The sequence below is a fragment of the Nicotiana tabacum genome, chromosome 24, assembly GCF_000715075.1.
Source record: "Nicotiana tabacum cultivar K326 chromosome 24, ASM71507v2, whole genome shotgun sequence".
NCBI lineage: Eukaryota > Viridiplantae > Streptophyta > Magnoliopsida > Solanales > Solanaceae > Nicotiana > Nicotiana tabacum.
In genome coordinates, this window is record NC_134103.1 from 63,369,670 (window position 1) to 63,441,758 (window position 72,089).

General features: G+C 40.4%; 3 protein-coding genes, 1 long non-coding RNA gene and 1 other non-coding gene across 5 annotated transcripts; 3 read left to right on the forward strand and 2 right to left on the reverse strand.

Moving 5' to 3' along the window:
• Positions 1 to 15,747: 15,747 nt before the first annotated feature.
• LOC142177972 (uncharacterized) lies at positions 15,748 to 19,300 on the forward strand. The gene is made up of 2 exons (XR_012706506.1): positions 15,748 to 15,956; positions 18,762 to 19,300. It is a non-coding gene; the product is annotated as an uncharacterized LOC142177972 (long non-coding RNA).
• Positions 19,301 to 20,659: 1,359 nt separating this feature from the next.
• LOC107821969 (oleosin H2) lies at positions 20,660 to 21,097 on the forward strand. The gene has a single exon (XM_016648459.2). The coding sequence runs from the start codon at positions 20,660 to 20,662 to the stop codon at positions 21,095 to 21,097; it is 438 nt and encodes a 145-aa protein (XP_016503945.1).
• A 12,302-nt stretch (positions 21,098 to 33,399) lies between these two features.
• Positions 33,400 to 33,879, reverse strand: LOC142178180 (uncharacterized). Its single transcript, XM_075247509.1, has one exon. The coding sequence runs from the start codon at positions 33,877 to 33,879 to the stop codon at positions 33,400 to 33,402; it is 480 nt and encodes a 159-aa protein (XP_075103610.1).
• Positions 33,880 to 38,127: 4,248 nt separating this feature from the next.
• LOC107821967 (uncharacterized) lies at positions 38,128 to 38,889 on the reverse strand. Its single transcript, XM_016648458.2, has one exon. It carries the CDS (start codon positions 38,887 to 38,889, stop codon positions 38,128 to 38,130), a length of 762 nt encoding a protein of 253 aa, XP_016503944.2.
• A 626-nt stretch (positions 38,890 to 39,515) lies between these two features.
• On the forward strand, positions 39,516 to 39,617 carry LOC142178683 (small nucleolar RNA R71). Its single transcript, XR_012706950.1, has one exon. It is a non-coding gene; the product is annotated as a small nucleolar RNA R71 (small nucleolar RNA).
• The last annotated feature ends 32,472 nt before the right edge of the window (positions 39,618 to 72,089 follow it).

A 72,089-nucleotide genomic window follows, 5' to 3' on the forward strand; every position in this document is an offset into this window, starting at 1 on the left:
CGACACTCATGATCACAAAACAGAAGACTGCCGACATTAAGAGAGGAGGTGGCCAGGCTGTTCAAAAACGGACATCTCCGAGAGTTCTTGAGTGATCGGGACAAGAACCACTTCAGAAACAGGGATTCTAATAAGCAGACCGAATAGGAGGAACCTTAGCACATCATTAACCTGATCATCGGTGGGGTCGACATTCCCTAGGGGCCAACGCTGAAGCGCACCAAAGTATCCATCACAAGAGAAAAACGGACTCGGGATTACGTACCGGAAGGAACTTTGTCTTTCAACGACGAAGATGTTGAGGGGATCGTACAGACCCATAACGATGCACTGGTGATATCGGTACTCATAAATAAATCTCGAGTTAAGAGTGTGTTAATTGATCCGGGTAGCTCAGCCAATATCATCAAATCGAGGGTCGTGGAATAACTCGGCCTATAAGATCAGATCGTACCTGCGGTTCGAGTCCTGAACGGGTTCAACATGGCATGTGAGAGTACTAAAGGGGAGATAACATTACCGGTGAACGTCGCCGGAACCATTCAGGAAACCAAGTACTATGTAATAGAAGGAGATATGAGATACAACGCTTTGTTTGGGAGGCCATGGATTCACAACATGTCAACACTGCACCAGGTACTGAAATTCCCAACACCCGGAGGAATCAAAATAGTTTACAGGGAACAACCCTCCACCAAGGAAATGTTCGGAGTCGATGCGGTGATCCCGGCATCCACACTCTCAACAACGAAGGGTCCGAATCCGATGGCCAAAGACGAGGCTAAATAGAAATTACCGGTACCAGCCTCGACAGAACCGGAGAAACAAGGGGTAGACGAGGACGACGACTATGGAATTCCCAGATCTTTCATAACCCCCGACGATTCTGATGCTACCAAATCAACGGTCGAGGAACTGGAGCAAGTCGTACTAACCGAACACTTGCCCGATCGAAAGGTATACCTGGGCACGGGGTTAAGCCCCGAGCTCAGGAAATAACTCATTCAATTTTGTATAACTAATGAAGATTGTTTCGCTTGGTCCCACCTTGATATGATCCAGCGATATCTATCGAGCCTACCGCTGCTCCACACACCGAAGACAGACGAGTAGTGTTGCTCCTAAATGCACACGCAAGTATACATGATCGTACAAGTAATAAAATGATAAGTCGAGTGTCAAACCCACAGAGACTTGCATTAACTACCCACTAAATTCACCAAGATTGTTATTCAGTTGAGCCAATCCGAGTTCAAAAGTGTGGTTATACTAAATAATAATTCTAACTAGTGACTAAATTATCAAGCAGCAAAATGATTGTTGTGTATTCAGTAGAGACAAATATTCCAGGGTTGTGATCGATTCACCAATCCTATTGTATTCTAGTTAAATCTCTCTTTTATTTAATTCACTCATGGTTGCTAATTAATCGAACAATTGCTCTCGTAGCCTTCTCCCGAAGTACTACTCGCCTATTCAAAATAGATTAACGCATATTTTCCTATGAAATCAATTTATGAAGAACGCATTAAGATTACATTATTTAATCAAACACGGTGACTAGGTATATTCCTATCCTAACCACAAATCCCCCCCCCCCCCAGAGTTAAGATCGTTCTCTTTTCAGTTCTTCTCTAATCTAAATATGGCTTTCCCAAACATAGCATAGATAGTAAATAGAACCTAACTGCTGGCCAGACAATTAAGCAATTAATCACAGAATTGATGAAACAACCACATATTAGTGAATTGAAATCAAGGTTAAGTTAACGTAATATTCATGACTAAATCACAACCCCAAAACTATGGGTTTTATCCACTCATGATAGTATCAAACAATTTCATAATTGTTGGATAATTGAAAATACTAAGAAACGATGAAGAAAACTGAGATCTCTTCGCTCCCGAATGTTTCTCGTGTGTATTTCCTCTTCAAAGTGGCGTCCCTCCCTCTAAAAATAAGCTTAGTCTTGCTTTTATACGTGTTGGGTAGGTCTAGGGATGAAATAACCTTGTCCCAGACAAAACTAGACAAACTTCTGTCGCCAGCATCCAGCCCAGCACCCCACGCTGGCCCTGATGCTGACTGAGCGGGCCTACATTAGTAGAGGTTTACATAATGGGAAAGCCTATTCTTTGAGAGAGTGAGTGAATTTTCTTCATATGTGCGAGTCCTTAAAATATATTCGATCATGTGATTTGGATGTGTGGATTGCTTACTCTTTGTTTTATTATGAGGGCACATGGTTTCACAAAGGATATGTAATATTATTAGACCTCTTTGTTAGATTAAGTATTCAAGCCTCGGGTGCATGGTGACATTGAGTTAGTTTTCGAGGCTAGGATTGGTATAATCATGTTGTTCCTGGGTTGGATGTTTTGAAATTGGGCATGAGTATGGGAAGTGTATTTTGACCGCATATGCTAGAGCTTAATTGTTACTATCAACCATGGTCATAGGTGCAATGTGTTGTAAATATATGGCTTGTTGGGTCCTTAAAGAGGAAGTGTTTGGTTGGTTGACTCGAGGGCGAGCAACATTTAAGTGTGGGGTGTTGATCTCGTGCTATAATTCCATATATTTTGACGTTATTTACCCTACTTGCTTATTGTTTGTATGCTAATTTGTGCAACAAATGAGCTTAATAGAGTTTATTTTATGTGTAGGAATGCTTGGACATGAAGTGGAGAAAAGTTGCACGAAATGGTACCTCAAAGCTACAAAATGGAGCAATAAAAGAATACGTGCAAGGCAATTAAAAGTCACAGCCGTAGATAGTGCAAGGCTTTGTCCAGGACATTGTCATTGGCGCCTCTAACAGTGCCTTGTGGGGAAATGTTGGCGCCTCTAACAGCGCCTCGCAGATAATGTTGGTGCCTCTGACAATGCCCTACGCCGACGATGCTTATCCGAGCCACTTTTATTTTCTCATTATGTTTGGACGTGTATACCTCAACCCTACCTTATAAATACCTCCTAAACATAGTTTTTAGAGGGGGAGGACACTATTGGAGAGGCAAGATGGCTTCGAGAACACTTGGAAGCAATGAATCACAAGAGTTTTCTCTTCTGTTCTTCCTTAATCTGTATTTTAATGCTTTCAATTATTATCATGATTGTTAGTATGGTTATGAGTAGATAAACTTTATCATCTAGGGGTTGATGGAACCTATTGGACGATGAATTCTTGTTACGTTTTAATTTAATTTTGCCTTTGAATATCCCTATTTGTTCAACTACGTGTTTAGTGCTGTTGATTGAATGACCATCAATTGGTTGTACCTATTTATTATGTACTGCTTGAGAAAGAGTGCATATTTAGGTTGTTGTCTAACAACGTCACTCCCAAGGTATATGAGAGATCAATACGGCAGGTTTAAAAGCGGGATTAGAGATAACGAATCTTGGACGTGATCATAGTGAGCGGTGAAAAAGTGCGAGATAGGGTAATTCGAGAGAATATGGCTAGTAAATTATTGTAGTTGCTCGAGAGAGAATTACGATAAGTCGAGTACTCATGATCAGTTGAGAATACTTAGGCCAAATTATAGGAGACGTAGCAGGAACGATTCCGACAATTGGAAAAATCATAACCCTAGGATTTTCTAATCTTGTCTCCATCCTTAGTATCCCTAATTTTTAATTTACTACTTTAATTTTTTAGTTAATTAGTTATACATAAGAATCTTAATATTTAAAACTTAGGAATTGTTCGAGCTTGTCTTCTTAGTGATATTGAACAGTTATAGTGAAACGTTATTTCTCTGTGGGATTCGACTCTAGACTTTTAAACCCGATTATATTTATAGCGATCGCTTATCGATTTTAGGACTAGAGTTAGGTGTGATCAATATCATCAAACAATGCAAGGAAAAACAATTACAATAGATAAAGTTTCGATCTTTACAAAATTCCCATGAGTCCATATATGTGATTAGTTTTCAAATCCGAGTCCAAATCGACTCTCAAAACGTAATTCTTCCTTTTTCAAAAACTTGACAAAATTTACCAATTTTCCTCTTTGATCCTCAGAAATTTGATGTTAAATCTAAGATATAATCATGAAATATCGTTGGAAGTTGATTAGAAACACTTACCGAATGTTAGTAGATGAAATTTCCCTCTCCAAATCACCTCCTTCCATCTAAAATGTGAGAAATGAGACTAAATCCCGACTTTTCGAACTTTTGTTCATTTGCGGATGTCGCAATTGCGAAACTGGGTTCGCAATTGTGAACCCTCGCAATTGCAAAATAAAGCTTGCAATTGCGGCAACTGTCCAGCTTAAAGGGACTTCGCAAATGCGACAAATGGGTTTGCAAATGCAACATAATCATCGCAAATGCGATCATTCCCTACCCAAGCACTATTTCTCAAATGCGAAGGGGAAAGTTGCATTTGCGACTTCTGACCCTCCCCTGCCCACTTCGCAATTGCGAGCAAAACCATTCCGAAATGCATCCGAAACTCATCCGAGCCCTCAAGGGTCCAAACCAAACATCCACACAAGTCTAAAAACATCATATGAACTTGCTCGTGCGATCAACACACAAAAATACCATCTAGAACTATGAATCAGACATCAAAACGCATGTATTTCAAAGTAAAGTTCAAGAACTCCTAGAATTGCAATTAAGCGCCTGAATCCTATCAAATCAACTCTAAATGATACCTAATTTTGCATACAAGTTATAAATAGCATAACAGACCTATTCCAAGTCCAAAACCAATTTCCGAACCCGACAGCCAATAGTCAACCTACGGTCAAACTGCTAAACCTCAAATTACCAATTTTCGGCAAAAGAACAAAAATCAACCTACGAATTTTCGAATTCAATTCTACGCATATGCCCAAGTCCAAAATCACGATAAGAAGCTATCAGAGCCATCAAAATATCATTCCGGGGTTGTTTTCACAAAAGTCAAAGTTTGGTCAACATTTCTAACTTAGGCTTCTACGCCAAGAACCCAAGGGTCCAAATCCACCAAAACCTTCTCGGAACAAAACCAATCAACCCCTTAAGTTATAAAATCACAAATACCCCCGTGTGAAAAATCGAAAGGGAAGCGGGGCACAAGTACAGAAAACGATCGGCCGGGTCATTACATATCCTGATTTTCAACTTTCGGGTTTTCGTGGATTGAGAAAATATCACCATCTTCCCATAATTCATATCAAATTTCAGAGTGTCTCTAGCATTCTCATTGATAACCAAAGGACTAAGGCCTTGCACAAACTGGCGCACCCTAGCCTCCATAGTAGGCAACATGTACAGAGCATACCTCAAAAGATTCACAAATTTCATATGGTAGTCCCACATACTCATATTCCCTTGCTTTAGATTCTCAAATTTGGCGACATGTGCTGCTCTAGTCTCAAATATGTTCTTGAGGGAGTATGTCCCCCAGAGTCTCAGAGATGCATGGCACGCGGAGTTTGAGCAATTGCACCAGGGTTCTATGATCGTATCAGAGTATGCGGTCCGGTTTAGTGATTTGGCTAAGCATGCACCAGCCTTGGTTTCTACTGTTCGGGAGAGGGTTCATCTATTTATTGAGGGGCTCAACCCAGTATCAGATTTAGCATGACCCGAGAGTTGGAGATGGACATCGCATACCAGTAGGTGGTGGGGATCACCAGGAGATTGGAGGGTAGGCTGACTCGGGAGAGGGAGGAGAGGGAGGCCAAGAGGTCTCAAGAGTCTGACACATATAGTGGTACTCGTGCCCCATCTGCAGCTCGTCAGGGTAGGGGCTATGTGGGTCGCCCTGTTCATTCAGCACTTCCAGCCGCCAGTGGTGCTCCGGCCACTCCTAGGCCCCAGGCTCCTTATTATGCACTGCCATTGTCTAGTGCACCTCATGCATGTGGTGCTTTCAGCGGTCAATCAAGCCAATCAGGCTTGAGCCAGTCACAACAGCCACGTTCTCCGAGAGCTTGTTTTGAGTGTGGTGACACTCGTCATGTGGTAAAGGATTGCCCTATACTCAGGATGGGTGCACCTCCATAGACCACTCAGGCACCGCGTGCTTTACTGGACCCTCAGGCTATGGTTACAACACCAGCTACCACCCCACCTGCACAACCAACTCGAGGTGGAGGTCGGGCAGGTAGAGGTCGCCCTAGAGGGGGAGGCCAGGCCAGATATTATGCCCTTCCTGCTAGGACGGAGGCAGTTGCATCTGATTCTATCATCACATGTATTGTTATGATCTATCATAGAGATGCATAAGTCTTATTTGATCCAAGCTCCACTTATTCCTATGTGTCATCTTATTTTGCTCCATATTTGGGTGTATCCGGTGATTCTCTGAGTTCTCTTGTCTCTATGTCTACACCCGTGGGTGATTCTATTGTTGTTGACTGTGTGTATCGATCGTGTTTGATTACTCTTAGTGGTTGTGAGACCAGAGCCGATTTATTATTGCTCAGCATGGTGGATTTCAGTGTTATTTTGGGCATGGGCTGGTTGTCGCCCTATCACGCTATCCTTGATTGTCACACCAAGACGGTGACGTTGGCTATGCCAAGTCTACCACGGCTAGAGTGGAGAGGTACCTTAGATCATGTTCCTAGAAGGGTTGTTTCATTTCTAAAGGCTCAGCGAATGGTTGAGAAGGGGTGTGATGCATATTTGGCATATGTGAGGGATGTTAGTGCTGACACTCCCACCGCCGAGTCAGTTCCGGTAATGAGGGATTATTCAGACGTATTTTCGGCGGATCTTCCAGGCATGCTGCCCGACAGAGATATCGACTTTGGCATTGATTTGTTACCTGGCATTCAGCCCATTTCTATTCCACCCTACCGTATGGCCCCAGCAGAGTTGAAAGAGTTAAAGGAGCAGCTGCAAAAGTTGCTTGATAAGGGATTCATTTGGCTCAGTGTATCGCCTTGGGGTGCTCCTGTCTTGTTTGTAAAGAATAAGGATGGTTATGTGCGAATGTGTATTGATTATTGCCAGTTGAACAAGGTTACAGTGAAGAACATGTATCTATTACCACAGACTGATGACCTATTTGATCAGCTTCAAGGTGCCAGAGTGTTCTCTAAGATCGACTTGCATTCAGGCTATCATCAGTTGAAGATTCGAGAGCCCGATATCCCAAAGACTGCTTTCAGGACTCGGTAAGGTCATTACGAGTTCCTTGTGATGTCTTTTGGGCTGACCAACACCCCAGCAACATTCATGCACTTGATGAACGGTGTATTTCAGCCCTGTCTTGACTCGTTCGTCATTGTGTTTATTGATGACATTCTAGTGTACTCCCGGAGCCGGGAGGATCATGAGCAGCAACTGAGGACTGTGCTTCAGACCTTGAGAGAAAATAAGTTATATGCAAAATATTCGAAGTGTGAATTCTGGCTAGATTCAGTGGCATTTTTGGGTCATGTAGTATCGAGTGAGGGGATCAAGGATCCTAAGAAGATTGAAGCAGTGCAGAGTTGGCCCTGATCATCCTCAGCTACGGAGATGCAGAGTTTTCTTGGCTTGGCGGGGTATTACCGTCGATTTGTAGAGGGTTTCTCGTCTATTACAGCATCTATGACCAGATTGACCCAGAAGGGTGCTCCGTTCAGGTGGACCAAGGAGTGTGAGGAGAGCTTTCAAAATCTCAAGACTGCTTTGACTACAGCCCCAGTGTTAGTGTTGCCTACTGGTTCAGGGTCCTATACGGTGTATTGTGATGCGTCGCGCATTGGTCTCGGCACGGTGTTGATGCATGACGGTAGGGTGATTTCCTACGTGTCTAGACAACTTAAGGTGCATGAGAAAAACTATCATGTCCACGACCTTACGTTAGCAGCTATTGTTCATGCCTTGAAGATCTGGCGGCACTATTTGTATGGTGTCCTTTGTGAGGTCTACATCGATCACCAGAGTCTACAACATCTGTTTAAACAGAAGGATCTTAACTTGCGGCAACGGAGATGGTTGGAGCTACTTAAGGATTATGATATCACTATTCTCTATCATCCCGGGAAGGCCAATGTGGTGACCGATGCCTTGAGTCGTAAGGCGGAGAGCTTGGGTAGTTTAGCATATCTACCAGTATCAGAAAGGCCTTTAGCCTTGGATGTTTAGGCCTTGGACAACCATTTCGTCAGATTGGATGTTTTTGAGCCGAGCCGAGTTTTGGCTTGTGTGGTTTCTCAGTCTTCTTTACGATCATATCAGGGAGTGTCAGTATGATGACCCCCATCTGCTTGTCCTTAAGGATACAGTTCAGCACGATGATGCCAAGGAAGTCACTATTGGAGATGACGGTGTATTACGGATGCACGGTAGGCTATGTGTGCCTAATGTGGACGGTTTGCATGAGTTGATTCTCCAAGAGGCTCACAGTTCGCGGTACTTCATTCATCCAGGTGCCATGAAGATGTATCAGGACCTGAGGCAGTGCTATTGGTGGAGGTGGATGAAGAATGACATAGTGGATTATGTAGCTCGGTGCTTAAATTGTCAGCAGGTGAAGTATGAGCATCAGTGGCTGGTGGATTGCTTCAGAAGCTAGAGATTCTAGAGTAGAAATGGGAGTGGATCACTATGGATTTTGTTGTTGGGCTCCCATGGACTCAGAGAAAGTTCGATGCAGTTTGGGTGTGTTACACCCCATATTTTCGTACATGAAAGTATGCCATAAATAAATTAATGAAAGCTTGGAAATGAGATGTTACATCCCGCATTTTTGAACGTTAAAGTTTCGTCGTAGGTTAATCGACGCAAGTTCGGGAATGAAATTATTTTGAGATTAAAAGTATTATGCTATTTAAAACAAGTGATGAGTAAATTCGTGAAGGTGAGAGGGTAAGCAAATTGAAGAAAATAAATTCCGTCAAAGTTTGGCATTTTGGGATAAAATACAGCCCGAGCTAAAATACCCAGTATTTATGGACTAGTACCATACAAGGTACCACATGACCATAATAGAAAGTTGTGCAAAGTGTATTAAAAGTAAGTAGTATTTTAAGTAAATTGAGATAATTCCTAATTATGTGGATAATTGAGTAATTATTAGTTAATAGAAAATTAACAAATTAATTAAGGAATTAAGTGGCTAATGTTGGATAAGCCTAAACTTTCCCCACGTGGCAGCAACACATGATTCTTGAGTGACTCTTGAATTCAAATTTTCAAGATGTCACAATTAAGAGGGGTTGGTGCCTAATCATCACTTTATACTACACCGTTTCCATAATTCCAATCCTTGAATGGTATAGCTCTAACATTTCACGTCAAAAATCCCAAAGCTCTTGAATTGTATAGCTTTAACATTTCCACATCAAAAAGCTTCAGCAAAATTCATGGATTGCAATAGCAACGTATTGCTTCAAAACATTTCATACAGAGACCATTTTTACTATAAAGTGTGAAAATTACAATTATAACGGAGTACGATGCAATTATTTTCTCAAGAATATCATACGGATATCCCTTCTTTCTTTTTGGCATGATCCATACGATACAAACGAAACAAGCAAACACATAATTTTTATAAATGACTCTATTCATAGAAGTATTAGGGGTATCTATGTTATTGATTCCCCATGTAAATTATTATTATATCTTCTGTTAATGGGTCTCAGAAAAATACGTATTTGATAAAGTTTATCCGAAAGGCATATTGATTTTTATGACGTTCCGAGAAATCTTATTAATGTATTTCTTATGCAATTCATGCATTTATACATGTACATTGACCCATGACCAGATGACATTATATACACGTATATATATTATATGTATATGGGATATGTGAAAAGGTTACGGCGTTATATACGCACCACCACCTGATCAGCTGGTATACGTTGATGATTTGCCCACAGTAGCCTAAATGATATGATGGGATGCCCTCAGAGGTTTGATGATGTTATGAACGCATATACAAATGCATGGTATGATATTTATACGCATATGCATGACATTATAAAAATAAAATAATTCACAGAGCTATGCAGACGTACGTGTCGAGTCTTTTACTCCATGTTTCTCTCATGTCTATTATTTACTGATTTTCATTCCTTACATACTCAGTACATTATTTGTACTGACGTCCCTTTTGCCTGGGGACGCTGCGTTTCATCCCCGCAGGTCTCGATAGACAGGTCGAGAGTCCTCCAAGTAGGCGATCAGCTCAGCGGAAGATGTTGGTATACTCCATTTGTTCCGGAGTTGCTTGTGTGGTCAGTATGATTAGGACATGTACTGATTAGTATGGCGGGGCCCTGTCCCAACCTTTATGACATTTATGTACCCTTAGAGGCTTGTAGACATATGTCGTGTACGTGAAAGATTATACGGCCTTGTCGGCCTATGTTTTGAGTTTATAAATAATGATGTTGGCCTATTAGGCCCGTATGTCACGTGTATATGATGATGTAATAAGAAAGATACATTACGTTGGTACTCGGTTGAGTAAGGTATCGGGTGCCCGTCGCGGCCCATCGATTTGGGTCGTGACAGGGTGATTATGGATAGATTGACCAAGTCAGCTCATTTCATTCCTGTGGTTACTACTTACTCTTCGGAACAACCGGCTTAGGTTTACATTTGCGATATTGTTAGGCTTTATGGCGTGCCGGTATCTATCATCTTTGACCGGGGCACACAGTTTACATCATGGTTCTGGAGAGCCGTACAATATGAGTTGGGTACTCGGGTGGAGTTGAGTACATCATTTCACCCTCAGACGGACGGACAGTCCGAGCGCACCATTCAGATATTGTAGGATATGCTTCGCTCGTATGTGATGGATTTTGGGGGTGCTTGGGATTAGTTCTTTCCACTTGCGGAGTTTGCCTACAACAACAGTTACCAGTCGAGCATTCAGATGGCACCGTATGAGGCTTTGTATGGTAGGCGGTACCGGTCTCCAGTAGATTGGTTCAAGCCGGGCGAGGCTAGGCTATTGGGTACAGACTTGGTTCAGGATGCTTTGGAAAAGGTTAAATATATTCAGGATCGACTTCATACAGCCCAATCCAGGCAGAAGAGTTATGCGGATCGGAAAGTTTGCGACATTGCATTCATGGTTGGGGAGCGGGTATTGCTTCGGGTTTCGCCCATGAAGGGCGTTATGAGGTTCGGGAGGAAGGTCAAGTTGAGCCCTAGGTATATCAGGCCTTTTGAGATTCTTGAGAGGGTTGGAGAGGTGGCTTACTGACTTGAACTACCACCTAGTCTCTCTACAGTTCATCCAGTATTCCATATTTCCATGCTCCGAAAGTATCACGACGATCTGTCTCATGTGTTAGACTTCAGCTCAGTCCAGTTGGATAAGGATCTATCTTATGTTGAGGAGCTATCGACCATTTTGGACAGGCAGGTTCGAAGGTTGAGGTCAAAGAACATCGCTTCAGTGAAGGTTCAGTGGAGGGGTCCTCTAATCGAGTAGATGACTTGGGAGACCGAGCATGATATGCTCAGCCGTTATCCTTATCTTTTCACCACTTTAGGTATGTCTCTATACTTATTCGAGGACGAACGTTTATTTTAAGAGGGGGAGGATATAATAATCCGGCCGGTCGTTTTGAGAGTATCAGCCCCGAACCCCTATTTATTACTCCCTCTATTTCATTTTTGGGTTTTGTGACTTTCCGAGGTGCTTGGTGTCGGATTCGGGAAAGTTTCGGAGTGGAATGGGACCCATAATTCCAAAATTGGAAGTTTAAGTTCTAGGAATTGACCTTAGTTTGAATTGTATGAAAATGACTCTGGAATGAAGTTTTGATGGTTCTAATAGCTCCGTATGGTGATTTTGGTCTTAGGAGCGTCTCAGGATGTTCATTTGGAGGTCCGTAGGTCATTTCGGCGTTAATTAGCGAAAGTTGAAAAATTGGATAATTTTTGGAAAGTTTGACCGGGAGTGAACTTTTTGATATCGGGGTCGGATTCCGATTTCGAAAGTTGGAGTAGATCCGAATGTCAATTATGACTTGTTTGTAAAATTTGAGGTCAATCACACTTGATTTGATAGGTTTCGGCGTCGGATGTAGAAGTTTGAAGTTCTAAAGTTCATTAGGCTTGAATCGATGTACAATTCGTGTTTTTTAGCATTGTTTGATGTGCTTTAAAGGCTCGAGTAAGTCCGTATAATATTTTAGGACTTGTTGTCATACTCGGATGGGGTCCCGGGAGCCCCGGGTGTGATTCAGACTTGAATTCAGAATAAAATTGGACTTCGTGCATAGCTGAAGCATTGCTGTGTCTGGTGCAATTGCACCTGCGCATTTTGGGCTGCAGGTGCGGCACCGCAGAAGCGGCCATCGAGTCGCAAAAGCAGATTTGGGACTGCCCAACTGAGACCGCAAATGCGGTCATGGCCCCGCAGAAGCGAGAAGTGGAGCGCAGAAGCGGCCTAGGAAGAGTTGTGCAGTGGTCGCAGGTGAGAGGTAATTTCCACACCTGCGTGGTCGCAGATGCGACGAGTTGGGTGCAGGAGCGGAATTTGGTCAGCGAGAAAGTTTCACGGGTGCGATGAGATTCCCGCACCTACGAGGGAGCAGATGTGGATGAAGGATCGCAGAAGCGAAAGGGGGGCCTCGAGGCCTGTCCGCAAAAGCGGTATTGTTTTCGCAGAAGCAGAACCGCAAATGCGTTTAAGTTACCACAAATGCGGTTTAACTGGGAAGTGTTTAAATCGAACAGTTTTGTGATTTCTCTCATTTTGGACTTTGCAAACTCAGTCTAAGGCGATTTTTGAGAGGATTTGCGAGGGATTTCTCGAGGTAAGCCACTTATGAATATTTTTATTCAATAATCTTGTTTCCCCATTGAATATTCACCTAGTTTCTGTGTATTTAAGGTGGAATTTGGGAGTTTGAGGCTAGAGATTTGGAGAGTTTAATTTGGAAATTTGAGTGGTGATTTGGTGTCGGATTTGAGTAATTTTGGTGTGGGTGAACTCGATATCGAATGCGTGTTCCTATTTTGTGACTTTAACCCGATTCCGAGATTTGGGTCTGGGTCGACTTTTTTGGGGCGATTTTTTAATTCCTCGCTAAAGTCGTAGTTTCATTATTTAGATTCGTTTCTTATAGTCATATTTATAGTATGTAATTATTTTGGCTAGATTCAAGCCGTTCGGAGTCGGAAAATCGAGGGAAAGGCAATTTGACTGATTGAGCGAGATTTGAGGTAAGTGACTTGTCTAACCTTGTGTCGGAAAAATTCCTCTTAGGTTTTGGTACTGTTATGGTATTTGCAATACGTGAAGGTCGGGTACGCGAGGTGACGAGTGCGTACTCGGGTTAAATGTTAAAAAATCCAATTCTTGCTGAGTAGTTTTCTTTTAATTCCTTAACTGAGTTGCTCTAGCATGTGTTGTCATCATGTTTAGCCTAATGTCGCATGTCTACGTGTCTTAGCTCTTACTTGCAATTTGTGCAACATGCTTAGTTCAATTACCTACTTCTTTAATTTTGTATTCAATCTTTAAGTGTAGGATTCCTTGCTGTAAATTCGTTGTTCCATAGGTTATGAGTTGTGTATTTCTTTTTGGGACTACGAGGCGGTACCTCGGGTCCTCCTCTGTTGTGTATTTACTTTTGGGACTACGAGGCGGTAACTCGGGAGCTCTCCTGTTCTGTATTTACGTTTAGGACTACGATGCAGTACCTCGGGAGCGTCCCTGTTGTTTACCTCTATTTGCGGTGTTGTTACCTTTATGTAATTTCTCATTGTTCAAATTCTTAGTCATTTTATTATATTATTATATCTTCTGCCTTGTTTCCTTTTATTCTAGTAGGGCCTTGACCTGACCTCGTCATTACCCTACCGAGGTTAGACTTGGCACTTACTGGGTACCGTTGTGGTGTACTCATACTACTCTTCTGTACATCTTTTGTGCAGATCCAATTATTGCCTACCAAACTAGGTACCAGTGAGCTAGCCCGTACGTGGAGATTTCAAGGTACATCTGTCAGCGTCTGCAGACCTCGACGCCCCCTCTATCTTTATGATGTTGCTTTCTTTATTTTCATTAGACTCTGATGTATAGAGACATTTAGCATTTTCTCTTTAGAGCTTGTGACTTATTTCTACCGGGTTTTGGGAGTTGTAACTATTTTGAATCGCAGTTCTTATTTATTTCAGATGTTGAGGTTGAGTTTTACCTTTATATTAAATTATTCCGCATAATTATTAGGCTTACCTAGTCTTAAAGACTAGGTGTCGTCACGACATCCTACGTAGAGAAATTTGGATCGTGATATATAAATACTTTAATCAACAGTCGAAATTGCTACAACTTTCAACTGCATGCATTTCCATCACAAATTGGCAGCAAAATTTTTTTTAAAAAAAAAATACTTTTTCACTAATAATATTATAATTGTTTAAATTGACATATAATATGGGTAATTTTTGAGGCCTTAACATTGTGGGGGCTTGATATTACTTTACTCGCATTAGGGTAAAGTCGATCATGTGTTTTGAGTTAGATGTTTTTGGGACTTTTTCGTATATATACAAAATTTAAAATTTATTTATCCGGTTTATCTAAAATTTCTATTTACATGAAGATACTATAGTTTTTTATAAAATATATAAAATTTGGTCAAAATCTACAATTTAAATATAATTTTTTTTGTATAAAATCCGGTCAAAAACTACAATTTATATACAACTTGTATATAATTATGTCAGTTGTATATATGTTGTATGTTGTTACCACACCCGGCATACAAAATATATACAATTTGTTTGTGTTCTTCTTCGAGTTTCAATCTAAAATTCTAACCAAAGCCACCTAGAATCTTTACCAAATTCTCTCAAAAAATAGATATAAACCACCAAAGGATATCCTCAATATTTGTAACAACATCCAATCCAAACAAATAACAATTTCGCATAATTCGATTTTCGAATTCAAAGTTTTGAAATTTTTTAATGGCTATCAATGGAGTTTAGACTCATGTCTTCATGTTTCGTTGGCCCTTACACTAATTCGGCATCCAAATTAGCAAAAAACTGAGAAGATTTTGAAGGTCTATTGCATAATTTTTTATGAAAAACTGAAAAATCAAGGAGTGCATTGAATTGTTCAAATAGCTAATAGTGTTAATTCTATATTAGTTTGGCAAAATTCGTGCATTAATATATTTCATAACTACTCTGGAATATCCAATCTATTCTTCTCGGATAGATTTCTACTTGAAGCAGCAGCAAAATGACGAAGGAATGAAAATTTGAGAACAGATAACAAAAGTAAGAAAATGAGAAAAATTAAGGTCCAATACATTGCTTTATATGTATCAATTTGCAATTAAGTTAAAACTTCAATATTAAGATTATTTTTGTCATGAGTTATAACTTGTTGTTATTTTGGAGTAGGTATTAGTGCATATTGTGGATCCAAAGCAATTTTTACCAAGATATTTTCCACCACGAAGCTCCATATTTTGAAGAGAACGAAAGTAGAATTTTGTCCCAAAGAAGAAGAGATGAAAAAGAAAAGGCAAAATACCTTAAACCACCCCTAAATTTGGCTCAGATTATTAGTGTTATCCCTGAACTATGCCCGGTCCTAATTAACCCCTATACTTGACTATATGAATTTAGAACCATCCCCTCCCCCCCCCCCCGGAGCTCGTATAGCCTAATTCAGTACATACACGCGCTGTCCACGTTAGAAATTTTATCTTATGTATGCTCCACGTAGGACAAAGAAAATATTATTTTATTTTATATACACAAATCAAAAGAAAAAAAGGAATTAAAATAAAATATTAGGAATAGTCGATCATTTTCTCCCAACATAGTAGTCAGTACTCCTCTCCCTCTCTCTCTCTCTCTCTCTCTCTCTCTCTCTCTCTCTCTCTCTCTCTCTCTCGAACTTTCTCTCAAATCCTCTCAATTTTCCCGATTGTTTGCCAATTATCTGTGATTTCTTCTCCAATTTTCAAGTGCTTCTCAGCAATCTTCTCCGTATATTCAAGTAGACATATCTAAAGGTTAGTGATTGAATTTTGATTTTTTTTATTAGGGTTGAAATATGATAGAGTTGAATTTCGATAATGATTTCAATCTTAAATGAAGATGAATAAGGGCTTTTAAATAGCCACTTTATATCTACAATACTTGATTTTGTACATGCATGCCCTTAAGGTTTTTTTCTGTTATAAGTAACAAATTTTAGGGCTTTTTTGATTTTTATATTTAGGGTTGTCTACATGTATATTTTGGAATATTTTAGTTATTTTGAAGATAGAGTAAGGCTTTTCCTGCCATTTCAGTTTATAACAAAATATATTAAAATATTTCTTTGTTAAAGTGAAGGTTTTATATGTATAGTACTTGTATTTTATATTTATTTTAATTGTTTCTCTTGTTTTACTGTTAACTTTAGATGTTCTCTTTAAAAGTCATTTCTTTTGGATGTTTCTCCATTTTTTTGTTACTGTTTTTTGTTAAAGCTTATGTTTTCATGCAACTATGAATTAATTAAGACTTGATGAATTGTGTATGTGGATGTAGGTTGTCCAATGGCTTCAAAATACTTTAATTTTAGATGGAAACTTGGGGGGATGTTGATGAGTGAAGTAGGGCCACTGTTTGTTGGGGGTAGGATTGAATATTCCTTCAACATTGACTTTGATCACTTGTCTATCCAGAACCAGTAGATATTGCTAAAGATTTTGGGATTAAAAAGTCAGGGACAACTTATATTGTACCTTCTAAGGGTGGCAAAGTGGTAGAATTAAAACAGGACAGGAATTTATTAGACCTTGGAGTATTGTTAAATGATGAAGACACAATAGATATTCTTGTATGCAATGACTCTAATTTTGAGGATGTGGGGCCTATTAATCAATATGCGACAAGTGGGGGAGGAGGTGGTAGTGAATTAACAAATATAAATGGGGGCAGCAGGGAATGTGTCCCTACTTTTAATCCCCAACCACCAATAATTACTGCAACACCAACTATAGATCTAGATCTAGGAGAAGATGTTGTCAATGCTGCCAGTGATGATATACAAAGAGAAGATGTTATCAATGGTGATATAGAAAATTTCAATACTTCATCTGAATCTGACTTTGAACTTTCTGATGACTATGGAAGTGATATTCATGAAGAACTTAGGGTTGTGAAACAAGATCTGAAGGCTTACAACAAAACAAAAGGAAGGAAAAAATAATAGGAAAGAAAAATCAGATGGGTTTCTAGGTGAGGCTGGTCTTGATGAAAGTTATGAAGATATTGATAAAGTTAAAAAAATCTAAAAGATAAATTGGGAGGTGATGATGATGAGCCATCTTATGACTCGTTAGATGCAGATAGTTTTGCTAGTGAATCTGATGGCGAAGCTGTCAGTGATGATGAAGTAGGAGGAGGGAACTTGAGGGAAAGGAAAAAAAGCAATAGAGTAATATATGATCCAGATTGTGATAAGGTTATTTGGAAAATTGGTCAAGTCTTTGAAAATGTGAGTGAGTTTAGAGAGGCTTTGATCAAGTATGCTGTAAAGAAAGGGGTTCAGTTAGACAAATACAAGAATGAACCAAGTAGAGTTAGGGTGAAGTGCAAGCCTGGTTGTCCTTGGATGATATTTGCTAGCAAGGAAGGTAGAAGCTCAAATTTTACAGTCAAGACATATAATCCAAGGCATAAATGTCATAAGACCAATATTAATTTTTTTACAATTCCAAATATCTGGCCAAGCATTATAAAGAGATGATCATTTCACAACCTACCATAAAAAGGTGGGAAATACAAGATCATGTGAGGAAATATTTGGGTGTGTATGTGGGGAAGGCTATTTGTTTAAAGATAAAAAAAAATATGTTGAAAGAGGTTATGGAGATCATGTTGCTGAGTTTGGTAGGTTATTTGACTACATAGATGTGCTGCTACAGACAAATCCCGGCAGCACATGTGTTGTTAAGGTTACTGAACAAGAAGATGGTAAAAAAGAGTTTGTAAGCTTCTAATGTAGACGGGATATCTCCAATGGCAATGAAGGTATTCAACACTAATATGGAGAAGTCAATGATGTGTAAGATTCATTGAATGGAGACAATGGCTTTAAAATTAAGGAAGGTAAAATTAATTTTATTGTTCACCTAGAAAGAGGATATTGTAGCTGCAGGTCATGGCAACTGAAAGGCATTCCATATGCACATGCCATAACAATAATGCACAATAGGAGGATTAATGGATCTGAGTCAATTGCAACATGGTACAGAAAGGAGACCTATCTGCAGGCTTATTCAAACTTTATACAACCTATCCCCAATATGATAATGTTACTAGTTACCTCAAATCCAAAGATTGTGCCTCCTGTAGTTCAAAAAATGTCTGGCAGGCCAAAGAGAAATAGAAGAAAGGATGAAGGAGAAGTTAAAAAGGCTGGTAAGTTATCCAAAATGGGAATAGCAATGACATGCTCTATTTGCAAGTCCAGTGCATATAATAAAAGAAGTTGTCCCTCCAGGCCAACAGCCCCCACAGTAACATCAGAGGTAAAACGTATCTACATTACTTTACATTGAATTATTGGATAGAGTTTTTACTTGACTTGTTACCTTTTAATGTAATGTTTCCCAACAATCATCAACTGGAAGTACAAGGAAGAGAAGTATTATTGATACTCAAGAGGGAACTACAAACAGGAAAGGTATTAAAGGGAGTAGAACTAAGTATAAGAGGCCGAAGGTTAAAGAGCAAGGTGTATTTGTGTCTAAGATTGGTTATAGTTGTGTTAATGTAAGTGTTTCTACTGCTTACTCTAACTTTATTATTGCTGCTATCTTCAGTTATGCTTCAGCGGTCATAGAATATCTCTTTTAATTGCAACAAGGTATGCGTAGCAGCAGAGTAATTTCCACAGCTGCAGTGATGAATTCTGCAGAAGTTACAGGTGATATTGGATATAAACCCAGCAAGTCTTTGAAGTGGAAAGGAAAGAAAGCTATTACTCAAAGAGAACTCCAAATGCAAAGTGCTATACATAGAGTCCAAAAAAGATCAAAGGCTGTTGAAATTCAAACAAGATCACAAACGGAAACTTCTCATTCGAAGATAACAACATAAATTTCTAGGATTAACTTAGCTAAGTTAATTTTTGTGTTAGTATTGGCAGTATTCTGTAGAAACTTTGATGCTGTTTCTAGTAGTATTTTGTAAGCACTTTGTGTTGGTGCTGGTAGTGATTTACAATCATTTTGTGTTGGTGTTGGTAGTATCTTATAAGCACTTGTGATGCTGTCCAATTTATTTTTGTTAAATGACTCTTGCAATGTCTAAACTTTTGGTAATGGTATAATTATCGCTTGGATGTCTGTTGCTCATCCCACTCTTTCTCAAGTGTAACTGTATGGATTCATGTTTTCAGTTGAAGACCAAAGCAAACAAGAAGAAAGTGGTCCTGTTAAAGTAGTTGCTGAAGTTGAAACAGTGTGGTCTTTTGTATATAGTTTGTCCTTATCTTTTGTTTTAATCTCACCCAAGTACTACGTACTATGTTCTCTTGATTTCCGGTTTTTCATTCTACCAATTTCACTTAATAAGATTGCTACACAATTTTTTGAAAATATAGGTCTATAGTATAATATCGAAACAATGTGTTTTCTTGCAATTTAAAGATAAAAAATGAAAGTATTACATTAGACCCCAACCAAAATACAACATCAAGTTACATAGCACACTGATACATAGATAAATCTTCAAAGTTTTTTTCCATTTCAACTCTTGCTCTTGTTTATTTCTCTTCTTCAACAAACCCAAAATAACAACATTTGCTTGTTCTGAAAATTCTGGATCATACCACTCGAAAAATTTACAAGCTACTTGACTTTTAACCTGTGACAATGGACGGAAATTAGAGACAAGAAGAAAATATATACAACAAACCCAACAAAAATATTCTAAAATTGAACCTTCTAAATATCACTAATCTCACTATATTCATACTTTATACTTTCTGCATCCAAGAAATTTTTACACATGCCGGATACCCACATCTACAAAGTGTATTCATCTTTAACATGGGGTATGGTGGAGAAAAATAGGACAGAAATCTGGAAATGAGACTAAGTAATTTAACTAATAAAGAAGAAAATCAAGAATTATAGGAAAATGTATGAACTTGAGTTTGGGTTCAATGGAGGATGTTATAAATAGGAAGAAAGGGATTGTAGCCGTTGGGATGTTATTTGGGGGCCTATTTTTGCTGTTTGATAGCTTTGTCACGCGTTATAGTGCACTTAATACTATTTGCTATGCCATGCGGTAGATAAAGGAATTTCTAAATTCATATAGTCAAAGTGTAGGGGTAATTAGGATCGGACATAATTAGGAAAGGACACTAATAATGTGAGCCAAGTTTAGGAGTGGGTTAAGATATTTTGTCAAAAGAAAACAACCTCATAAACAGAACTAAAAAGATTGAATGGGAAAAAGAGCGAGGCTGCAGTAACTGCCAAGCGTAGAATAGAACAAAACAAGGAAAAGGGCAAAGAGATTGACACTTAGGAAGTCTATCTGCTTGCAAGAACACACCATCTAATTGTCCTCTGTGCAACATGTGTCACTTCCACTCCCCACGCGTCCATTCAACTCCTCTTTAAATTCATCAACTCGTCCATTAATATCACTTCACTTCATCTCTAAAAGAAAGAAACTCACTCTCAACATTAATATATCCATCCAATCCATGGCTGACCCACGCCAGCAGCAGCAGCAACAACAAATACAACCCACTGAAGCCATGAAAAGCCTCCTCCCTCAAAAGGGTCCCTCAAAATCACAAGTTTTAGCAGTAGTTACTCTTTTTCCAGTTGGAGGTGCTCTTCTTTGTCTTGCAGGGTTGACGCTCACAGGGACTCTTATCGGTCTTGCAGTTGCAACCCCTCTCTTGTTGCTGTTCAGCCCTGTTTTGGTGCCTGCAGTTCTAACCATAGCATTGGCTGTCACTGGATTCTTGACTTCAGGAGCTTTCGGGATTACGGCGCTGTCTTCCTTGTCTTGGATCATAAACTACTTGAGGAGTATCAGAGGGCCGGGGAGAGAGCAGTTGGAGCATGCAAAGAGGAGAGTGCAGGATACAGCTGGAACCATGGGACAGAGGACAAGGGAAACTGGTCACACATGATCCGTTTGGAAAATAGCTCAAATCATAAATCTGTGTTTTTACCGTGTACACGTTGTCTAGTGTGAAAGTTTTCTTCATTGTGCCAGCATTTGGGAGTTTTGTGTAATAAATAGGGTGCTTTGTTTCACCTTACCAAAGTGCTATTGCCCCTTTTCCTTGTCTTTCATTAACTCTTTCCAGTTAAAGAGTAATTTCCTCGATCATAAAGTGTTTGTCTTTTTTCTTTAGATTTTTACTGTATCCTCATGTGAAATAAGATTTTCTTTTCCCAATACTGTTCCGTTCTTAACTCACGTTATTTGCTTGAAACTTCTTCGACCCCGACTCCAATTCCCAGTTCTGTTAACAGTCAAAGTGCCCTTTTTTTGGGTGGGTTGCAGGTACGAGCGGAAGAAAAAGAGGAAGGAAAGGCGTTGAGAAATCGTTCACAAATCATACTAGCTAAACTGAACAATATGCCTAGTAACAATAATAATGATAATACTCAAGAAAGATTCGAGGACTCGCGCCAATTTATGAAAAAGTATAAGAATAAATTAGTATTTACTAAAGTCGCTGAAATACTAGGGGAAAGGACCATTTTATGCTAGTGTCCCGCGTAGATTTTGATCTGTGAATGATTATTTCAGACACTTTTGAAGATTGATGGCAGATGCAGAATTGGATAAAGTTATGATTCAATAGCCTATTTGGGAGGCAACTGACATAGCAATTTTACTAGATTGTGACATGGTCTTCATGAGCACATAAGGTTACATGGTGAATTTCCTTTATCTACTGTTTGTCAATTTGAGGAACTTTATTCAAGAATTAAGATTCCAATAAATAGCCAAATTAAGGACAGTTTGAGTTTGTATGTGGACCGCAAGCGACATGCTGCCTTGATTTAAGGAAGCAACACCACAAGATCATTCAACTGATTACATGAAGAAAGAAGAATGAAGCGATCAATATTCTACAGAAAAGGGTAGAGCATATACATATTTTGTACCTTGAATATGAAGATGTGACACATTCTTTCATCAAAATTTTTGATGACCAAGAAATTTGTCAGGAGCCGATCCTTTGGACCAATCGCAGCCTTCGAAACTCGAAGATGATGGGTCCGCCACTCTACCTTATCTAATTAAATACACTGAGTTAGTTCCTTTGGCGCATGGCTCGAACATGTGACCTAAGCTCAACTGTTGCCAAAAACTCATGCGCGATTAATTAGGTTGGCTTTTGGAACATAGGTAAGAGGGTAACCTGGCATAGGCAGCTTAATTTGACTCCTATAAACAATCAGTAGAATGCATAAAAGTAGAAGAAACAGAGCAACTTGCTATGTTTCAGGTAAAAAATGCTATATTAAGAAATCAATGACGCCATGTACAGCAACCGGAAACAATATGCTCCTCCAGTGCCTTGGTGATCTTCCCATGATTGGGAACATAACTGTTGACCCGCCTCCCGCATTCTCGTCAAATTTAACATCTGATAGACAGCGAAAAATCCAGACAATGCATGATAACGAGTTCAAATAACCTTTTTAATTTGGAGGGGAAAATACATGGTTATGAAAGAGTTCAAATGGACAGCTGAATTCTGCAAGCAATATCTTGTGTGCCAATCTTTCTACTAGATATTTACACCCTAAATAAAGAATCTTAAAGATAAATGAGATGTTGTGGACATCCCCGTATCTTGAAACAGATAAACCGGAAATTACCACGCAGTTGCTCTCCATGACCAAGGAAAACACTGCTAGCATATGAAGAAAATGTGGGGAAAAGCGAGTTTTGAAGCTATAAAGCTCTTTATACCAAGACATAAAGGATCCTGTGCGGGAAAAGACAAGGGTCATCCACACTTCTGACGACATGGAAGGATGACCCAAGGGGGGAAAGAAACCAAAGGGTAATCACAGTTTGTTTCTTCTCCAAAATATAGACCCCAGTTCAGCAATGTTAATTGAAATTCAAAACAAATGGATCTTGGGCCACTCAATCCCAAAAACTAGTTCATGAGGTGAGGATTGCCCAAGACCATATTGTACATGGTCAAAATCGAGCTCGTAGTGCATCCTAGCCTCCGACATGGTAAGCCTGGCTCGAGACATGACAATAAAGGGCTTAAGATCGACCCCAAATCCCACCGGGCTAGAACCCGAAGATAGGACGCCCGCCTTAGAGAATATCGAGGCCATGATCCCGGTACCGGTCCTAGCCTCAAACGACTTTGAAGAAACATTGTCAGCATAGCCAACGGAAGACCGAAATATCCGTGACCGGCCGGATATTACGGCGGGAATCTCGGTACGTACCGATAAAGAACCAGCAATCAGTAAATCAAGAGATTTTTACCTTTTATAGAATTGTACCTAAAGTAGGACTCCTCTACTATATAAAGGGAGTCTGATGATTCATAAAGTATAGGGTAACACGCATTCTAAAGCAATATATTATTATTTTTTCTATTATTAGTTCTTCTGCTTTCGTTCATCAGTGTTTGTTGTTACGAGCCCAGATCGAGGGCAAATATTTCACTAAGGCTTAAATCGTCTTCCTCGTGTGGTTTGAGCTTATTTTATCCTTATTTATTTAATTTGTCTTTATTTGCTGCTTTGTGTAAAATAAATCCGCGTATCCTCAAAACCACTTACAAATTTAATTGTTATCCGATTTTGAGGGTAAACAGTTTGGCGCCCACCGTGAGGCTGAGGATAATAGTGGTTATTTGATACAAATTTCTGTAATACACATTACTTTACACTTGTTCTTTGGAGTGTCTCTAATTTCAGGTTAAAGCTTAAAATGTTAAACTCCTAGTCAGCACCTCTACGTGTTGACGAAGAGTCCGGTCATCACGGCGAAAATAACAACATAACTCCCAGTGGCGAGATACCACATGTTGATCCTATCTGAATTCCGGTCGCTGACCCGATTGATGCCAACTCGCATGTGGCCATCAACGCAAATCTGCCTACCGACCCCGAGAATAGCGTCCATGGTGAAGCCCGATCAGTAACCCGAAATACATAAGACGTTAGAGAGGACGAGATCAATTTACGGGTAATTTTTAAAATGTTGCAGGCTCAACAGGCGGCAATAGCCCAGTTACAGAACCAAATTCGCGCACCGAGCATAATTGAACCCGATCTATCCCGGGAAGTCAGCCGCAGAAACGAACCAGTCGCAGAAAGGCCGAATAAAAATGAATCGGGGACCAACCCCGAGATCATAAAGATGCGAGAGGAACTGATGAAACAGGTAGAATCAGGAGAGAAGAAAATCGAAGCTAATGACAAAAAGGTGGAAACCTACAATTTTAGGGTCGACCAAATCCCAGGAGCACCGCCGATATTAAAAGGCATGGATTCCAAGAAGTTCGTTCAAACACCTTTTCCTCCTAGCGCGGCTCCAAAGCTGATCCCTAAGAAGTTCTGCATGCCCGAGATCCCTAAGTACAATGGAACGACCAACCAAAATAAGCATTTGACCTCCTATACATGTGCCATCAAAGGGAACGACTTGGAGGATGATGAGATCGAGTCCGTCTTGTTGAAAATGTTCGGGGAGACCCTGTCAAAAGGAGCTACAATATGGTATCACAACTTACCTCCTAATTCTATTGACTCATTTGCTATGCTTGCAGATTCCTTCGTAAAAGCATACGCCGGGGATATCAAGGTCGAGACCAGGAAGTCAGACCTTTACAAAGTAAAACAGAGGGATAACGAGATGCTCAGGGAATTCGTGTCCCGATTTCAAATGGAACTGTTGGACTTGCCCCCGGTCACGGATGATTGGGTCGTTTAGGCTTTCACCCAAGGACTCAACATTCGAAGCTCGTTACCTTCACAACAACTGAAACAAAACTTGGTAGAATATCCGGCCGTCACTTAGGCAGATGTCCATAACCAGTATCAATCGAAAATCAAGGTCGAAGATGATCAGCTTGGGGCCCTTCCAGGCTCGTGTATCCTGTCAGAACAATCGACAGAGTCAAGAGAGACATCGATCGTGAACCGAGGTCAAACAGGGATCGGTATTAGCTGTACAATGGAGACCGATGAAGTAGTGGGTCCGGGCGGAACCCTGTGAGGAATGAAAGAAAAAATGACCGAGGTCAAAGCAATTGGGGACTCATGAGAAAAAACAGCTTCGACAGGCCCGTCGGGCCTAAAGAAGTGCCAAGATTATCGGAGTACAACTTCAACGTCGAAGCCGCCACTATCATATCTGCCATCGGATGCATCAAAGATACCAAATGGCCTCGACCTTTACTGGGTCCGGGCGGAGCCCTGTGAGGAATGAAAGAAGAAATGACCGAGGTCAAAGCAATTGGGGACTCATGAGAAAAAACAGCTTCGACAGGCCCGTCGGGCCTAAAGAAGTGCCAAGATTATCGGAGTACAACTTCAACGTCGAAGCCGCCACTATCATATCTGCCATCGGATGCATCAAAGATACCAAATGGCCTCGACCTTTACAGTTCGATCCAGCCCAAAGGGATCCTAACCTAATGTGCAAATATCACGACACTCATGACCACAGAACAGAAGACTGCCGACAATTAAAATAGGAGGTAGCCCGGCTGTTCAAAAACGGACATCTCCGAGAGTTCTTGAGTGATCGGGACAAGAACCACTTCAGAAACAGGGATTCTAGTAAGCAGACCGAATAGGAGGAACCTCAGCACATCATTAACATGATCATCGGTGGGGTCGACATTCCCCAGGGGCCAATGCTGAAGCGTACCAAAGTATCCATCACAAGAGAAAAACGGACTCGGGATTACGTACCGGAAGGAACTTTGTCTTTCAACGACAAAGATGTTGAGGGGATTGTATAGACCCATAACGATGCACTGGTGATATCGGTACTCATAAATAAATCTCGAGTTAAGCGTGTGTTAATTGATCCGGGTAGCTCAGCCAATATCATCAGATCGAGGGTCGTGAATAACTCGGCCTACAAGATCAGATCGTACCTGCAGTTCGAGTCCTGAACGGGTTCAACATGGCATGTGAGAGCACTAAAGGGAAGATAACATTACCGGTGAACGTCGCCGGAACCATTCAGGAAACCAAGTTCTATGTAATAGAAGGAGATATGAGATACAAGGCTTTGTTCGGGAGGCCATGGATTCACAACATGAGAGCAATACCCTCAACACTGCACCAGGTGCTGAAACTCCCAATACCCGGAGGAATCAAAATAGTTTACAGGGAATAACCGGCCACCAAGGAAATGTTCGGAGTCGATGCCGTGATCCCGACATCCACACTCTCAACAACGAAGGGTCCGAATCCGATGGCCATAGACGAGGCTAAATAGCAATTACCGGTACCAACCTCGATAGAACCGGAGAAATAAGGGGTAGACGAGGACGACGACTATGGAATTCCCAGATCTTTCATAACCACCGACGATTCCGACGCTACCAAATCAACGGTCGAGGAACTGGAGCAAGTCGTACTAACCGAACACTTGCCCGATCGAAAGGTATACCTGGGCACGGGGTTAAGCCCCGAGCTCAGGAAACAACTCATTCAATTTTTTATAGCTAATAAAGATTGTTTCTCTTGGTCCCACCTTGATATGATAGGGATCCCTCCGGAAATAACCACTCACAAGCTAAGCCTGGACCCAAAGTTCCACCCGGTCAAGCAGAAAAGGAGACCCCAGTCCGAGGTCAAACATGCTTTCATCAAGGATGAGGTATCTAAACTCCTTAAAATAGGATCCATTCAGGAGGTTAAATACTCGGATTAGTTAGCAAACATAGTGGTAGTCCCTAAAAAAGGGAGTAAATTAAGAATGTGTGTAGACTATAAAGACTTGAACAAGGCATGTCCCAAGGACTCCTTCCCTTTTCCCAACATCGATCGCATTATCGATGCAACAGCCGGCCACGAGATCCTCAGTTTTCTCGACACCTATTTCGGGTACAACCAAATACAGATGAACCTGGGCGATCAGGAAAAAACCTCCTTCATCACTAAGTATGGCACTTACTGCTATAACGTGATGCCATTCAGACTAAAAAATGCCGATGCCACCTACCAACGCCTAGTAAACCAGATGTTCGAGGAACAAATAGGAAAATCAATAGAGGTTTACATTGACGGTATATTGGTTAAGTCCCTACGAGCAGAGGAACATTTGAAACATTTACATGAAACATTCAACATATTGAAGAAATACAATATGAATTTAAACTCGGAGAAGTGTGCATTTGGAGTCGGATCCGGTAAATTCCTTGGATTCATGGTGTCCAACCGGGGAATCGAGATCAACCCCGATAAGATCAAAGCCATCGAAGATATCACTGTTGTAGACAACGTAAATGCCGTACAAAGATTAACCGGACGCATAGCAGCCATGGGGCGATTCATCTCAAGGTTTTCCGACAAGAGCCACCGGTTCTTCTCACTGTTGAAAAAGAGGAATAACTTCTCGTGGACCCCCGGAGTGCCAACGGGCCTTGGAGGAGATCCAGCGATATCTATCGAGCCTACCGCTACTCCACACGCCGAAGACAGACGAGTAGTGTTTCTCCTAAATGCACACGCAAGTATACGTGATTGTACAAGTAATAAAATAATAAGTCGAGTGTCGAACCCACAGAGACTTGCATTAACTACCCACTAAATTCACCAAGATTGTTATTCAGTCGAGCCAATCCGAGTTCAAAAGTGTGGTTATACTAAACAATAATTCTAACTAGTGACTAAATTATCAAGCAGCAAAATGATTGTTGTGTATTCAGTAGAGACAAATATTCCAGGGTTGTGATCGATTCACCAATCCTATTGTGTTCTAGTTAAATCTCCCTTTTATTCAATTCACTCATGGTTGCTAATTAATCAAATAATTGCTCTCGTAGCCTTCTCCCGAAGTACTACTCGCCTATTCAAAATAGATTAACGCCTATATTCCTATGAAATCAATTTATGAAGAACGCATTAAGATTACGTTATTTAATCAAGCACGGTGACTAGGTCTATTCCTATCCTAACCATAAATCCCCCCCCCAGAGTTAAGATCGTGCTCTTTTCAGTTCTTCTCTAATCTAAACATGGCTTTCCCAAGCATAGCATATATAGTAAATAGAACCTAACTGTTGGCCAGACAATTAAGCAATTAATCACAGAATTGATGAAACAACCATATATTAGTCAATTGAAATCAAGGTTAAGTTAACGTTAAACAACAATATTCATGACTAAATCACAACCCCAAAACTATGGATTTTATCCACTCATGATAGTATCAAACAATTTCATAAGTGTTGGATAATTGAAAATACTAAGAAACAATGAATAAAACTGAGATCTCTTCGCTCCCGAATGTTTCTCGTGTGTATTTCCTCTTCAAAGTGGCGTCCATCCCTCTAAAAATAAGCTTAATCTTGCTTTTATACGTGTTGGGTAGGTCTAGGGCCGAAATAACCTTGTCCCGGATAAAACTGGACAAACTTCTGTCGCCAGCGTCCAGCCCAGCGCCCCACGCTGACCCTGGTGCTGGGCTTCTTGATCATTCTGTCTCTGGAGCCACAGGTGGCGCTCCACGCTTCCTGTGGCGCTGAAAATCCGGGGTTTCCTTTTTTCGTCCATTTTGGCTCTAATCTCGCATCTTTCGCCCCCAATTTCTTACGGATGATTCCCACACATAAAAACACCCCGAATTAGTATAAATCAACACATTTTACATCCGAAATCCACGAAATACGAGTAAAACATGAGGAGATATACATATAAATATATATACTTTAAGTTAAATATCAACACCCCAAACTTAGACTCTTGCTCGTCCTCGAGCGATAGGACTATCAAACATACCGCCAGCTATGTACAAATCTCAACTATAGAGGAGCACTTTAATTTCTAACCATACACTCTACCCTTGACTATGATCAATACCGGCCATCAAGCTTGCACATGCAAAATTTACATTCTTCCCGTTTTAAGCACGCCCAAGTATAATATTTCAATTCGATCAATTCAAATAACCTATCCGTAACCACCCAACCTCAAGAGTCGACTCGTTACCACTAAGCACCCTCAACTCGCGTACTCACCCAACAAAAGAAGGTTACAACATTACTAATCATTCATGAGCTCATGTGCCCTCACCAACAAACAAAAGAGTGAATATAGACTAGTCCACACATTCAAGTATGCTTTTGAATATAAATTAAGGACATCACACAATTGAACAAAATTCGCTCATTCTCACAAAGAATTCATATGCATCCCGTGGTCGTACCATAAGCTTGCCCGTAGTGTACATCTCTACTAATCTAAGATAGCCAATTCTAGGATCAATTAGGACTTTAAGGTTGTAATGTAGGCTAAGGGGCAGGTATGATACATTTAGGAATGGTGACTAACCCGCCTAGGCACTTTAATACACTACACTCATAAATCGAGCACATATTCTTCTCAACCAATTTACTTGCCACAAACCATATACAACATAGTCCCCTTTTTCATTAAGCACTTCTATACTACCACTAGCACAAATTAGTAAAATTAGGAGGTGTGTGTTTTTCTACATACTTTGACTATCATTATTTTTCTCGTCTACACACACTCCACCCTTTAAAGTCCATCGGTTAGTGACTTTTGATTTCAACTTTAGTGCACCAAAGGGCCCTTCCATGGTTCCACTCAAAAGCGACTCCCCAATATCTCCCCTTACTTCTTTTAGCGACTAAGTACCTTAGAAGGTAAAGGTTCAATAATCTCAAATTAAGAACAAAATAGGAGTATGGCTTGTAATGTGGTTGCCAAAAGAAAGGTTTATAGGCTCAAAGGGGATAGCAACGGAAAATTTTATTTTTATGTGACAAGCACATCTAAGATCAAGCAAGAAACGCCTACGTCATCTCCTAGATTAGCACAACTTAACAATTTCGCTTCGATTAACACACTGAGCAAGTTCTAGACTATACAGGATAGCACAGAAGATCACAAATCCTCTCAAACACATTGCACATTACTCAATCAAGACTGTTTTGTTCAACTCTCAAGTCAAGCAAGCACACATAATTGAGAAAATTTAGGCAATATTGCACTATGTGGCATACAAGTCGAACAACTGAGAAAAAACATCATAAAATAGGTTATTTACTTTACTTAGACGTCACAATTCAAACCAAATGCACGGGAAGATAGAATGTATGTCATAGCCTAATGTGCCAGCTTCCAACACGTCAACGAGTGTCTCAGAGCAACTCAGTTTCTTCCTAACCTACTCCTAAAAATAATAATAAAGTACCCGATTCGAGTTACACCCTTAGAAAAGAACCGGTGCCCAAAGAAAAACCAAGGGATACTACCTAACTATCCTAAAAAATCTTTTTGGTGTTTTTAATCGGACTTTATCACTCAAGAAAATTGTCCAAAAAATCCCTCGTCAGGAAAAGTTTGAGCTTTTTCTGATTTGTTTTTAAAAAAAACAAACTAGGCTAAAAATTAGACTCAGTAAAACTAATAAAAGAAACAAATTGATACAAGTTATACAAATTACATCACAGGTAGTATTTCTCCCACCCCACACTTAGCTTATGCGTAGTCTTCGATGCATATAAAAATGTAAAACAGAGTAGGGTGACAAGAAAACTCCCTGTCAGTCGGAGTCCTCCTCTTCAACATGCCCTCCATCCATAGTTCCGGGCACATCATCATCAAATCCTAGAGGCACCAAAGCCAGGGGCCACGTAACATCATCACCCACATCATCCTCCGTGTCAAAGCCTTTTACAGTGTTTGCATCCTCCGACGAGTGAACGGGGCTGCCAGGCGCAATCCCCAACATCTTTTTGGAGGAACTAGACAAGTCATTGCGTAAATGCATACGCTCTTCGTCTGAGATACCAACCCGGCTCATGATTAAATTCAAGGAGTTATAAAGATACCTGTTGAAGTTTTCATCTCGTTCGTTCCGTGCAGCCTGAGTAAGCTTATATATAGGCTCCAACAAGGATGTGATGTCCAATAGCCCTTTAGGTGCCTCCACCACCTCATCATACCCTGGGTACTCCGGCATCTCTCGGGAGAGCATATATTTCATGAGCAAGTTACCGAAGAAGAACCTCCTAATCTGTTGCCCAAATCACGTGCGGGCCATCTCACCGAGCATGATCTCACCCACATTAATGGGTCTTCTAGTCATCAAAAAGAATATGACACATACTCGAGCTCGAGTGTAGTCGTTGTTGTGATCCACAGGCATGAGTCTGGCTTGCACAAAATTCTGCCACACTTTGGCGGTCTTGTTGAAATCAGAGCGAACCATATGAAGGTGAATATCGCCTTGCTTTTTAGTCCACTTGGCATTTGAATCTATGCCATAAAGAGTGTGATGTATCGCCATGTAGCTTGAGCTTTTGACAAATTTCTTTAGCCTCCTCGGGTCTGAGTTCTTAATCCCCAAAAATGCACATAATGACCGCCTATACAGTGGCACGTCCTTCCCAAGTACATGTGACCTGAACAAGTCTGCATTCCAGTTGGCGTACAGTTCCCGCACCATGCTCAAATTTGCATGGCCAGGGCATTCTAGTGGTTTATCCATGTTCAGTGAACGCAATCGGCCAAGTACCTGTGGGAAGTTTCTTTCTAAAGTTTTGACATTAATCCCCATTTCCGAAATGTACCGCCCCGAGGGCACGAAATCCCTATGCCATACAATAGCCTCGTCAGTACTTAAATTCAAGCGAGGCCTCAGTTGTAATGGTGCCTGCTGTAATCCCTCGGCAACTTGTTTTCCTTTAGCTTGCCTTGAGGACCCTTCTCCTTGCTTGTGCTTTTTGGGCGCGGGGGCGGTGGTGGAAGACTTTATTATTCCCTTGCCTTTGCTTGCCATAACGACCTACAACATAGATAATCATGAATGTGAGAACGAATCAACAAATCCGCCTAAGGTTGTCGCGCGCGAAAAATGACCCCACACTTAAAAATCGAAGGCTCAATGTACAATACTTCACAATTTTGATCTAAACTGCACAAGTGTTGCACTCCAAGGCCATGGGTACTCAAGACTTCCCCATGCCACAAAATAGCTAAAAGGCATTAATCAATGCCATACAAACAAGTGATTGATCATGACTTAGTGAATTCATGCAAGCAAGTGGCTTATGGTGCATTAATTTCCACAACTACTACAACTACACTCAATTAGCTAACTCTACAAAATTCTACAACATACATCATATAGGATACATGGTGTGCGCAACATGTGTGCACTGAAACCAAGCTCCCAAGCATGTAAAATCATCCCCCCACACCCCACACTTAGCCTAATTTCATATACAAATACACTCGGTTACTCAGATTTCACTGGTGCACAAAATATTCATTCAAACATTTTAACAAACACTTTGTGAGCATGAAGTGTGTGCATTCTAGTTTAACAATGGTGGAACATAGTGGCCCTCCCAAATTTCAACGAAGTAGAGGGAATTCTAGTTTACTACTCCGTATACAAAACAACCACAACAAATTTCGGCCAATGACTGGACCACCCATGTTCTATAACGATTCTTAAGAAACAACTTAGGTGCAAAATTTGGTGGTTAGGGCAATTGGGAGGATGTGATGTTCATTATCATCTACTTATTAAAAGAAGAAGAAGAAGAAGAAGAAGAAGAAGAAGAAGAAGAAGAGGAGGAGGAGAAGAAAACATACCTATAAAATTTAGGATGAGAGCAAGAGAAGAACTTGAGAAATTTGAGAGAGGGAAAGAGAGAGTAACAGAGTCACGGTAGAAGCTTAAGCATGAGAGAGAGAGAAATTGTTATGAATTAGGGTGATTTGGGATATTTGGGGTATGTTTTAATTTATGTTGTGGGTGGGTATGGGTAATAAGATGGTTTATAGTGTTAGTGTAGATGAGTATATGGCTTGGGTTTTATGGGTATGGGTTAAATAAAATATATAATTAAACATAACAAAAATAAAAAAAAATTAAAAACTTACCTGGCCACTCCCAGCCCAGCGCTCCGCGCTATGCCTGGCACAGGGGGATTTCGAGACACTGCCTTCAGCGCCACATGCAGCGTGGAGTGCTGGCCTGGGCGCTGTTCGACGATTGTTTTATTTTATAACATCTCGATCCCCCCGAGCCTTTTATATATCTAATTTACATGACCCACACCATTCTACCTATAATTTCTATGTCTACAAAGAAAATGCAAACTCTAGTCTACTCTAAAAAATATTTAGAAAGCTAAGCTATGAAAGCAATAAAAATTGAGTTGCCTCCCAACAAGCACCTAATTTAACGTCGCGGCACGACGCAGGATCTTGCTTACTCATCAGCGAGTACAACCTTGGTCTTCTCACGAGCAATTATTCCTCCCCAATAGTGCTTGACTCTGTGTCCATTCACTAAAAATTTTATGTCAGCATTTAACACGCGCAGCTCAATCGCACCATAAGGAGTGACTCTCACCACCTCAAACGGGCCTGACCATCTCGATTTTAACTTCCTAGGAAACAACCTTAGCCTAGAATTGAACAATAATACTTGTTGGCCTGGCTCAAAGTGACGTGGCTTGATACACTTTTCATGCCATCTTTTTGTCTTCTCTTTGTAAAGCTTAGCATTTTCATAAGAGTGCAGCCTGAACTCATCTAACTCATTCAACTGCAAGAGTCTTTTCTCGCCCGCGGCTTCAAGGTCCATATTCAACTTCTTAACGGCCCAGTACGCTTTGTGTTCAAGTTCAACAGGCAAATGACATGCCTTTCCATAAACAAGCTTATAAGGCGATGCCCCAATTGGCATTTTGTATGCCACTCTATATGCCCACAAGGCATCATCTAACTTTGCAGCCTAATCCTTCCTATTCACACTCACCGTCTTCTATAATATTTGCTTTATTTCTCTTTTAGACACCTCAGCTTGTCCACTTGTCTGAGGATGATATGCAGTAGCAACTCTATGGCGGACTCCATATTTAGCTAGAAGGTTATTCAATAACCGATTGCAAAAATGTGTCCCTTCATCACTAATCAAAGCACGTGGAGTCCCAAACCTCAAGAATATGTTCTTTTTCACAAATGCAGCTACCACCATGGCATCATTTGTTGGCAATGCGATCCTATGGTGATCCGTTGGGCCTTTCGAACATTAGCTGCCCTTTCCAAGGTTTAAGCCTTAGCAATTTCAGTTTGCTGCTGCCAATCCTTAGCAAACTTGTAAGAAGGTGGCTCCTTCAGGTGTAGCTGGCCACAACCTTGTGGGGAGCCAAAGGTTGTTGGCCTATCGCTAACTCGAACAGATAGATGCAGAGTATTTTTGCAACTTTTAGCAGAATTTTGCTACGTCCAGCAGCTGCACCCGGTTGGCACTCACAAAGTGCCCCACGGAGCGGTACTCCTCCAATAACGCATTGATCCTTTCGGCCATCTGCCCTAACTGAAATGGGGATGAAGACTCGTGGAGAAGTTCAGCTTTGATTTGACCCCAAGAGTTTGAATACTTCTGTCCAGAATCTTCCTGTGAACCTGAAACATTAAGTCGTTCAGTCGTGTTGCGTCACGAGTCTAGCTTGCGAAGCAACCACAACTCGTTGTAGGTCCTCTCCAACCATTACAGTCGAGTAGTTTTCACTCCTTCCCCAATGCCAATAGTCACATGAGTTCTCCTAAATCAACACATTTTACCGCCTTGACGTCTTGGGTTGGGAAGGATACGACAGGCTCAATTTCAAGCTCAAGCACCTTTAGTGTTCCCGACCGCCTGCCTTTCGGCATATCAAGCCTGCTTTCCTCGATAAAAGCCCACAGAAGGGCCAAAGCACAACAAGCCTACTCATCATCAAAGCAAGTCTAAGCCCATGCAAAAAAGACCTCATTGTCATGGGAGCCCTTTCCTTACTCCTCAATATAGTCGCCGGTTCTATACATTAAGATTTGCAGCACCTATTCAGGAGCTGGGGAATCGACTTGCAAGGAAAATCTTGATTGAAAGTCCATATGTTTCTATTTTCCTCTATCTCTGGCTAGAAAAGAATGTATGCGTCAAACTTTGATGTCTCACTGGTTTAGATACGACGAGATAATCATCAGTGTTTGGGAATCTCAACTGGTTTTCATGTTGAAGACACGGGTTCGATTCCCGTAAGGGATAGGTACTCATTCCCGGTTGCTTTCAGTTAGTGTTCATTGTTGAGTGATCGCTAGCTATCTGGCTGGAAAAGATGGTCCGGAATATTCCTCTCTCCCAGCAAGCAAGACGAGATCAACACTTCTCTCAGTAATGGACTTCCTTTACTTCGTAACCTTACACTAGGCGGTGATAATTTAAAGGTTGTCACTGAGCATTCCTAGTCACACGGGAAAAGAGGTCAAATGGCAAGGGCATATGCACATTTGGCTCCTCGCAGAGTATAGCTCACATCCAAACATCTGATTGGGGAACGGGGCAACTCTACCCATTTTGACACATAGTCAACTGCTAGTAAAATGTATTTGTTTCCTCTGGACAATGGGAATGGTCCCATAAAATCTATCCCCCACACATCAAAAATCTCAACCTCCAGGATGTTATTCAAAGGCATCTCATGCCTTCTTGTGATTGTTCCTGTTCTCTGACAATGGTCACACTTCTTAACAAATGCATGGGCATCCTTGAATAATGTTGTCCAAAAGAAACCGGATTGTAGTACCTTTGCAGCTGTTCTATTGCCTCCATGATGGCCCCCATAGGATGATGCATGACAATCATACAACACTAATTCAACCTCATTTTCTGGGATACATCTCCTCATCAACTGATCAGCACACTGCTTGTACAAATACGGCTTATCCCAATAGTAGAAGTTCACATCATGTAGAAACCTCTTTCTAGTTTCAGATTTCATTTCAGGAGGAAGTACCCCCCCTCCCCCTCCCACCAGATAATTCACATAGTCCGCGTACCATGGGGGAGGGTCTTGGGTGAAAGCAAAAAGTTGCTCATCAGGAAATGCTTCTTTAATTTGTCCACCATCCTCCACGTGGTGGTGATTTTTCAGCCTTGATAGATGGTCAGCTACTTGGTTCTCTATGCCCTTTCGATCTCGTATTTCCATATCAAATTCCTGTAATAACATAACCCAGCGCATCAATCTTGCCTTAGATTCTTTTTTTGTAAATAGATACTTGATTGCTACATGATCGGTATAGACTATGACTTTAGTTTCCACTAAGTATGCCTGAAATTTCTCAAAGGCCCACACAACGGCCAACAACTCATTTCCGTGGTGGTGTAATTCAGTTGTGCATCATCAAGAGTCTTACTCGCATAGTAGATGGAATAAAGCATCTTGTCCTTCATCTGGCCTAGCACTGCCCCAATAGCCTGGTCACTCACATCACACATAAGTCCAAATGGTAAGGACTAATCTGGTGCCATAATAATGGGGGCAGTCACCAACTTCTTTTTGAGCTCTTCAAATGCCTTCAGGTAGGTGTCATCAAACTTGAAAGTTACATCCTTTTCAAGCAACCTGCACAAAGGAGTAGCAATTTTAGAAAAATCCTTAATAAAGCTCTGATATAATCCCGCATGTCCCAAGAAACTCCAGACACCCTTCACAGAAATGGGTGGAGGTAATTTTTCAATCGCCTCCACCTTCACCTTATCAACTTCAATGCCGCTCCTAGACACTCTGTTACCCAACACAATGCCTTCGTGCACCATAAAATGGCACTTTTCCCAATTCAATACCAGATTTGTTTCATCACAACAGGTTAACACCTTGCTCAAATTCTTCAAAAAATCATCATAAGAAGACCCAAATATAGAAAAATCATCCATAAAAACTTCCACAAAATTTTCCACCATATCGGTGAAGATAGCCATCATGCATCTCTGGAAAGTAGCTGGTGCATTACAAAGACCAAACGGCATTCGCTTGAAGGCGAAAGTGCCATAAGGGCAAGTAAAAGTGGTCTTTTCCTGATCCCCTGAGCATATGACAATCTGGTTGTACCTCAAATAACCATCAAGGAAGCAATAATATTCATGCCCCGCTAATCTATCCAATATTTGATCAATGAATGGAAGTGGGAAGTGGTCTTTGCGGGTTGCCTTGATGAGCCTTCTGCAATCAATGTAAACTCTCCATCCAGTCACAGTGCGAGTAGGAATTAGCTCATTTTTCTCATTCTCAACCACAATCATCCCTCCCTTTTTAGGCACACATTGCACTAGGCTTACCCAGTTGTTGTCAGAGATATGAAAGATGATACCTGCATCAAGCCACTTAATTACTTCCTTCTTCACGACTTCCTTCATGATGGGATTTAAACTCCTTTGCTGCTCAACACTGGGGCGGTGTCCATCTTCCAGAAAGATTTTATGCATGCAAAATGATGGACTGATTCCTTTGATGTCAGCAATTGTCATCTTTCTGGTGCAAAATGATTCCAGAAAGATTTTATGCTCGTGAAGTATTCTGAGCAATTTTTCTTCTTGCACATTAGTTAGGCTGGATGATATAATTACTGGCAGTGTTTCAGAGTTTCCCAAATAAGCATAGCGCAGATGCGTTGGAAGGGGCTTTAGCTCTAGCCTTGGAGCTTCTTCAAAATATAGCTTAGGAAGGATCATAGTAACATGCCTGTCCAACTCCTCAAATATCCCAAACCCATGGACATATTTGCATGACATATCAAGTACTTGCTCAGATTCGCCCATTATCTCATCTTCACTGTCTTCTTCATTCCCAATCAAAGCTCGTTCAAGAGGATTTATGGGGCTCATATAAGGCACCAATGACGTAGTATTGCTTTCCACTACAACAATCATGGATATATCTTCATAATGGGCTGGTAATCTGAGTGTTTTATACACGTTAAATACCTTCACTTGATCACCTACTCTCATTGTCATCTTTCCTTCGCATACATCAATAATAGCTCAGACCGTGGCTAAAAATGGACGCCCTAAAATAAATGGGACCTCCTGATCAGGCTCGTAGTCCAAGATAATAAAATTAGCAGGGAATATGAAAGAACCCACTTGAACTAACAAATCTTCAATCACTCATTCTGGATGAGCAAGGGTGTGATCAGCCAATTGTAAGATCACCGTTGTTGGGCGTGGCTTACCCAACCCCAACTGTCTGAAAACAGATAGTGACATCAAATTGATACTCGCTCCAATATCATACAAAGCTCGCCCGACTGCATGCTTACCAATTGAAATTTGGATAGTGAAACTACCCGGATCTTTGAATTTCTGAGGTAGCTTGCTTTGGATTCTAGAGCTACATTCCTCAGTGAGTGCTACAGTCTCGAATTTGGTCAACCTCCTCTTATTTTCCACTATGTCCTTGATGTATTTTGCATATTTGGGCACTTCTTGTAGGATATCTACTAGTGGAATATTGATTTGCACCTGCTTCAAAATATCAAGAAACTTTTTATACGTGGCATTATCCTTCACTTTCTGCAATCTTTGAGGGAACGAAGGTGGTGGCCTTGAAATTACTGGTGGAGGTTGCTCAGCCACTGCCTCTTCAGCTGGCTTCTCTAACTCCTTTGATTTTTCTGATTTTGACTCTATAGTGGTCGGCTTCTCATTAAAGGTCACTTGTTTTCTTTTTTTTGACTGGACTTCTTCTAATTGTCTCCCATTCCTCAATGACACAGCATTAATAGATTCCTTAGGATTAGCCTTAGTATCACTTGGAAGAGCTCCAACTGGTCGAGTATTTTGAGCACTAGCAAGTTGTCCCATTTGGCGCTCCAAATTTCTCATTGTTGTGGCTTGGGCCTGCTGGTCAGCCATCACTTTCTTTATCATCTCTGTTGTGTGGGCTTGCTATTCAGCCATCAATTTCTTCATCATTTCCTCAAGGTGACTTGGAGAGTTTGCATGTTGTTCAGCCTGAGGTGGTCTATATTGTTGTTGAGGTGCTTGTGGTCGGTATTGATTCTGATCACCTTAGTTTCCACCCCAAGAGAAGTTTGGGTGGTTCCTCCAGTTGGATTGTAAGTGTTCCCATACTGGTTTGTCTGGCCCCTATTTGCATTACCCACAAAACAGACAAACTCAGGATTAACTAGGCATAAGTCGCTCGTATGAACCTCTCCACATACTTCGCAAAACAATTGGACTTGTTGCACTGGCTAAGCTTGTTGCTTGTTAATAACCAAGGTCATCTGATTAACTTGGTTGGTCAATGTGGAAATATGCGCTGATAATGCCGAGACGACATCCAACTCGAGAACTCCTGCAGATTTTCGCACTGTGTGTATGCCCATCTCTCCCTACCAATCAGGATTTCTTTTGGAGAATTTGTTCAATAACGCATATATCTCATCTAAGCTTTTCTCTAACACTTGACCTCCAGCTGTAGTATCTACCACAATCTCTGTCTTAGGATGTAGCCCTTCTATGAAGGTATGAGCTAGCACTTTGTTTGTCTGATTGTGATGAGGACAGTCTCTGAGCAGCCCCTTGAACCTCTCCCAAGCTGAGTATAAAGACTCCCCCGCTTTCTGTTTGAAGACGATTATCTCACTTTTGTTCTTTGTAGTTTTGCCTGAAGGGAAGAACCTTGCCAAAAATTTTCTTTCCAGATCATTCCATGATGTAATAGAGTTAGTTGGTTCTGCCTTCAGCCATCACTTTGCTTCGCCCAACAGAGAGAACGGAAAAAGTATGAGCCTCACATAGACTGGAGTGACCCCGTTAGTGATGTAAGTATCACTAATCTCCAAGAAATTCAGGATATGCTGTTGTGGATCCTCGTGTGGAAGACCCATAAACTGCCCATTCGCATGAAGTTGCTGGATCATGCTCTGTTTCAGCTCAAAGTGCCTAGTGATTCTGGGCTTCACAATACTGGAGGTGACATTAGCAATGATGGGCATCGCCACCTCCTGAACAACCATGCATTGCTCCTCTGCCATGTTCACAAGAAATTGAACAAGTGCCTGAAGATTATTTGTGTCCCTTGCTTCTCTCAACCTCCTATGAAATGTTCTCTCAAGTTCAGGTTCAAAACCTTGAAGTCTATCCTCGCTTCTAACCCTTCGCATTCAATCAAAGTTCTTGAGAGCGTAGCAATAATCAAGTAACGTTAGACTTGACAAAATAAACAATTAAAGAAAAAACTAGAAAGTAGTCAATATCAAAGTCCCCGACAACGGCGCCAAAAACTTATTGCTCCCAAACACACACGCAAGTATACGTGGTCGTACAAGTAATAAAATAATAAGTCGAGTGTCGAACCCACAAATACTTGCATTAACTACCCACTAAATTCACCCAGATTGTTATTCAGTCGAGCCAATCCGAGTTCAAAAGTGTGATTATACTAAACAATAATTCTAACTAGTGACTAAATTATTAAGCAGCAAAATGATTGTTGTGTATTCAGTAAAGACAAATATTCCAGGGTTGTGATCGATTCAACAATCCTATTGTGTTCTAGTTAACTCTCCCTTTTATTCAATTCACTCGTGGTTGCTAATTAATCGAACAATTTCTCTCGTAGCCTTCTCCAGAATTACTACTCGCCTATTCAAAATAGATTAACGCCTATATTCCTATAAAATCAATCTATTAAGAATGCACTAAGATTATGATATTTAATCAAGCACGGTGACCAGATATATTCCTATCCTAACCACAAATACCCTCCCTCCCAGAGTTAAGATCGTGCTCTCTTTAATTCTTCTCTAATCTAAACATGGCTTTCCCAAGCATAGCATATATAGTAAATAGAACCTAACTGTTGGCCAGACAATTAAGCAATTAATCACATAATTGAAGAAACAACCATATATTAGTGAATTTAAATCAAGGTTAAGTTAACGTTAAACAACAATATTCATGACTAAATCACAACCCCAGAACTATGGGTTTTAGCCACTCATGATAGTATCAAACATTTTCATAAGTGTTGGATAATTGAAAATACTAAGAAAAGATGAAGAAAACTGAGATCTCTTCGCTCCCGAATGTTTCTCGTGTGTATTTCCTCTTCAAAGTGGCGTTCCTCCCTCTAAAAATAAGCTTAGTCTTGCTTTTATACGTGTTGGGTAGGTCTAGGGCCGAAATAACCTTGTCCCAGACAAAAATGGACAAACTTCTGTTGCCAGCGTCCAGCCCAGCGCCCCACGCTGGCCCTGGTGCTGGGCTTCTTGATCATTCTGTCTCTGGCGCCACAGGTGGCGCTCCACGCTGCCTGTGGCGCTGAAAATCTGGTGTTTCCTTTTTTCGTCCATTTTGGCTCTAATCTCGCACCTTTCGCCCCCAATTACTTCCGGATGATTCCTACATATAAAAACACCCCGAATTAATATAAATCAACACATTTTACATCCGAAATCCATGAAGCACGAGTAAAACATGAGGCAATATACATATAAATATATATACTTTAAGCTAAATATCAAGTAGCTATACCTGTACCTGGCAATCTTGGAGATAGCGGTAAGTGGAGTCCTAGACCGGGAAGATAAAGGTACGCAATTTCCAATTTACTATGTTAGCAAGACTTTAGGCGAGGCCAAAACTAGATACCCTCACCTAGAAAAATTGGCGCTCGCTTTGCTAAGTGCTTCCAGGAAGCTGAAACCGTATTTTTAATGTCAACCCATATGTGTTGTGACTACTTACCCATTGAGGAATGTAATGCATAAACCCGAGCTCTCGGGACAGTTGGCCAAATGGGTCGTGGAGATCAGCGGATACGATATTGAATATCAGCCTCGGACGGCCATTAAGTCTCAAATTTTGGCAGACTTTGTGGCCAACTTTACGCCGACCCTGATACCCGAGGTCGAAAGAGAGTTGTTGTTGAACTCGGGGACTTCTTCGGGGATCTGGACTCTCTTTACGGACATCTCCTCGAATGCAAAAGTGTCCGGACTTGGCATCGTATTGAAGCCACTAACAGGCAATGTAATTAGACAATCTATTAGGACTGTAAAGTTGATTAATAACGAGGTCGAATATGAGGCCATGATTGCAGGTCTCGAACTAGCCAAAAGCTTGGGGGCGGAGGTGATCAAAGCTAAGTGCGACTCCCTCCTTATGGCAAACCAAGTTAATGTGACATTCGAGGTCAGAGAGGAATGAATGCAAAGGTACCTGGATAAGTTGCAGGTAGTATTACACCGGTTCAAGGAGTGGACTCTACAACACGTACCTCGGGATCAAAACAGTGAGGCGATGCCCTTGCTAACTTGGGGTCGTCGGTCGAAGTCGATGAGCTCAACTCGGGGACAGTCGTACAACTCATGAAATCGGTGGTGGAAGAAGGCCATGCCGAGATAAACTCAACGAGCCTAACTTGGGACTGGAGAAACAAATATATAGAATATTTGAAGACCGGAAAACTACCCTCGGACACAAAGGAATCGAGGGCCCTACGTACAAAGGAAGCCAGGTTTAGTTTACCCAGAGACGGAACCCTGTTCAGAAGAGCATTCGATTGCCCGCTCGCGATATGTCTAGGACCGGGAGATATCGAGTACGTTCTGAGGGAAATTCACAAAGGCACCTACGGAAATCATTCAGGCGCCGAATCGTTGGTTCGAAAAATAATTAGAGTCGGATACTACTGGATTGACATGGAAAAGGATGTGAAGGAGTTCATACAAAAATGTAATGAATGTCAAAGGCATGCTCCGATGATTCATCTATCCGGGGAGCTGCTGCATTCGGTCTTGTCACCTTGGTCGTTCGTGAAATGGGGGATGGACATCGTTGGCCCCCTTCCATGGGCACCCGGTAAGGCTCAATTTATATTGTTTATGACTGACTATTTTTCTAAGTGGGTGGAAGCCGAGGCATATGAGAAGGTCAGGGAGAAGGAAGTCATCGATTTCATTTGGGACCACATCATATGTCGGTTCAGAATGCCGGCCGAGATCATGTGCGACGATGGGAAACAGTTCATCGGCAGCAAAGTAAGCAAGTTTCTCGAAGACCATAAGATTAAAAGGATCCTATCAACACCCTACCAAACTAGTGGGAACGGACAAGTATAATCCACCAACAAAATCATACTCCAAAACCTCAAAAAGAGGTTGACCGACGCCAAAGGAAAATAGAAGGAAATCCTGCCCGAAGTCTTATGGGCATACCAAACGACCTAGAAGTCTAGTATTGGGCCACCCCTTTTTCGCTGGTTTACGGTGCCGAAACTCTAATACCGGTCAAATTTAGAGAATCGAGTCACAGGTTTCGATACGCAACAAAGGAATCAAACAACGAAGCCATGAATACGAGTCTAGATCTGATAGATGAAAGGCGCGAAGTCGCCCTTGTTCGGTTGGCCACCCAAAAATAGCTGATCGAGAGATATTACAATCGAAGAGCCAACCTTCGATATTTTAATGTCGGGGACTTAGTGTTAAGGAAGGTCACGCTAAGCACCTGGAACCCGAACGAAGGGAAGTTGGGGCCGAACTGGGAAGGTCCTTATCAAACTATCAAGATCATCGGAAAGGGATCGTACGAACTCGGAACAATGAATGGTGAGCAACTAACGAACAACTGGAACATAACTATCTTGAAGCGATATTACTGCTAAGGTACGACCCCATTCATTCCTTTTACTTATTCACATTTTGGAATAACACTTGCAGGCGACCATCGAAGAACGACACAATTTTTAGGCCTGAAAGCAAGCGTCCCAAATGGGTTTTCCGGCAAGGGTTTTAACGAGGCAACAGTAAATCATGCTAACTTAGAATTAAAGGCCGGCTACGAACCGGTATCGAAGATCACGACAACAGTATTCGAGGTTTCTCTATGATCAGCCTCGAACACTGGTCTCGATCGATAGGATTTACTTTAAGGGCCAAACAGTCAAATGAATCATGCCCGCATAGACTGCTCGAGCCCTGACACAAATCTTGTACATATGTGTAACCATATATATTACGCACAGAAATAAAAAAGAAGTTTCTACCTTGCGGATAAATATCTTGTCCCTTAAACGATTTTCTTTTCTTTCCTTTCTCCTAAGGAATTTCCTACATTCGATCCCCTAAAGATATCGAGCCCAAGGGCCGCCTTTATCCTGGTTCAAGGGATCGCTCTCACTCGAGGACTGCCGTCCAAAGACAAACTCGGACGGCCCGGGCTATCAGAGCCCGGGGGCACAAGACCTATTAGGTGGTGCCCAAACCTTAAAGGCTACGGCCATCCCCATTCGGGGACTGTTATCTTGGGCAAGCCCGGATAACTCGGGGTAACAAGCCCACTGGACAACACCCGAACTAAAAAGGCTATGGCCATACTAAAATGGCTCGGAGACGTCCAAAACCCGTAACAAAAGACAAGGCCTTGAAAACTTTCTAAACCGGTTCAAAAGGCTATCCTCGGCAAACTATAATCTAAAAAATTCTAAGTACTTTGGGGAAAAGGTTTCGGTCATACCGAACCCCCACGTTGCCTTAAACAAAATAATGTCGAAGGCAAGGCCTGTTCGAACCTCCGAACATGACCTAACTATTTCTGCTAAGGCATTTCAATCTTAACAAACATAAAGAATAAAGCAAAGGAAAACAAACTTAGAAATTGTCGAAGGGAAAAAAGAAGCCTTATATTATATATATATATATATATATATATATATATATATATATATATATATATAGTCTTTACAAAGGCCAAACGGCCTTGACAAAAAGTACAAAAATACAAAAAACAAAGGAAAATGTACAAGGTATTTAAACGGCCTGGTCTTCAATGGAGCCCGCCTCGTTGCCAGGATCTTCGGAATCTCCTCCACCCTCGGATCCGCTCGAACCCTCGGAGTTTTCTTCATTCTCGGGATACGCCAACTTCTTGTCCTGGACTTCGAGTCCCTTAGCTCTCTTAATCTCAGCCGATAAGTCGAAACGCCGATCATGAATCTCCTCGAGGGCCTCTCTTCGGGATTGTCACTTCGCGTGCTCGACGACATCTTTCAATCGATCCTAGGCCGCCTTGGCATCGGCCTTATATTAAGCCACCATCTTGTCGGCATCAGCTTTGACCACCGCAACTACCGACTTGGCCATTTCGAGCTCCTTGGCAAGAGTTTCTCGATCGGAGATAATCGAGCTTAGCTGAGACAAGAGCTCCTCAACCTTTTGGGCCCACACCTCATCCTTTTCCTTCGCTGCCCGAAGCTGGACCTCTGCCGAAGTCAGTTGCGCTCGAGCAGTCTCCTTTTCCCAGGTCAGGCGGTCCATCCTGCCTCTTCATTCTTCGGCCTCAGCCTTAACTGTATCCATCTCAGCTCAGAGTTGGTCGATCCGATCGATTTTCTGTTGGACCTGTGGATTTCGACCATTAGTCACCGTGTCTAGCTCATCGTCACTAACTTCAAATATTTTACTTGTTCGACCAGGTCAGCATGCTCTTTCCGAGCCACCTCCAGCTCAGCTCGGAGGCTCTTAGCCTCCCCTTCATGCTGCTCGCTGAGGAGTTTGTAAGTAGCTCTCTTCACAATGAGCCCTCGGACCTCGGCTTCAAGCTGGTTCATCTCGTCCCGATATCAAAAGAAGGTTTCATGGAGAAGCACCGAGGCCTGCAAACACAAAAGAAAAATGTTAGGGTTATTAATAATTGGTCTAAGTACAAATTAAAGTCATCAAGAGGTATCTAAAGTTACCTGGTTTAGCGCCTATTGTGCTTCGTTGAACATACAGGGCACATCTACCTCGTTCATCTTAGCTTGGTCTTCCTCAGTCACCAGACACCGAAGGTAACTGGCCACCCCTACGGGGGAGGAGAGGAACCGGGCATACTCCGAAATGGAGATGATGATGGACCGCTTCCGGTCAGGATCCACACACGGAGCTGGGAACCGGTTGATTAGTTTCGGGCTTGAGGAAGGCCCGCTTGCTCCCGAAGATGGACTCTTCTTCGGCACCTCTAAGTCACCCAATCCGATGACGTCCTCCGTGGCAGTAGAATCCACGCCATCAAAAACGCTGCGAAAGGGGTCGTCCGAGCCATGGGCCCCCTCGTTGGGGCATTTTTTCACCGTTTGGGCCTCATTATACATGGACTTAGTGAATGAGGGAGAATCGGTGATGTCTATCACACCGAGTACTTCCTTCGGGGCATTGCCCACATCCCAGGAAGCCCCTAGCTTGAGGCAAATCGGCCTCACCTCTCTCTAGTTCAGAGGCCCCTTGCCCCTCGAGCGGCGACGACACGCGGGCCACCAGATCAAAAGCTTCTCCTTCTTCTTTGGATTCGTCCCTCAGCCGATAGAGTGAATCCGAGGATGGTGCTCGAGCGCTGGTACTTTCTTTAGACTTTCGCACCAGCCTTCTTCTTGTTTTCTTCTTCTCCGAGCTCGGGGAACTCAGAGCCCTCTTTTTTTTTAATTATCTTTGGCCTATCTCGGAGCGGAGAACTCGGTAGGTAAGTCCTCGCTACCGGCTGGAGGCCTCACTTCAGTATCCTTGGATAAACCTGCAAAAATAAGTAAAGGAAGTGAGGACTTAATGGTAAAAGAGGAATCCAAATATTACCTACTCAGGAAAGGAGTCTCACCATGGGAATGGGCCTCCCAACGGCCTTTCGAGAGCTTGCACCATGAGCGCTCGGAGTAGGGCATCTGTGATACGATACCCTCAACCCACTCCTTGAGTCGAGGGACAGCATTCAGGACCCGTGCGATGGCTGCACCACCACAAAACACCGATAAGAAAGAAGGAAATAAGTATAAAATTGACTTTTGAAAGTACAATTGTACTTACGTAAGGTATTCCTTCTCGGGAAATGGCTTGCACTCATCTGCGATTAAGTTCGAAGTTCTTACTCGGACAAAATGACCTTGCCAGCCCCAATCCCGGTCCTCATCGATACTTGAGAACGGGGCTTTACTAGCCCGCCACACAAGCTTTATCAGCCCCCCCTCCCTCGGAAGATTCGGGGACTGTATAAGCATAGAAGGTGGTCGATGGTGAACTAACACTCATCAATGTTTTTCACAAAAAATTGGAGGAGGATCACGATCCTCCAGAGCGATGGGTGAATCTGGCCTAGGCACACATTGTACATTCTGCAGAAATACAAATTGAACGGATCCACGGGGCCCAATGTAAAGTGATAAGTGTAAGCACTTAGGTATCCCTCGACATGGGTGGTAATGGCCTCATCGGGGTCCGGGACCACTATGTCCTTATCGGCCCAGTTATAGTCTTTTCGGGCCGTTTGGAGGATTTCTTCAGTAATTGAGCAGATGTATCTCGAGACCTCCTCGCACCGGCCTTGTACGGATGAAGGTTTTTCAACTTTAAAATCGGCATTGACCGAGCATCCTCTGGGGATGAACATTTTTAAAGGGGGTTCTGTTACGGGTTTATCGACGGCAATGTGCGAAATAGTCTCCTCGACCTCAGTAACCGGCCCCGAAGTACAAGGAGTTTCTTTTTGGGGAACAGTTTTAGAAGTCTTTGCCATTTCTTTAAAAGATGGAGGAATAATGGAGAAAGAAAGGAAGTTAAAGGATTGTACTTGTTGGCTTGAGATAAAGATAAGCAAGAGTTATTACAAAGGATTTTAAATAACTGGAATGAAAGTGCTTGAAAGTATCAAAATTTTAAGGATATGAGGGTAGAAGGTTTGGTTGTAAAGTTAAAATAGGCAAAGGAAGAGGTATTTATAGTATTTCAGCGACGGTTTGCATCCAGGAATGGCCGACTAGCGGCTGACATGCATTTAATGCCATTAGGACTTTACTGACGAGACATTTCGGTTGTTTTGTCGTTTCTGTCACGGTGTATCGAAGTGAAAATCGGAAGCTCATGTCGTTTCTCGTCGTCTACTCTCCAGAAAATGAGGGACTATCTGTATATGGTCGAAATTGAGCTCGTGGTTCATCCTAGCCTCCGACATGGTAAGCCAAGCTCGAGACATGACAATAAAAGACTGAAGATCGACCCCAAATCCCACCGGGCTAGAACCCGGAGATAGGACGCATGTCTTCGAGAATATCGAAGCCATGATCCCGGTACCGGTCCTAGCCTCAAATGACTTTGAAGAAGCATTGTCAGCATAGCCAACGGAAGAGCGAAATATCCGTGACCGGCCGGATATTGCGGCAAAATTCTCGGCACGTACCGATAAAGAACCGGCAATCAGTAAATCAAGAGATTTTTACCTTTTTATAGAATTGTACCTAAAGTAGGACTCCTCTACTATATATAGGAATTCTGATGATTCATAAAGTACAGGGTAACACGCATTCCAAAGCAATATATCATTATTTTTTTTGTTATTAGTTCTTCTGCTTTCGTTCATCTGTGCTTGTTTTTACGAGCCCACATCGAGGGCAAATATTTCACTAAGACTTAAATTGTCTTCCTCGTGTGATTTGATCTTACTTTATCCTTATTTATTTAATTTGTCTTTATTTGCTGCTTTGTGTCAAATAAATTTGTGTATCTTCAAAACCACTTAAAAATTTAATTATTATCCGATTTTGAGGGTAAACACATATAAAGAAGTACATGACCCTCTTCTCTACTAATGTGGGGACGAACACCCCTCTCCTGCACACTCAGGACTGGACATCTGGAGCATGGACAATATAATATGGGGGCCCAACATCGATTAAACAAAGAAATGGAGTGGGTCTGACTCTGATACAATGATAAACAAATAGACTTTGGACTTAACTTAACCTAAAAAGCTAGCTCATAAGGTGAGAATTGGCCAAGATCATATAAAGAGATCAAGTGCCCCAACCCACTACCGATGTGGGACTCAATAGAAAGAAAGATTAAAAAAATAGTCAATTACCATATACCATTATACTTGAATGTACTAACATGGAAGGGGCCAAAAATGTCCTAGATTGAGGTTACACCCGCCGACATGTAAAGAGGGTGTTGGAAGAAAGAAAAAGGACGTGGAGGGGAGGGAGGGCATAAGAACACTAAGTTCTCCTAGAAAATGGCTAACTCTCTCTATAGATACAACCACATTGACAGTTAGGAAGTTAATGGTGAAGTGATGGAAGGCGAGGACATTACCGGGGAGGCGGTTGTGGACTTCTACAAGTTCTTAAATTCTAAAGTTGAGTACCAAAGTCCTTCTTGGTCAGACCCAAATATTCCAAGGGTGTCAGCAGATGATAATACTGAAGTATTTGAAGCCTTTCTTGAAGGGGAAGCGTTGGAGGTTGTCAGATGGTGTGTGGGGGATAAGGCTCCAGGTTTCACTATAGGCTATTAGGCTTCTATTAGAAATGGTAGAAGACTATAAGCTTTGATCTTCTTAATAAATTAAACCAATTTCATTTTCAGGGGCACTTTACAGAAAGTCTTTATGCTTCATTTATTGCTCTAGTCCCTAAGATGAATGGGGCCAAAGAACTTAGAGATTTCACGCTCATAAGCCTTGTTTTCAGTTTCTATAAGATCCTGTCTAAAGTTCTTGCAAAAATACAGAAAATAATTATTGGCAAAATGATATCTTGTCACTAGTTGTCCTTTATTGAAGGCGGGCAAATTACTGATGCTGCACTTATTGCCAAAGAATGTGTAGACACTAGGATCAGGCAAAAAAAACCAAGGATTCTTTGCACATTGGATACTGAGAAGTCATTCGATCATGTTAACTGGAATTTTCTTCTCAACATACTCTGCGACATGGGTTTTGATCCTAAATGGATCAACTAGATCTTTTTTTGTATTTCAACACTAAGATTGTTAGTATTGATTAACAGTTGTCCTCATGGTGTCTTCCCTTCACAAAGAGATTTAAGGCAAGGTGATTCTCTCTCTCTCCATTCCTCTTCATTCTAGTCATGGAGGGACTTAGTTCAATATTAAGCAAGGTCAAACAATAGAATTGGATATATGGCTTCTCTGCTTCTACCTGATCACCTTGTAGCTTGAATATCACACACATTCTTTATGCATATGACACATTGATCTTGAGTGAATCCACATTCTTATCTTCCGAAGCTATGCCGGGAATCCACATCAACCACTCCAAAACTAGTCTATTTCTTGTGAATGTGGTACAAAATATTGATCTTCTTGTAGCCAATTTGGGATGTAACATTGACTCATTGTCTGTCAAGTATCTGGGCATAACTCTCAAGTTGAGAAAGGAAATATCTCACTCTTCGGGGTAGACTTGTTCTCATAAACTATGTGTTGGATTCTTTACAAACTTTTACTGTATCTGTCTTTCCAATGTCGATGGTTGTCTTGAAAAGACTGGACAAAAGAAGGAGAGATTTCTTATGGGGGGGACAATGAGAAACGACCTTACAACTAGGTCAAGTAGAGCTTGGATATTCAATATAAGAAGTCTGATGGTTTGTCAATTATTCACTATAGCCACATTCCCGGTACTTTTCAGTCTCTCCATGATGCTGCATTTGCACATAAAAAGAGAATATTAACCACTTCTTCCTTCATTGCAAGTTTACTTCACAGCTACGGGATATGGTTTTCAATATCTTGGGCATAATATGGTGCCATGCTCTACTATCCAATTCCTTCAAGGTTGGCATAGAAAGAGGGGGTGTAAACAAGGCTTCTTATTCTCTGTGGAACTCAATCCCAACAGCAATTTGGTGGGCTATTTGATAGAAGAGGAACAATAGATTTTTTGAGAACAAAGAAGATTCCATTCTTAATCTTAAAAACAATTGTATATTTTTGCTTAGAGTTTGATGCAACATGGCCACGACAGATTTAAGTGATAGCTCGCTACTGTTGTTGTTATTAGCTCATTACTTGTAATGGCCTTGTCTTTTGGTTGTAATTCCTCCTAGCATTCTCGTTACGCTGCTATGTCAATGCAAGTTGCACTTTACCAATCACAAAAAGAAAAAGAAAACAAGATGTCTAGTTCTTATTATTTGAAGAAACCCCCCACCGCAATTGGTTTAATTCGAAGTGCAAACCCGAGATAAGAATTCAGTATTTCACTAGAATTTCGCATAGCGGTCCCAAAGTCAAGTTAATCCTGTTTCAACTCTTCCTTAACAAAAGCGGATCAACCAAAATAATTGTGGTCCTTGCACTTCAATTCATCCATATAATATACAAAAGGAAACTAGAGTCCAAATATAAGTTGAAGATTATCCCATTGACCAGTGATTTTCTTCTTCAACTGTTTGTTGTAGCAAGAAGCAACAGTAAATATCCCATCCTTACTGCCAATCTAATGTACATAATCTTGTCCTCGTCTTCTAGTCTCACATTTTTCAGCATTTGAAAAAAATCTTTATGTCTTCAGTTTCCAAATTGTACAAGTTCTTTCTAAGCTATACATTCCACCAAGCAGCAATGTGGCAGTCAACAATAGTTCATTCCTTGTTCATACAAGGCTGCAAATGTTTGGGAGCAGATCTTTAAGAGCTATATCCAATTTTTAAATTAGCAAAAAAGAGACATATCCTCCAGCCATTTATCAGACAACATTTTAACTTTCTTTCTATTGCTTACAGCGAGTCTTATTTAGTTTTTTAACTCTCGCCAGAGGCTTCTGATACTTCCACAGAGGAACACCATTTGGGCTGCTGACTGGATTTCTGCTCCATTCAACATTTATCCATATTATGTGGTCATGACCATCTTCAATTTCTTTCGGTTGTTAATGAATCTCCAGTGCCACTTGAGCGGTAAACTTCTATTTTGAGCCTTATGATTTTTCACTCTCAAGCGACCTCTTCTTTTCTCTTCCAAAATAGTACAAAGATTTACCTACATGAATTTTCTTCCTTTTAGACTTGCATATCTGACAGAAAGACATTCCATAACTTGTTTATCCATTTTTTCAACTCTGGAGGCGTGGGAATCAAGGACATCAGATGTTTAGGGATTCATCCAAGACACTGTTAGCCAGTGTCAGTCTCTAACTAAATGACAGGTACTACTTTTCCAAAGGGCCAACTTGACACCTTGCCATACTCTAATATCCTTTTCCCAAAAGGAACCTTAAATAAAAAGTTGTGAATTTATCCACCAATGCACTCAAGATCACAGCCAGATTCTGAATTACATGATTTACATTGAGTGAGTATATGATGCTCTTAGCTAGCTTGATGTGTGCACCTGATATAGCCTCAAAACTCAAAAGCTAAGAGTATGACTTTTAGATGCAGCAGCTGCTCCTTACTGGTATTATATCTATTATTAGTTAGTAAATAATTATTTAAGAGAATATGAAAAAACTTTGCCACAATTTAGTAGGTGTGTGGACAATATTTTGTTGAAGTTTGAAGGGGGAAAAGAGTATTTGAAGTTGAACTTGAAAAAGGGTACTTGGTAATTTTCTGATCAGTAAAGTAGTAGGTTATAAACGCACTATTCATATATGATAAATGGTGGCTGGTACAATGACCATTACCTTGCCCATTTAGAGCAATCACCAATTTGGGAAAGCAGAATAATTCATGGTCTTAATTGGTAAGAGGCCTTCATCTCTACTCTACTTGAGATAACACTCATATCTTAGTCTCATACTAGTCGATGTTAGCTATATGAATCCTCGCTCCACTTGGGCTTTTCCATTCCAATACTCAATAATTAGGGACTCTCTAATACTAAGGGCTCTCTATATTTCACACTTATCAGATATGCGAATAACAATTGCAGAACACAAAATCTTTTAGAAGAGAACCTAAACACATTATTTTAACTTCTATAATTTCATTCCTTTTCATTTTTAGTTAACCGCTTGTCAAATTTTGTTTAGATTAAGATTTTTATAAGATAAGGATCGGAAATACATCTAACATATAAAAGGCGGGAAAGAAAAAAGTAGAAATTTGGACATACATAGGCCAGACTTTCAATGATGAATAACATTTCACAAGTTCAAGCAGAGTTTAGAATACATCCAAAAAAAAGTTAATTAACCGCCATATGAACGCAAGTCAGTGCAACTTGTATGATCATGGACCAAAGACCAATCAGTTCTACTCGAATTTGTGGTAACTGCTCTTGTAATTGATTTGCACATCTCCAAGTTTGGTTCTCCAAGTAGAAGTACAGCATTTGCATTGATCTGATTTCCCAAATCTAAACTTATAGGATTTTTTTAAAAGCAACTAAGGCATGTATAGTTTTGCACAAAACCAGAACTAAGACAAGGTTGTCTAACTTCAAAGGCGCCACCAGGACTTTTTCTAAGTGCTTGTGTATGACTAAGCATAACAACTGTCATGTCAAAGACTTCATTCAAACCGAATGTTAGTAACGAGTATGCTACTATCTGATGCTCGGGCGAATTGATATTTGAACTATAGACATGATCATTTATTTTCAATTCATCAACTTCAACCACCACCTGCAACGAAGAACTTCCAAAATCAAGAAGTCTCAATTTGTGTGATCCTAACGAATTACCCAACACCCCCATCTTGTAATTTAGAGCAATCCAATCATAATACGCCTCTTCCTTCCCACTTAACACCCTAATCCAATCTTTCTTATATAAAAAAACCAAATTCCTTTACAACATCAGCGATGTCTTCCAAAATCACTCTAGCATCCCCAACCGGTAATTTCCTCATTCCAGCAATAGCCAGAACAAAAATAGGAGTGAACTCCCTTCTTTCCCGTGGCACTAACTGCTCCGCCCAACGAAGCAAAGGATCCAATGATGATCTAACGCCTGAAGCATTTCCAACAAATTGTCTAACCCCGGCTCGGTTTGGATACAATGGTATTGATAACCATCACTCTTTGTCAAGTTCCCTAGATAGGTATTCAGCAAAATTGGCAAATCTCCATTATTATACAATCTACCTTGTAATTTCCACTCATAAATATTAACTTTTGTACCAGAGCTTCCACAATCCACTACAACTGTAAAATATGAACTACTACTTTTCTCAACATTATAAACCAAACTAGGACTAAACACAAAACATCCACCAATCAATACAAAGATAAAAACAATTGACACTGCTATTATGCCAATTTTTTGCATTCTTGGATTGTGATTAGTTCCAGATACATAAAGTTTTGATTTTGATGGCCATCTGGGGTCCATTTAAAAATCAAAAACATGAAGAAAGTATGGATTTTTCACGTATTATACTTTACCAAGATGAGATTGAAGCAAACCAGTTATAGTTCAGTGAAATGCCATAAGGTTGTACTTTCTATATAATCTAGAGTAAGATTCGTCTCCTTCCAAAAAGATTGATTGATTAATATAATCCCACATCGAAAAGAGACGAAATTAGGTGGGATACCCCTGTGGGGTGGGGGAGGGTGGGGGTGCTGGAGAAGCGATGAATCAAGATTCAAGAGCTACAGTAAGGAGCAGAGGAGAGAGAAGGGGTGAAGAAGATGTGTTAAAGTTAATTGCATTTTGTGCCACTAATGTTTTGCAAAAAGTATGATTAGTACCCAACGTTCCAATTGTGTCAGTAGCATCTCAAATCTGTTATTACTTGCATTGAAATAGTTTCTGGCCTAATGGCCTTACCATGCGATTAATATTTGGCCCCATAGTCTTTCTCCTACCTGACTAACAGTTTATTTGAATGGTTGTTACCTATTGTATTGTATTGTATTGTTACTTTAAATATAATATTTATTTTGATTGTTACTTAAATTTTATTGTATTGTATCGTTAAATCTGTTGTTACATAATAATAAAAAGTGTCACTTTATAGAACGATGAATTTGGTGTGGTGGGGTCGTTATATTACTTTTTTCTCTCATCTTGCCCTTCCTTATTATTAAATAATTATATTTTATCTTTTATCCTACTTTTTTACTCTATATTCTATTTTTTCTTAGTAATATTGCAAGTTTATTCTTCATATTATTGGTGCATGACATTATGAACTACGGCAAACGATACAATCTATCCAACCATTGTATTTATCAAATAATACAATACAATACAATACAATACAATATAATACAATACAATAATGTATGATACAATACGATACATTATGAAACGACATGTAATAACAATCAAGTTTGTTGGGGGCTTTTATTTTTGGTAGTGAAGACATATATTAAACTAAGAGTCATTACATAGAGAGACTAGCCTGGGCAACATAGTGCACATTTTATTTTGTTCAAAACTAGAGACAACAAAAGTAGGTGATACATAAAATAACATCAAGCTTCCAAAAATGTCTGAGAAGTTTCCTTGCTTTGTCAGCTTGTCAGCGACTTCATTTGCCTCCCTAAAGACGTGCTTCAGTGGCGGATTCCCCACCTCCTATAATAACCTTCTGCAATAATCAACAAGGTTTTGATAATAACAATCACTGTTAGTCACCATTTTAACTAAATCTTTGCAGTCAATTTCGATAACCAGTGGGTGTAAGCCTTTATTCTTCGCAAGTTTTAATACATGGGGTAAGGTTAGAGCTTACATATAAATGTTAGTAGAGTATGGAAGAGCCATATTAAATCCTAATATCCAGTTACTATTAGTATCCCTGAAGACTCCTCCAATGCCGCCCATTCCCGGGTTACCCATGCAGGATCTGTCTACGTTGAGTTTTAGTGATCAGAATTCGGAGGTTCCCATTTAATGTGTATAATGGATTTAGCAAGCTTTGGGTGGAGGGTTTCAGTCATGAACTTAAACTCCACTGCTTTGTTAATGATGTGGCTAGCTTGAACAGTAGTGTTATTATTTTTAAAATGAATATTGTTTCTGGTTAACCAGAGGTACAAGAGAATAAAGGGAAGGGTTTCTTTCCAGCCAATAAGCTCATTAAACATACTTTTGGAGTTAAGCTATTTTTTCAATCACATAAATATGTCATTATCTTTGTTATGCATTTGTTTTGAGTAAACGTTATGGTTGAAATTAATCCCCTCCCAGATTTGTTTTGAGTAAGTGCACCTAAAGAAAATATGTTTGATGTCCTCTCTCTCCTTGAAACAATGTTACACATATCTGCTTCACTAATGTTTCTTCTTGAGAGCATATGGGCGGTGGGTAGTCTATTATGAACTACGAGTTGGAACTTTCCAAATCCAACTGTAATTTTAATATCTACAGGGCTTTTGTGCAGAGATGAAATAAGCTCGTAAGTCACTTTCGTTAAGAAGGAATTATGATTGATGGTGTTTCAATTACATTTATCCCTTGATGGTAAACCTTGCTTAATATAGGTGCTATAGATTTTGTGCTTTATGCTATTAGGAAGATCGAAGAATAAGGAGTTCAAGTTAATGGTACCATTATACAGGATTGTGGAAAGGGCTTGGTTTGATTCATGTTGCATTAGTAGGCCCTCTATAAGATTTCTTAAGGGTTCTGAGTGGTTAATTTGTTTATCCTCCCAAATGTTGACGGAATTGCCATCCCCTATTATCCAATGGAGGCCTTTGTCGCAGATGTTCTTACCTTCTATAATGTTCTTCCAAATATGCGAGCTTGTTACTCTAATTTGGAGCCTGTTAGCAACATTTTTCCTAATACCATACTTATTATTTAGAATCTGGGCCCATAGAGATTCCCTATCTTTCGAATATCTTCATGCTAAGGCTGCCTTGAAAGAAGAATTTTTTCATTGGGATTTATACAACCCTAACCCTCCCTCTCTTTTTGAGCTGGTGACTTTATCCTAATTGATAAGGTGGCATTTTTTCCTATCATTAGTGCTTTCCCACAAGAAGTTTCATTGGATGGCATCAATCTTCTCAGTAGTGTCTTTTGGTAGTCCGTAGATTTGCATCACATGGATAGGGATAACTGCAAGTGTGGACTTGATTAAGGTAAACCTTCCTGCTATGTTCAAGAAGCTAGTTTTCCAACCTTGTAATCTAGTATTTAGCCTATCAATAATTAATTGAAAATCTTTCTTGGAAATTCTATGGTTGATCATTGGGAAGCCAAGATATTTCCAAACGCTAGTTATTTGTTTCATGGACAAACTTTGGCTAATATGTCTTTTGACATCATGAGGGGTGTCTTCAGAGAACAGGATCCGAGATTTGTTAAAATTAATAGTCTGACCAGATATGTTGCAAAACTTGTTCAAGGTATCTCGTCACTATCCAAAATTTCCTCCACAAGAGTCGTGTTGGCACCTAATTTCTAAAATTAGGTAAGTCTAACACTCAACATTTATTTAAAATAATAAAAATATGATATAACGAAATATAGTTTTATATAAATGCGAAAATAGGAGTAATACATGCCAAAGTAGCAATACACAACATAACTTCCCAGAACTAGGTACTACATAGTCACGAGCCCTAACTGAATACACGAGAATATCTCTACACACAGTACTATCTGAAATACATAAATAGTATAAATGAAACAAGAAGGGTAATTTCGAGGCCTTCGGTCAGATTATGCAGGGATACCTTGAAGTCTCCAGTATATGATATACCTCACTACCGATCAGTCTAGTCTGAAGTACTTGGATCTGCACAAAAATATGCAAAAGCATAGTATAAGTACACCACAATCGGTACCTAGTAAGTATCAAGACTAATATCGATGAAGTAGTGACGAGGTCAAGTCATGGGATACTCACCAGTCAAAATAACATGTGCAATAAGTCAATTTAGACAACAAAAGTATAACCGGGAACAATGGCAATAACCTAATTAAAATAAATGATAACAGCTCAAAATAAGTAGAGGCTTATTTACAACAAAAAATCATCACAAAGAACTCACGCAAATGGCATCTCGTGCCCACATTATCATCAAAACAATAATAGCCTCATGTATCACTCCGCCCTGAAAATAACACAATAGCCATATATATCACTCCGCCCAGACAATATCACAATAACCACCCATATCACTCTGTCCGTACAATATCACAATAGCCACTTGTATCATTCCGCCCAGACAATATCGCAATAGCCACACGTATCACTCTGCCCAGATAATATCATGATAGCCACCTGTATCACTCCGCACAATCAACAACCAATCACACAACATGCCTACATATACCACAATATAACAAAGACAACAGTACCATAGTTTCATCATAGATATGAGATCATAATTTATGAACAAGGTGCACACAGACATGGAAATAGTAAAATAAGGATGGGTTTTTAACAAATAAAGTATTACCACGGCTGAAAAATGTGTAATGATCTCTTTCACCTAGGCACAAAGTAATGAGCATGATCCATATACAATTCATCCCCAAGATAAGGCATATTAATAGCCTAAAGTCTATTCCAACCACACATACTACCTATGTACACGCTCGCCACCTCGAGTACACGTTGTTTATAACACAATACAAATAAATAATTAAGGCCAAATCCTAAGGGGGTTTTCCCCACACGAGGTTAAGCAAGATACTCACCTCAAAACAAGTCAAATCATTACTCTAAAAATTCCTTTATGCGTGAATCAACCTCCGCACGGCTCAAATCTAGCCAAAGCAACTTAATAATATTAATAAAATCCATAGTAAACAAGCTCAAATAATAAAGCTAAGATCTTGGCTCAATAATGCAAAGTCAACCCAAAAGGTCAACCCCGGCCTCGCACTTCGAAACTCGGAAAAACTCACAAATTCCAAATACCCATACCAATACGAGCCCAAATATATGTGTTTCATTCAATTCCAACCTCAAATCGACCTTCAAATTATCAAATCTCACTCTCCAAAATTATAGTCACAAATTCCCAAATCTCACCTTATATTCATATAAATTAGGTGTAACTATATGGGTAATCAATATCTAACACTAAAATCAAGTAAGGATCACTTACCCCTTCAATTATGATGAAAAGCCCTTCAAAAATCACCTCCAACCGATCTCCACAACTCCAAATAATGAAAAATGATCAAACCCTTTGAAATATAAAGTCTGCCAGTGATTCCGCATCTCCGGTGCCGCTTCTGTGGTAAAAACATTGCATCTGTGATTCCCCTCTCAGCATCGACCTTTCGCTTATGCGACTCAACATGCGCACATGCGCTTCCGCTTCTGCGGATAATTCACAACACCTGCGTTCCCTGCTCATCCAGCCCATATCCGCTTCTGCGGAGAATACTTCGCTTCTCCTCTTGTGCATTTGCACTCCATCATCCGCACCTGAAGACCCATCCTTTCCCAGCCAATCACTGCATCTGCGGCCAACCAGTCGCTTCTCCGGCCTCGCACCTGCATCCCAATGATCGCAGGTGCGAAAGCACCAGAATTCAGCAAACTTCAGCAATGCAACCAAGTCTCAAAATGGTACAAAACACATCCAGGCCCCCTAGGACCCCGTTCAATCACACCGACCATTCCCAAAACAAAATACAAACTTACTCGAGGCCTCAAATCACACCATACAACATCAAAACAACGAATCGCACCTCAATTCAAGAATAATGAACTAATGAACTTTCAACTTTCAAAACTCGCGCCGAAACATATCAAATCAACTCGTAATGACCTCAAATTTTGCATTCGAGTCGCAAATGACACAAAAAACCTATACCAACTTCCCAAACCGCAATCCGAACCCGATATCCACAAAGTCAATTCTCGACCAAACCTATCAACCTTCCAAATCTTCAATTATCCAACATTCGCAAATTCAAGCTAAGACAACCTAGGAACCTCCAAATCAAAATATGGATATATGCCTAAGTCTAAAATCACCATCTGAACCCAACGAAACCATCAAAACTCTGATATGAGATCAAATAGGAATGTTAACTCTTCCAACTTAAAGCCTCCAAATTGAGAATCATCCCTTAAAATCAAGCTGGAACCACTCGAGAACCAAAAATCTGACGATACGCACAAGTCACAATACATCATGCGAAGCTACTCAAGACCTCAAACCACAAAACGGAATGCAAATGCTCAAAACAATTGGTCGGGTCGTTACATTCTTCCCCACTTAAACATGTGTTTGTCCTCGAACGTTCTAAGGGTCGTTCCAAAGCCATCATAACACTGTATAATCTTACCATACACATGCTCACGAGTGATCCCACGACACCTTAATCTATATAATCCTGGCAACACTACCTAACTAAAGATTCCTTCTTCAACCTTAGCCCATAAACCTTTGAACTCAAATCTCTAAAATCTGAAGGTTATCCTAAGATCCGGTCTTTGTATCCATACACAGTGTAAGGATAAACAAATTGCACCAAGTCATAAACCTAATCCAAGATGCAACCACACGATATACCACATAATCAACATACTCATAGTAATATCTTCCGGCAACAATAGCTACTCATTACCAAACCCGGTGCTGGCAACATATCTTATATCAACTAAAATTTTATTCTTGACCTTCACACCACTAATGATGTAAGAAATATGTGAAAACTCATAACCACTCACCCAACCAACAAGTCTTGCGTTCTGTCGCTCGGCCAGAACCGTGCCAAACTCTACGCTGATTAATGACATTCTTATATAAACATTCCTTATCCAGTCTAATTGCGTTGATTCGAGGTCCAATGATCTCATCTCAACCCAACATCCCATGTGCATCCAAAATGCACCAAACAACCCATGCTCCACCAGTATATAAATTTCCAAAAGAAGAAACCAAGCAATTCCTTTACTTGCACACTACATCCACAATAATTATCAAACCTGAATCATCTCAAGACCCTTACATACCCATAAAGTGTAGTTCATCGTACACCCAACTGATTTCTTGTTCAAAATCATCCTAGAAATCATCCCTTTCAAGCCATGGCTAACCCTCAAACCTCCTTTCATCTAGAATCTTCTATAACACATGACCATGCAATTTGATTGCCGATAGTAGACTCCTACACTTGGTTCAAAGCCAAAGAACACATCGTCTGAAACACATTGTAATCTTCCTTCATAGCAGTCCTGATCCTGCACCATTGATCAACTGAATACGTCATAAACCCACACGGCGCTAGTCATAAAACACCCCAAGAACTCTGCCATGTGTATATTCACCCTTGTGACGGTCGTGCAATCTTCCTCGACCTCTCCAAAATGGTAGTGTATGCATTCCGCTAAATAGAAGCCTTATCCAAACCGCGCAACCTCAAATCTCCCTACAGGAGATAACCTACCTACTTAGCCTCCGACTGATACCTCTTCGTGGCTCTACTACATCCACAACTGTTGTGCAATCAATCCTCCCGAATCTATACTCGTCAACCAAATATAAGAATATGCTTTGTCCCATACTAATAAACAACTGAAATACCTACCAACACATCCACACCCAAGTCTGGACAACACATCAAAATGATAATCAAGCACCCATAGCCCCTCATAGCGGCCGAACAAGAGCGACTGGTATGGTCCACCACAATAGAATCTCCCAATGAGTATAGATATATAAACAAGAGTATCCAAAGAATCACAAGACATATCCAAATATGAAGCAAAGATAGGACGACACATACGAAATAGAAGAACCCGGATAAATAAAGTTGATACAACTCTATGATAGATCAGAACAATACATGTAGCGTCAACATCTGATGCAACAGCCTTGGACCTACTAGGGAAAGCATAATAATGGGCATGACCTCTCCCTCTAGGACGTCCTCTACCCGCATGTCCTCCACCTCTAGCTGGCTATGCAGGTGGAGTAGCAACTGGAGTAGAACCCATAGCCTGAGTACTCTGATGAAGTCCACCTCTCTGAAGTCTGGACTGTTAGGCTCCGTAAAATTTCACCAAGGAATTTAAGGTTTCGTGGTGCCGAGGTAGGCCTATGTGTTTAAGAATGCACTGAGGAGTGAATGGAAATTTTGGCAGAAGAAGGCAATTATGCGGTATGTTTCGCGATCGCTGAACCATTTTGCGGGCCGCATAATCATCGCGGAGTTGAGCAGAGAGTTTGTTGAATTTTAAAGATCATTTTGCGGTCCATTCTGCGATCGCATAACCATTTTGCAGTCCGCATTTTTCGACACAGATTTGGCATGAAGAATTTTATTGGGTCATTCTGCAGCCGCATAAGTGGTTTGCAGACCGCAGACCTATCGTAGACTGGTCCAGTTCTTGGAATTATTTTTGCGGCCCATTTTGTGGGTCGCATATTTGTTATACGGTCCATTCTGCGACCGCAGACCTGAGTTCGGAGGGTCCATTTTCCTATTTTTATAACTCGACCCCATTTCTTATAAAATGACTTTGGGTTATTTTGGCCGGGTTAAACACATATTTTAGAGAGAGGGGAGTGCTTTAGAAAGAGAGGAAGGATCCCCAAGTACATTGATCATCAATCCCTGCCCCAATCTTGAAGATTCAAGGGAATCATTCACTAAACCACCATTTATCCGGGTAAGTTCCTGTCCTATACCACCCATGCAAGTTATTTTAGGGTCGAAGTATATTGTGAAATTGGAATTAGGCCATGCATGTGCCAATAGCTTGTAGTATGTGGATTTAATGAACTATTTTTGTAGTCTCTTGTTGAAATTGGTTGAGGGAGGAAGGGATTACCATTGTAGAGCTTTGAAGTATATTTTGCATACTAGGTGTTTGATAAAATTCCTAAGAGGGTTACACCATGAGAATCCTTCTAATTATTATCCGATTTTCGCAATCTTCCTATATATTGTTATTGCTATAAGTGTTGGGACATTGTAGTAACTTAAGGAAAGCTCAAACAAGGTATGTTGGCTAAACTACTCTCTTAGAATTGAATTCCATGATGTTCCCGTAAGTTTTAAGTATGGTTGGCTCAAGTTCCTTATTCCCATGTTCCGAGTTGTTCCCCATAAATTCGATTGTCTCGAGTATACAAAGTATCAAGAATTATGTATTCAAAATGTGTTCTGAATGTTCTTATCACATTATGCTCTCCCTCGGAAATGTGTTCAAGTGTGGTTTATGTATCAAATTTATGACTTCAATTCATGTTTCAAGGAATGTTACTATGCTTAAAATTGGAAAGGAAACCCAATGCTCTTATTATCAATAACCTATGATGTTGCTTGAAAGTGAAAGAAGCAAGTATGAGATGTAGAAATGTGGCCATCGTGCCAAGAATGAGAATTACATTTGTGGCCAATAGTGCCAATAAAATGAAAGAATGTGTGAAAGAGTATGAGATGAGTTTTTACTCCTTTATATAATAATTTCATTAATGTCCTATGATTACCCATGGCAAATACAAGTAAGCGATAGTATGAATATGAACTGTGGCCGCTTGCCAAATGAGAATCATGAGGCATTGTATGTTCCAATGGTTTCAACTATAGTTTGTATGCTTCTAAAATAATGAATGTAAATGACTTCGATGTTAAGTCACCGAAAATCATGAACTTAGCTAGTGACCTTAAGATAATAAGGAGGTATATAATGAGGTGGAAAATAGACGTCCTATGCTAAATGATGATGAACCTTAAGAAAAGAAATTGGGTCCATGCACTATTGAAATCTACTTAGTGATTTGCCATGCATGTGTTAATATAATAAGGTATTGCTATTTCTCCATGATGAGCATGAACATGAAGTATTCTAATGATCTGGGAACTTACGACCTTAATGGTAATGTTAATCATGTCGCTTGAGTGTAAATATGGTCGTGTGCAAGATGGTATAACATGTGAATCCTATGGACGGTCTATGAAACGCATAGGTGTATAATATGAATGAATCCTATGGATGGTATATGAAACGCATAGGTGTATAATATGAATGAATCCCTATGGACGGTCTATGAAATGCATAGGTGTATAATATGAATGAAACCCTATGGACGATCTATAAAACGCATAAGTGTATAATATAATATGTGAACCCTTTGGACGGTCAATGAAACGCATAGGTGTATAATATAATATGTGAACACTATGGACGGTCTATGAAACGCATAAGTTCATAGTACGAGAGGGCTATGGACGGTCTATGAAACGCATAAGTGCATAGTACGAGAGGGCTATGGACGGTCTAGTGAGACGCATAGGCAACACAAACAATAGGTGCCACTTCCATTGCCCTTGCTTGTACATGTTGGTACTTTTACATTATATTTTGTATCCCACGCATAGTCATAGGGCACACTTGATCCTAAAAGACGTTCAGAAGGATGTAAGTATAATAAGACTTGACATGTGATGCTATGGGCCGTTTCGTAGTTTCTTGATGTAATTTATTTGCCTCTTATTTGAGTTACAGTATTTCCATATGTTGTTATGTCTACCTTACATACGAGTACTATTCCACATGTACTCATGTCCCTTTTACCGAGGGTGCTGTATCTTTTAATGAATGCAGGTGGTTTCATAACAGGTGCCATCGATCAGTGATAGTAGTACATCCTCCTCTCAGCTGATTTGGTGAGCCCCACTTCATATCGGGGTCATGTATCTTTTGTCTCTCATATATTGGGTATTGAGGTATAGCCGGGGCCTTGTTGCCGGCACTATTCTAGTACTCTTTTATACCCATTAGAGGCTCTGTAGACATGATGTGGGTTGTACATTGGTATTGGGAAGGTCAAACTAAAGATGTTGTAATTATATCATATGTTTCACTTCTAAACTATGGATGTATAATGTAATATTTTGGGGACTTATAAATGAAGTAGCTAATAATAATAAATTGGTGTTGTATACATGATCTCCTTATTGTCTAATTAATGAAAATATATCTTCTCGTTATTCATGGGTGTGTTTGGGTAGAAGAAAATCTAGCAGGCTTGCTCGGCAGGGTTATCCCGGTTAAGCGTCGGTTGCGCTCCCCATGGTCGGGGCGTGACAGGGACAATCTCACATGATGTGACTAGTATCACCACACTCAAAACAACCCCTCTGCGGGCGTGGCTGCTAGTATTGAGTATGTGCCGGATGAATAGAATAAACACTGTAGGAACCCCGTGCAGTAGGCGCACTGAAAGATGGTTGTCCGATACGAGTACTCTGAGATCCCTGGCTAGCTGGAGCACTACTCACTACTGGTAACCTGAAGTGCGGACTGAACTGGCCGATTGACAGAGCCTCCGCCATGATGGTCCAGAGCCGAAGAGTAGAATCCATTAAATCCTGCAGGACCTTGAGGCCTCTTGGCCTCCCTATCCTCCCTCTGCTGGACATGGATATGCTCCAATCTCCCACCAATCTCCACAACCTGATAAAATGGAGTATCAGTTTCCAACTCCAATCTCATGAATCTCTCTAGCCTCTTCTGCTCCTCCTCTGATGTCATTGGCCTGACCTCAGGCTGAACTTACGATCATGGGTTGTACCAGCATAACCCCCGGAGCCTGATCAACCTAAGCATGCTGCTCTAGTGTACGGGCAGCGGGTGTCTGAGCTCCTCTCCCAGCCTAAAAAGTAGTTGGTGTAACCGGGATTAATCCCGCCTAAGCCAAAGTACCAAACATACTCAGGAAATGTGCCAAAGTCTCCTAAAGTCCAGGGGTAGAACTAGTCACCTCAGGTTCCTGCTACTGGTGGCTCCTCAGTTGTTGCTCTGGCAGGTACTCTAGATATAGTACGAGCACCACCTCGACCTCTGCCTCTACCACTGCCCCCGACCCCTAGCAACACCGGCCCTGGGGGCAACATCATCAGTATCTGAAGCTCGTGTCCTCACCATCTGTGAGAGAATAAAATGATAAAAGATCAAACTCTGAAATCAATAAATCTGCACGATAAGCAATGAAAAAAGTGAAATTTTCTAATAGTTATGTAGCGTCCCGAAAATAAGTATAGACATCTCCGTACCAATCCGCAAGACTCTACAAAACTTGCCCGTGACCCGTAGAACCTATGAACCTAAAGCTCTGATACCAACTTGTCACGACCCAAACTTTCCTCCACAAGAGTCGTGATGGCGTCTAGTTTCTAAAATTAGGTAAGCCTAAAACTCAATATTTATTTAAAGCAATAAAAATATTATATAACGAAACAGATTTTTATATAAAAACATAAATAGGAGTAATACAGGCCAAAGCGGCAATATTGAACATAACTTCCCAGAATTAGGTAGTACCTAGTCACGCGCCCTAACTGAATACACGAGAATATCTCTACATACATTACTGTCTGAAATACATAAACAGTAGAAATGAAACAAGGAAGGCGACTCTGAGGCCTGCGGTTGGATCATTCAGGGATACCTTGAAGTCTCCGATGTATGATATGCCTCACTGCCGATCGGTCATGTCTAAAGTCACTGGATCTGCACAAAAAATGTACAAAAGAATACTATGAGTACACCATAATCGATATCCAATAAGTATCAAGACTAACCTCGGCAAAGTAGTGACGAGGTCAAGTTATGCGATACTCACCAGTCAAAATAACTTGTGCAATAAGTCAAGACAACAACAAAAGTATAACCGGGAACAATGGCAATAACCTCATCAAAATAAATGATAACATCTCAAAATAAGTAGAGGCTCAGTTTCAATAACAAATCATCACAAAGAACTCACACAAACGGCATCTAGTGCCCACACTATCATCACAATAACAATAGCCGCGCGTATCACTCCGCCCTGACAATAACACAATAGACACTCATATCACTCTGCCCAGACAATATCACAATATCCACCTGTATCACTCTGCCCAGACAATATCACAATAGTCATTTGTATCACTCCGCCCAAACAATATCACAATAGTCACCCATATCACGCAGCCCAAACAATATCACAATAGCCACCCGTATTACTCCGTCCAGACAATATCACAATAGCCACATGTATTAATCCGCCCAAATAGTATCGCAATAGTCACCCATATCACTTCGCCCAAACAATATCACAATAGCCACCCATGTCACTACGCTCAATCAACAACCGACCACACAATATGCCTACATGTGCCACAATATCACAAAAAATATGATATCATAATTTATCAATAAGGTGCACACGGACATGGAAATAGTAGAATACGGATAGGTTTTTAACAAATAAAGTATTACCACCGCTAAAACATGTGTAATGATCTCGTTCATATAGCCATAAAGTAATAGAGCATGATCCATATACAATTCATTCACAAGATAAGGCTTATTAATAGCCTAAGGTCTATTTCGGTCACCAACGATACATAGCACTCGTGTACACGCTCGTCACCTAGAGTACACGTTGCTTATCACACAACACAAATAAATAATTAAGGCCAAATCCTAAGGGATTTTCCCCCACACAAGGTTAGGCAAGATACTTATCTCAAAATAAGTCAAATCAATACTCTAAAAATAACTTAACAATATCAATAAAAGCCATAGAAAACAAGCCCAAATAATAAAACTAAGCTCTTGGCTCAATAATGCAAAGTCAACCCCGAACTCGTACCTCAAAACCCGACAAAACCCACAAATCCTAAACATGCATACCAATACGAGTCCAAATATATGTGTTTTATCCAATTCCCACCTTATATCGATCTTCAAATCATCAAATCTCAGTCTCCAAAATCATAGTAAAAAAATTCCCAAATCTCACCTTAAATTCATATAAATTAGGTGTAATATTCTATAGGTAATTAATATCTAACACCAAAATAAAGTAAGGATCACTTACCCCTTCAAATGCGATGAAAATCCCATCAAATATCGCCTCCAACCGAGCTCCACAACTCCAAATAATAAAAAATAGCCAAACCCTTCGAAATATAAAGTTTGTCGTGATTCCGCATCTGCGATGCCACTTCTGTTGTAAAAACATAGCATCTGTGATTCCCCTCTTAGCACCGACCTTCCGCTTTTGCGGCTCAACATGTGCACCTAAGCTTCTTCTTCTACGGACAATTCACCGCACTTGCGGTCCCTTCTCATCCAGCCCAAAGCCGCCTCAGAAGAGGACACTTCGCTTCTGCACTAGCGTATCTGCGCTCCATCTTCCGCACTTATAGACCCAGCCTTCCCTATCTAATCACCATATTTGCGTCCAATCAGCCGCTTCTTCGGCTTCGCACCTGCGGCCCAACATAGCACCAGAACTCAGCAAACTTGAGCAATGCAACCAAGTCTCAAAATGGTCCGAAAATAATTGGAAACACACTTGGGGGCCCCAGGACCCCGTCCAATCACACTGACCAATCCAAAATAAAATGCGAACTTACTTGAGGCCTCAAATCACATCTTACAGTATCAAAACTACGAATCGCGCCTCAATTCAAGCCTAATGAACTAATGAACTTTCAACTTCCAAAACTCATGCCAAACCATATCAAATCAACTCGAAATGACCTCAAATTTTGCATGCAAGTCTCAAATGATACAACAGACCTATACCAACATCCGAAACTGCAATCCAAGCCTACTATCTATAAAGTCAACTCTCGGTCAAACCTATTAACCTTCCAAACCTTCAACTATCCAACTTTTGCCAATTCAAGCTAAAACAACGTAGGAACCTCCAAATCAAAATCCGAATATATTCCTAAGTCTAAAATCACCATCGAGATCTAACAAAACCATCAAACTCCGATCCGAGATCAAATATGAAAAACTCAAACTTGGTCTACTTTTCTAACTTAAAGCCTCCAAATTGAGAATCATACCTCAAAATTAAGCTTGAACCACTCGAGAATCAAAACTGACCACCCACGCAAGTCATAATACATCATGCGAAACTACGCAAAACCTTAAACCACTAAATGGAATGCAAATTCTCATAATGACCGGTCGGGTCATTACATGTCTATTAAGGAATTACAATTTTTTCGATTGGCTTCCGTCAGTAGGATTAGGTCATCGGCAAAGAATATGTGAGAAATCGGAGGCCCTTTGATAGAAATTTTATACAACAGTCTATTTCATGGTTAATGAATCTAGAGAGCATTTTCATGAATATTATGAATAGGTATGGGGATAGAGGGTCCCTTGTTTAATGCCTCTAGATTGCAGGAATAAATAAGTATACGAGCCATAGATTAGGATAGAGGTTGAAGTAGTTTGGCAGGGGATACGTAGAATTAGTACTTAATGACACGAGCCATAGATTAGGATAGAGGTTGAAGTAGTTTGGTAGGGGATACGTAGAATTAGTACTTAATGATTTTTTAGTGTGATTTAAACCTAATTTTGATGAGAGTTTTAAACCCTTAAAAGACACCTAAAGAAACAAAACTTACACGACGGCCCCAAATACAAAACATGGCCAAATTCTTATTCATCAACATCTAAATCCTGCTTCTTTCTCCCCTCCCCCTCCCCACCAAATTTCCTTACATCTCATCTCTTATTTGCTTGGATCATTACGAGCATTGTATTTTGAGGTAGATATATAGTTACATTTGTCATTGGTGTGTTTGACTTCTAGAGGGAAAAGAAGGCAAAGAAGAGGAACAACTTCTGGTGTGAGCAAAGACTTTGAGTGTGGAGCTCTATTGGCTGAGTTTAAATTTTGAGCAGAGAACTTTTCATTGGATTTAGTATTTATTCTTAAAAAATATTTGTTCCATTTTGAAGCTGGTAAGCGGATACCATCATGAAATCATCTTCTTCTTTGAGAGGAAATTTTTTATTTGGAGTTACTAACTTTAGTTTGAACAATCAATCATGAAAGTCAATTGTTAATCCACCCTAGGTAGATTAATCCACTCTTAGTTGATTAATTGATCGTTTGTATATTTTTAATTTGATTAAAAGATTCTGACAATCTATTTATGTATCTTTGTTATGTCTTTAAGCATGGGAACATTATATTAGGCATTGATTATTTTGATGAATGGGCACATAATAAGTTCAGGTGTGAGCCGGGTGATGTTTTCATTGCTTATATGTTTGGCATTGCACTTGCAACTAATTACTCCAATGAGAAGATCTATCGCCATGTATACATTTATATGTTGGACATTACATATATTGATTTTAGGCTGATTTATGGAAGAAGTTTTAATTTTTGCAAAACAAAAGAGCAAAATATGAAAAATAACTTAGTGTATTATTATGGATAGATTGGATGATGATGGAGGGGTATGGTGTTTCTCATGGATTATATGATGATGAAAGGTATGACGATTCTCATGGATTGGAAGATGATGGGGTGATACTCCTTGGTTCGATGATGGTGATAGAAGAGATTCTATGAATACGTAAAATCAATAAAATAAACATGAAACTGAAGAGTTTATGTTATTTTAGACTAATGTAATGGTGATTTCTTATTGTTGCTCTGAAACTCACACGCAAGTGTACGTGGTCGACAAGTAATAAAGAGTGAGTAGAGTATTGTTCCCACAAGTACTTATGATTAACTATCAACTAAATTAAACTAAAACAATTAATCTATTCAAGCAATTTTTTAAAGTGTGATTATTTAACTACAACTAATCTAGAGTAGAAAACTAAAAAACTAAAGGAAACAAGTCGGCAAGCTTAGAGACGAATTCAGTAGGGAAAATTTTCTAGATCTATGGGTCAGCTAACAATCCTTTTAAGTCTTCTACTTAAATTATCTAATTAATTTTTCTGGTTTATTGATTGACATGGTTAATATTATTTGTAGCGTTCGACCTAAGTACTACTCGCCTATTCAAGTTAATCTAACGCCTATATTCTTATGAAATGATAATTAACAAGAACGCTTTAATAATTCCTGTATAGTAACCAAGGAAGGCGATTAGGTATAATCCTAGGTGATTAGGTATAATCCTAGCCTAACCGCAAATTCGTTCCTAATGTTCAGGTTCAAGATCTTGCTCGACTCAATCCTATTTACAATCTGAAATTCCCTCTCCCGAGTTTAATTCTAGATTCGTAGATAGTTTTTAATTGATGATTAAATAATTAAATAATTAAGCACAATATTGAATAAATAAACCAATATAATAAAATAATAAAAACAATTCAAACTTTAAAATACAATGTTCATGTAGCACCCCACAACTCTAAAAGAAATAAACTATGAAATTAAAGAAAAAGAAGAGAAGAAAAACTAATTGGAAGCCTCCTCCAAGCATGGTGTATGTTCCCTCACGTGAATTTTTGTAATAACCTGACCGATCATTTTGTGTCTTGTAGCCATATTCCCCTATTTATTGCTTCTTCTATGTTTATTTATGATTATGTGACTTGTCGGGGTGGTTGATTTGGTTTCGGGAATATTCCGGAGTGAATTGGGATACTTAATCCCAAGGTTGGAAGCTTAAGTTGGAAGAGTTTATCGGAGTTTGAATTTTGTGTAAACGACTCTGGAATAGAGTTTTGATGGTTCTGATAGCTTTATATGGTGATTATGGACTTAGACATATGTCTGGATGTTGATTTGGAGGTCTGTAGGTTGTTTGATGCTTTTTGGCGAAAGTTGAAAAGTTGAAGGTTTGGTAGGTTGAGAGGTTTGACTGAGAGTTGACTTTATTAATGTCGGGTTCGGATTTCGGTTCCAAGATTTGGAATAGGTCTGTTGTGCCATTTGGGAATTGCATGCAAAATTTGAGATCATTCGGAGTTGATTTGATATGGTTCGACATTGGTTTTAGAAGTTGGAAGTTCATTAGTTCATTAGACTTGAATTGGGGTGTGATTCGTGATGTTGATGCTGTTTAAGTTGATTTGGAGTTTCAACTAAGTTCGTATCATGTTTTTGGACCTGTTGGTATGGTTGGTCGGGGTACCGGGGGCCCCGGATGAGTTTCGGATGGGTCTCGGACTATTCTTCTTCATTGTTGGACAGCTGATTTCTGGGCATCTCGTTTCCTCTTTCGCGGTCGCGAATATAGGGACACGGTCACGAAGGGTTATTCTGGCAGGTAGTCATTTGTTAATCGCATTCGCGATAATAATCTCATGTTCGCAAAGCTTTGAGAGGCTCAGGTCAATGCGAGAGCGTTTGAGGGCACGCCTTCGTGTATAGGAGAGGTTTAGTTGGGGCGTCAGGTGCTAAGCTTACGCATTTGCGGAAGGTTGCCGGCATTCGAGATGGAGCAGGATGTTGTACATTGCATTTGAGAGCCTTGCCTCGCATTCGCGTAGAGTAATTCGGGGGGAGAAGTAATTTGTTCTTCGCGATAGCGACGTAGGTCCCACGATCGCGATGCATTATCCCTGGGCAGACTCATTAAAATCACATTTCGAGGGTTAGAGTTATTATATCATATTTTGAGTTGTAGAGCTCGGTTTTGGGCAATTGTGGAGGATATTTTCACGTCTTGGATTGGGGTAAGTATTTTTA

Excerpts from the sequence above, each read along its gene's own strand:
- LOC107821967 (XM_016648458.2), bottom strand. The coding sequence starts at position 38,889 with ATGATAAAGAAAGTGATGGCTGACCAGCAGGCCCAAGCCACAACAATG.
- LOC142178180 (XM_075247509.1), bottom strand. The coding sequence starts at position 33,879 with ATGCCAATTGGGGCATCGCCTTATAAGCTTGTTTATGGAAAGGCATGT.
- LOC107821969 (XM_016648459.2), top strand. The coding sequence starts at position 20,660 with ATGGCTGACCCACGCCAGCAGCAGCAGCAACAACAAATACAACCCACT.